This window comes from Oncorhynchus mykiss, chromosome 6, assembly GCF_013265735.2.
Source record: "Oncorhynchus mykiss isolate Arlee chromosome 6, USDA_OmykA_1.1, whole genome shotgun sequence".
NCBI classification, from domain to species: domain Eukaryota; kingdom Metazoa; phylum Chordata; class Actinopteri; order Salmoniformes; family Salmonidae; genus Oncorhynchus; species Oncorhynchus mykiss.
Window position 1 is genome coordinate 68922180 of NC_048570.1, and position 71490 is coordinate 68993669.

At 41.3% G+C, this 71490-nt stretch overlaps 4 protein-coding genes, 1 non-coding gene and 1 pseudogene across 6 annotated transcripts; 5 read left to right on the plus strand and 1 right to left on the minus strand.

The window, feature by feature from the left end:
* The first annotated feature begins 658 nt into the window (after window positions 1-658).
* LOC110526452 (aspartate aminotransferase, mitochondrial) lies at window positions 659-14582 on the plus strand. Its single transcript, XM_021607445.2, has 10 exons — window positions 659-858; window positions 5005-5161; window positions 9167-9295; window positions 9393-9452; window positions 9699-9860; window positions 10045-10149; window positions 10374-10524; window positions 10644-10809; window positions 12613-12763; window positions 12926-14582. Exons 1-10 carry the CDS (start codon window positions 776-778, stop codon window positions 13046-13048), a joined length of 1287 nt encoding a protein of 428 aa, XP_021463120.1. The 5' UTR covers window positions 659-775; the 3' UTR covers window positions 13049-14582.
* Window positions 14583-16462: 1880 nt separating this feature from the next.
* On the plus strand, window positions 16463-24695 carry LOC110526454 (putative sodium-coupled neutral amino acid transporter 7). Its single transcript, XM_021607446.2, has 12 exons — window positions 16463-16608; window positions 18376-18879; window positions 19009-19062; window positions 19151-19295; window positions 20516-20660; window positions 20830-20928; window positions 22443-22500; window positions 22642-22756; window positions 22879-23026; window positions 23117-23316; window positions 23414-23465; window positions 23542-24695. The coding sequence occupies exons 2-12, from the start codon at window positions 18625-18627 to the stop codon at window positions 23657-23659; spliced, it is 1389 nt and encodes a 462-aa protein (XP_021463121.2). The 5' UTR covers window positions 16463-16608; window positions 18376-18624; the 3' UTR covers window positions 23660-24695.
* Window positions 24696-27330: 2635 nt separating this feature from the next.
* On the minus strand, window positions 27331-31520 carry LOC110526455 (annotated as a pseudogene).
* A 1565-nt stretch (window positions 31521-33085) lies between these two features.
* On the plus strand, window positions 33086-33206 carry LOC118965123. Its single transcript, XR_005052454.1, has one exon. It is a non-coding gene; the product is annotated as a small nucleolar RNA SNORA76 (small nucleolar RNA).
* A 9669-nt stretch (window positions 33207-42875) lies between these two features.
* On the plus strand, window positions 42876-54831 carry LOC110526457 (transcription factor E2F4). 2 transcript variants are annotated; one of them, XM_036980843.1, is made up of 10 exons: window positions 42876-43140; window positions 43682-44092; window positions 46045-46154; window positions 46236-46397; window positions 46623-46731; window positions 46815-47076; window positions 47218-47343; window positions 52982-53029; window positions 53183-53187; window positions 53311-54831. In XM_036980843.1, exons 2-10 carry the CDS (start codon window positions 43949-43951, stop codon window positions 53431-53433), a joined length of 1089 nt encoding a protein of 362 aa, XP_036836738.1. In that variant the 5' UTR covers window positions 42876-43140; window positions 43682-43948; the 3' UTR covers window positions 53434-54831. The 2 variants fall into 2 exon arrangements, with proteins under 2 accessions (XP_036836738.1, XP_036836737.1); XM_036980842.1 differs by having other exon boundaries at window positions 42883-43140; window positions 53183-53227.
* Window positions 54832-56717: 1886 nt separating this feature from the next.
* Window positions 56718-65960, plus strand: LOC110526456 (vitamin D(3) 25-hydroxylase). The gene is made up of 9 exons (XM_036980841.1): window positions 56718-57015; window positions 57850-58012; window positions 60428-60580; window positions 60857-61017; window positions 62674-62847; window positions 63003-63141; window positions 63217-63404; window positions 64306-64447; window positions 65701-65960. Exons 1-9 carry the CDS (start codon window positions 56857-56859, stop codon window positions 65886-65888), a joined length of 1467 nt encoding a protein of 488 aa, XP_036836736.1. The 5' UTR covers window positions 56718-56856; the 3' UTR covers window positions 65889-65960.
* Window positions 65961-71490: the final 5530 nt, after the last annotated feature.

Below are 71490 nucleotides of genomic sequence, written 5' to 3' on the forward strand. Positions count from 1 at the left end.
AGGTTCTAGGTGTGAGAATAGTACAGAAGGGCATGAGACAAAGGAATGTGTAGCATTGGGGAAAGTAGTGTGTTAGTTGGTAGGGTGCCCATGGGGTGCCCATGGGGCTGTGGAATTGTCCCATGTGAGAGAGGCAGGTTGAGGTTTCCAGGGTTAGAGTAGTGCAGAAGTTGTCATGTGCTGAGGCAGTAAAGAAAGTAGATGAAGATGGGTCAAGGGGGAGGGATCCTGAGGGGAGTGGTGTGAGTAGTAGATGTGTACCAGTACAGGAGGATGAACCATCAATGATATATGTTTCAGTAAGATTGGATATTTGGCATTTATAGTAATGGTTATCAACTGTACTGCAGGGATAGAACGTAAGTCGCAAAAAATAGAGGTGTGGTGGCAGCTGTAGAGAGGTATTTGACATCAAAATAATATGACAGAAGAATTACAGGGTGTGTTAAGTGGTGGTGTCCCATCCTTTCAGGCTGTTGGCCTGAAGTAGGACTAAATATATTTAAATAGTGGAGTGTGGTATTTATTTATACTTTTTGTGAGTGTAGTGTTAGATGGTAAGGTATTTGTTGAATATTTGTATTTATTTTTAAGCAAGTATACGGGAGTTATACTCCAGTCTAGTAGGTGGCGGTAATTCAACATTTATTAGATGCCAACCACCGTTAAACCTCATCGAAGAAGAAAGAAGCTTGAGTGCCTCTGTTGTCCCTCCGATTTACATCCTCACTCTTTGCTTTTTCTGACATTCTGCGCCCCGGCCACCTGCTCGACCATGGCTCTGTTGAAGTCCAGCAAGGTAATCTCCAGTATTGGGACTTTCTCCCCATCCCTGGGAGTTTTGTCTACCCGTAACAGGTAATACCAGACATGCAATCTCTGCACTGTCATATTTGACTTTGAATTAATAGCTAGCTAGCCATGTCCGCAATAACTCAAGTAGCCTAACTTCAAGTTTACTGAGTGGGGGTCCGAAGTGGTCATGCATTTACGTCTCTCACTGTGGTGTAGCTAGCTATCTACCTACCTAATATTTAAATTACATTTGATTTGATTTGCTAGCTGATTGAAAATCGCATTCATCCATCCGCCGCCCGTCGTGACTGAAATTTCCCGTTCGTATCTTTGGCTTTAGTCAAGTCATACTTGTAGACTTCAAGGCTCAACCAGTTCACTTACAATCTGACTTGGCAAGGTTATTTTCCAGCTATGGATACTGATACTGTTATTTGGTGGCTCTGTAAAAATATTATTCAGATGTCAGTGGCATGTGGTATGTTGTCATAGTGATCATTCAGTTCATCCTGTGAAAGGTCAATTATTCAAACATTTGTATATTTTAGGGTCGCAGAGGCATTTAGCCTTTGAGATTCGACGTATTTTCTCGGTTTGATCTCCCTCTCATACCGTAGCTCCCTAATTCTAGCGTGATCATTGGTTATCGTGTGCAGGCCCCTGGTCGTTGATTGGCCAAGGGATGTCCCGGTTTCTGTGACGACAGTAACCGGTGTCCTTTCTCTTTTCTTTTGGAGGACAAACTCTGCTCGCTTATAAGATACCGCTCCACATATCTGGAAAACAGGCTATGTATTCGAAAAGCATCTGCAAATACACTCTGCGTCACTGTCGGTTTTTGTTAGAACACCGTGCGCCGAGTGTTACATTATTCTCATTCAAAAATAATTTCGGTCTACATTCAAGTGCATTTTAGTCCATTAGCAGGGTATATTCAAGTCTGTGACTCCACATTGGATGGACCCTCATTGGTGCTGTCATCGCTGGCATAAATAGGACTCAGTCAGTGTACTCCCTGGGCCTATGAACTGTATACCAAGCATATTTATGTTTGCTCGACATCTCACAAGTTAAAATGTACAAAGTTTCTGTGTGTATGTAGATCGCACAAACTGCTGATAGTAGTAGCAATATGAACCAGTGGGTTCATATTTGTTCATATTGTTCATATTTGTTATCAGTTTTACTGATTGAGGATCTGATTTTAATGTGCAGTCCCAGAGTGTTCAATTTTAGTTGCCTGAGACCTTTTTATTATTGGACAATGGACGTTCTGTAAGGATGTTCTATAATGCTATATAAACAGGCTCTATGATCGGTGACTGTTAAGTGTGTTCCCTAAAACTCAAGGTGGGTGTCATGTCATCATTCTTGTCTATAGTCTTGTGTTGCGGTCTTGGCTTTGCTGCCCTTTGCGAAGCCTTCAGCTCGAAGTATCGCAGGTGAGTTCCAGGGTGTTTGAACACAACCGTTGAACCTGAATCTCAATGAGCTGCGGAGTATCACTGCTCAAGTCATAGTGGCTCACCCCTACATTTGACATATCAAAACATACTACTGTATGGTGAGTAGCATCAGTAGCATCACGGCTTTAGAGAGTGCAATATTACAGAAGGTTCCAATAGAAATCTAGGCTGTCTAAAACAGATGCGATTCTCTTTTGGGAGTCTTGCTGTCAACTTAAATGTTTTTCCATGCAATGTTTTAAACATATCTCTAGTTCAGCCTCAGCAGGCATATAGCCTCCAGTACAGCAGTGAGAGGAATATGTAAGATTAGAGGCCCTGCTTTCCCCTCATTCAGAGGTCATGTGGAAGAGGTCAGGGGCAAGGTCGTGTGTATAATTCTATTAGTTCCTGAACTGGGCCCCTGCTAATTTTCTGTTTCCTCCTCATAAGACACATTCCATACAGGGGGATGGAATCATTTTGTGTGTGAGAGCATTTGTATGTGTGAGAGCATATGTTTGCAGTGCCTGACTTTTCCATGAGCTGTTAATCTGTGCGTGTGTGGCTGTGGAAAGGGAAGTGTGAAGTATTGGATGGATAATCAGCTTGGTGGGGTCAGTGTGGAAAAAAAGACCAGGCTGTAATGACCAGATCCAAAGATATGATGAATGAATTTGTTCTGAATTTCAAAGAACCAATCGTTGCCTTTGTTTCAACCACTCTCTCCCTGCCCCTTAGATCCGTCATTCTGGTAGTGTAGTGGCGATGGAGAGATGTATTTAGTGCAGTACATCTCCTCCCTTTTAGTGACTCCCCCTAATGCCATCCAACCCGGGCCCTTCACCTCGACAGACTTTAAATGTGTGTAGTGGTGATTTTGTAATGTGTGTGTAGCTTTTTGCTGTGCAGGAACTGGGGGATGACCAGGCATTCACCAGGTCATAGTCCAGAGTGTTGGTCTACTGTGGGTGGTTGGTGCTACTCTCCTCTGGTTGGGTGAGGGCAACCGTTTCTTGAGCAGAGCATAGTACTGTTTACCGTTGAGTTTTTTTTTAAATTTTAAATCTGTTTCCTGGAGAAATATAAGCCTACACTAAGTGATTTTAAGAATAGGGACCCATCCATTGGTGTCCACTGTGAAACAAATCAAATTTTATTTGTCACATACACATGGTTAGCAGATGTTAATGCGAGTGTGCTTCTAATTCTGACAATGCAGTAATAACCAACGAGTAATCTAACCTAACAATTCCACAACTACTACCTTATACACACAAGTATAAAGGGATAAAGAATATGTACATAAAGATATATGAATGAATGATGGTACAGAACGGCATAGGCAAGATGCAGTAGCTGGTATAGAATACAGTATATACATATGAGATGAGTAATGCAGGGTATATAAACATAAAGTGGCATAGTTTAAAGTGGCTTGTGATACATGTATTACATAAAGATGGCAAGATGCAGTAGATGCATCAGTTTAAATGAGTACAGTGTATACATGAGATGAGTAATGTAGGGTATGTAAACATTATATTAAGTGGCATTGTTTTAAAGTGGCTAGTGATACATTTTTACATACAATTTCCATTTTTAAAGTGGCTGGAGTTGAGTCAGTGTGTTGGCAGCAGCCACTCAATGTTAGTGGTGGCTGTTTAACAGTCTGATGGCCTTGAGATAGAAGCTGTTTTTCAGTCTCTCGGTCCCTGCTTTGATGCACCTGTACTGACCTCGCCTTCTGGATGATAGCGGGGTGAACAGCCAGTGGCTCGGGTGGTTGATGTCCTTGATGATCTTTATGGCCTACCTGTGACATTGGGTGGTGTAGGTGTCCTGGAGGGCAGGTAGTTTGCTCCCGGTGATGCGTTGTGCAGACCTCACTACCCTCTGGAGAGCCTTGCGGTTGTGGGCGGAGCAGTTGCCGTACCAGGCGGTGATATAACCCGACAGGATGCTCTCGATTGTGCATCTGTAGAAGTTTGTGAGTGCTTTTGGTGACAAGCCACATTTCTTCAGCCTCCTGAGGTTGAAGAGGCGCTGCTGCACCTTCTTCACAACGCTGTCTGTGTGGGTGGACCAATTCCGTTTGTCCGTCATATGTATGCCGAGGAACTTAAAACTTACTACCCTCTCCACTACTGTCCCGTCGATGTGGATAGGAGGGTGCTCCCTCTGCTGTTTCCTGAAGTCCACAATCATCTCCTTTGTTTTGTTGACGTTGAGTGTGAGGTTATTTTCCTGACACCACACTCCGAGGGCCCTCACCTCCTCCCTGTAGGCTGTCTCGTCGTTGTTGGTAATCAAGCCTACCACTGTAGTGTCGTCCGCAAACTTGATGATTTTAGTTGGGGGTGTGCATGGCCACGCAGTCATGGGTGAACAGGGAGTACAGGAGAGGGCTCAGAACACACCCTTGTGAGGCCCCAGTGTTGAGGATTGCGTCGTCTGTGGACCTATTGGGGCGGTAAGCAAATTGGAGGGGGTCTAGGGTGTCAGGTAGGGTGGAGGTGATCTGGTTCTTGACTAGTCTCTCAAAGCCCTTCATGATGATGGAAGTGAGTGCTACGGGGCGGTAGTCGTTTAGCTCAGTTACCTTACTTTCTTGGGAACAGGAACAATGGTGGCCCTCTTGAAGCATGTGGGAACAGCAGACTGATATAATGATTGATTGAATATGTCCGTAAACACACAAGTCTGCAAAATGATGTTAAATTAAGCTGCTTCTGTTTGTTTCTCCCTCTCCCCTGTGTTGCAGCTCATGGTGGGGTGGAGTGCAGATGGGTCCCCCTGACCCCATCCTGGGGGTGTCGGAGGCCTTCAAGAGGGACACCAGCCCGAAGAAGATGAACCTGGGGGTGGGAGCCTACAGGGACGACCACGGCAAACCCTTTGTGCTCGATTGTGTCCGCAAGGTAGGAATACCATTACAACCAGTGTAACACACACACAGACAGGGACTAGATAACTATCCCCAGTTTCACCCAGCCATTCATATTTTGAGGTTCACTCCACACAGGAAAGGTGAGTAGCTACACAGGCTCTTATTGTTTTGTAATTCTGAGCTCAGCATTGGTGAAAGGCCAATCCTGTCACACTGCTATTAGCCCTTTTATGTAAGAACCGGATCAGTTAACAAACACGTAGAAGCATGAAGAAGGTGGTTTTCATGTTATTGAGCTGATTCTCACTATACAAGCTTTTATGGAGTTGCAGGCTTATGTGTTTCTGATTGGTGCATTTCTGCACTGTCATCCTGAGTTTAACTCGTATAATATATAACCATATGGAATAGAGAATGGCCGATTTTAATTTGGGCCGATTTTCAGATTTTCATAACAATTGGAAATCGGTAATTTTGGACGCCGATTTGCCTATTTTTAAAAACATAATTTTATTTATTATTATTATTATTATGTTTTATTTAATCTTTATTTAACTAGGCAAGTCAGTTAAGAACGCATTCTTATTTTCAATGACGGCCTAGGAACGGTGGGTTAACTGCCTTGTTCAGGGGCAGAACAACAGATTTTTACCTTGTCAGCTCAGCGATTCAATCTTGCAACCTTACGGTTAACTAGTCCAACGCTCTAACCACCTGCCTCACGAGGAACCCGCCTGTTACGCGAATGCAGTAAGAAGCCAAGGTAAGTTGCTAGCTAGCATTAAACTTAATCAATCATAATCACTAGTTATAACTACACATGGTTGATGATATTACTAGTTTATCTAGCGTGTCCTGCGTTGCATATAATCGATGCAGTGCGCATTTGCGAAAAAGGACTGTTGTTGCTCCAACGTGTACCTAACCATAAACACCAATGCCTTTCTTAAAATCAATACACAGAAATATATATTTCTAAACCTGCATATTTAGCTAAAAGAAATCCAGGTTAGCAGGCAATATTAACCAGGTGAAATTGTGTCACTTCTCTTGCGTTCATTGCACGCAGAGTCAGGGTATATGCAACAGTTTGGGCCGCCTGGCTCAGTGCGAACTAATTTGCCAGAATTTTACGTAATTATGACATAACATTGAAAGTTGTGCAATGTAACAGGAATATTTAGACTGGTTCCGTATTTCACTGAAAGAATAAACGTCTTGTTTTCGAGATGATAGTTTCCGGATTTGACCATATTAATGACCTAAGGCTCGCATTTCTGTGTGTTATTATGTTATAATTAAGTCTATGATTTGATAGAGCAGTCTGACTGAGCGATGGTAGGCACCAGCAGGCTCATAAGCATTCATTCAAACAGCACTTTCGTGCATTTTGCCAGCAGCTCTACTGTTTATGACTTCAAGCCTATCAACTCCCGAGATTAGGCTGGTGTAACGATGTGATGTGAAATGGCTAGCTAGTTAGCGGGGTGTGCGCTAATAGGGTTTCAAACGTCACTCGCTCTGAGCCTTCTAGTAGTTGTTCCCCTTGCTCTGCATGGGTAACGCTGCGTCGAGGGTGGCTGTTGTCGTTGTGTTGCTGGTTCGAGCCCGGAGAGGGACGGAAGCTATACTGTTACACTGGCAATACTAAAGTGCCTATAAGAACATCCAATGTTCAAAGGTTAATTAAATACAAATGGTACAGAGGGAAATAGTCCTATAATTCCTTTAATAACTACAACCTAAAACTTCTTACCTGGGAATATTGAAGACTCATGTTAAAAGGAACCACCAGCCTTCATACAGTGCCTTGCGAAAGTATTCGGCCCCCTTGAACTTTGCGACCTTTTGCCACATTTCAGGCTTCAAACATAAAGATATAAAACTGTATTTTTTTGTGAAGAATCAACAACAAGTGGGACACAATCATGAAGTGGAACGACATTTATTGGATATTTCAAACTTTTTTAACAAATCAAAAACTGAAAAATTGGCCGTGCAAAATTATTCAGCCCCCTTAAGTTAATACTTTGTAGCGCCACCTTTTGCTGCGATTACAGCTGTAAGTCTCTTGGGGTATGTCTCTATCAGTTTTGCACATCGAGAGACTGACATTTTTTCCCATTCCTCCTTGCAAAACAGCTCGAGCTCAGTGAGGTTGGATGGAGAGCATTTGTGAACAGCAGTTTTCAGTTCTTTCCACAGATTCTCAATTGGATTCAGGTCTGGACTTTGACTTGGCCATTCTAACACCTGGGTATGTTTATTTTTGAACCATTCCATTGCATTATGTTTTGGATCATTGTCTTGTTGGAAGAAAAATCTCCGTCCCAGTCTCAGGTCTTTTGCAGACTCCATCAGGTTTTCTTCCAGAATGGTCCTGTATTTGGCTCCATCCATCTTCCCATTAATTTTAACCATCTTCCCTGTCCCTGCTGAAGAAAAGCAGGCCCAAACCATGATGCTGCCACCCCCATGTTTGACAGTGGGGATGGTGTGTTCAGCTGTGTTGCTTTTACGCCAAACATAACGTTTTGCATTGTTGCCAGAAAGTTCAATTTTGGTTTCATCTGACCAGAGCACCTTCTTCCACATGTTTGGTGTGTCTCCCAGGTGGCTTGTGGCAAACTTTAAATGACACTTTTTATGGATATCTTTAAGAAATGGCTTTCTTCTTGCCACTCTTCCATAAAGGCCAGATTTGTGCAATATACGACTGATTGTTGTCCTATGGACAGAGTCTCCCACCTCAGCTGTAGATCTCTGCAGTTCATCCAGAGTGATCATGGGCCTCTTGGCTGCATCTCTGATCAGTCTTCTCATTGTATGAGCTGAAAGTTTAGAGGGACGGCCAGGTCTTGGTAGATTTGCAGTGGTCTGATACTCCTTCCATTTCAATATTATCGCTTGCACAGTGCTCCTCGGGATGTTTAAAACTTGGGAAATCTTTTTGTATCCAAATCCGGCTTTAAACTTCTTCACAACAGTATCTCGGACCTGCCTGGTGTGTTCCTTGTTCTTCATGATGCTCTCTGCGCTTTTAACGGACCTCTGAGACTATGACAGTGCAGGTGCATTTATACGGAGACTTGATTACACACAGGTGGATTGTATTTATCATCATTAGTCATTTAGGTCAACATTGGATCATTCAGAGGTCCTCACTCTGAACTTCTGGAGAGAGTTTGCTGCACTGAAAGTAAAGGGGCTGAATAATTTTGCACGCCCAATTTTTCAGTTTTTGATTTGTTAAAAAAGTTTGAAATATCCAATAAATGTCGTTCCACTTCATGATTGTGTCCCACTTGTTGTTGATTCTTCACAAAAAAATACAGTTTTATATCTTTATGTTTGAAGCCTGAAATGTGGCAAAAGGTCGCAAAGTTCAAGGGGGGCGAATACTTTCGCAAGGCACTGTATGTTCTCATGTTCTGAGCAAGGAACCTAAACGTTAGCTTTCTTACATGGCACATAATGAACTTTTAATTCTCCAACACTTTGTTTTTGCATTATTTAAACCAAATTGAACATGTTTCATTATTTATTTGAGGCTAAATTGATTTGATTGATTCATTATATTAAGTTAAAATAAGTGTTCATTCAGTATTGTTGTAATTGTCATTATTTCAAATGCATTTTAAAAATAGTCAGATTAATTGGTATCGGCTTTTTTTTGTCCTCCAATAATCGGTATCGGCGTTGAAAAATCATAATCGGTCGACCTCTAATATGGAACCTCTTACTGTGTGGATGTGTGTTTGCATACTTTTATGTATGTAAGTTTGAGATGCAGGCTCCAGCAGACCCATGGTTTAGACATTTACACTATTTCTGCATAGTCGTTCTGAGCTTACTGTAGCTCATACAGCCCTGCTAAACCCCAGCTGTGTGTGTTACGCTATTTTCTTTGATTTGGCAGGGCTTTGGATCAGTCAAGAAATGGATGCTGAGAAAATGTCATTTAAAAACCTTTCTACTTCCCCTCACACTCACTATTTCTCTACCGTCCTCCCCGACTCTCTCTCTCTCTCTCTAGGCAGAGGCTCTGATTGCTTCCAAGCAGTTGGATAAAGAGTATCTGGCCATCGGTGGTCTGGGGGACTTCACCAAGTCCTGCGCTCAGCTAGCCTTGGGGGCTGACAGCGAGGTCCTCAAGAGTGGCAGGGTGAGTGGATGCGTGGGTGGTAGCTTGGAAGCACATTTGCTCTCGGTGTGTTAAGTGAATGATAGAAATGCTATTAAGATCTCTCTCCTCTCTTCAGAACATCACTGTCCAGACCATCTCAGGAACCGGCTCCCTGTGCATTGGAGCCAACTTCCTGGTAAAGACCTGCCTCATAACAGCTAAACAGGAAGAGAATGAATGCACCTACACTACCACGGTTCCATTTGGGCTCATGACCCCCTAGAACAGTGCACCAGCTTATACATGCCTGAAATGACTGCCTTCTCTATAATATATATGCATTACAAATGATTGTGTTCTATAAAACAATAATATCTTCATACCGATAGTATTGAGGATTGTGTATGGTGTCAGTCAGTTAATTCCTTATATTTTTCTCTAGTCTCGTTTCCACAGTGCGTCCCGTGACGTGTACCTGCCCAAGCCCTCCTGGGGGAACCACACACCCATCTTCAGAGATGCTGGCATGCAGCTGAAAGCCTACCGCTACTACGACCCCTCCACCTGCGGCTTCGACTTCAACGGGGCGCTCGACGACATCTCTGTGAGAGAGGGATGGGAAAGGGGGGGTTGTATGATTCCACACTGACATGGAGGACCATTACCACGTCTTGTGATCTGTTTTTATATTGTTATGTTGACTTTATAAGGTTAAGGTGTGGGGGTCTATTTCCGTCATGAGAATCTGATTTGAATGTTAGTGTAACACTATTTTCCCTCTGATACAGAAAATGCCAGAGAAGAGTGTGATCATGCTGCATGCCTGTGCCCATAACCCCACCGGTGTGGACCCCAAGCCTGAGCAGTGGAAAGAGATCGCTGACCTGGTGAAGGTGAGTGTGCTTACCATAGATATGAAATACCTCAATGGTGATTTCTCTGTAAATGCCCTAACTAGCTAAAGTCTCTGTCACTATTGGGACTCTATTGCTGAAGAGCTTTACTGCCCAGTGCCTACAGGTGTTTTGTGTGAAGACTGACATCTTTACTGTGCCAGACAACTATTTACACACACGGTCCTAATAATAACTCCTCCCCTGTTCTGCTGTTCCTTCAGAAAAGGGACCTGTTGGTGTTCTTTGACATGGCCTACCAGGGTTTTGCTAGTGGAGATATTGATCGTGATGCCTGGGCTGTTCGTCACTTCATCGAGCAGGGCCACAAAATTGTCCTGTCTCAGTCCTTCGCTAAGAACATGGGCCTCTACGGTCGGTCTCATTATACACACACGCACACACACACAAAATCTCACTCACTATGGTATTGACATAGGAGAATGGTAGAAACTCCCACTGGTGTGGTATCTTACCTGTCTGTGTGTTGACAGGTGAGCGAGTGGGAGGGTTCACTGTGGTGTGTAACGATGCCGAGGAAGCTAAGAGGGTGGAGTCTCAGCTGAAGATTCTGATCCGGCCAATGTACTCCAACCCTCCAATGAATGGAGCCAGAATCGCTGCCACTATTCTCAACACACCAGACCTTTATAAAATCTGGTAAGTGTACATACACACACACACACCTAAAAATGTTGTTTGCCCATTTCACTGATCCTGTGATTTCATAATCTACAGTGCCTTGCGAAAGTATTCGGCCCCCTTGAACTTTGCGACCTTTTGCCACATTTCAGGCTTCAAACATAAAGATATAAAACTGTATTTTTTTGTGAAGAATCATCAACAAGTGGGACACAATCATGAAGTGGAACGACATTTATTGGATATTTCAAACTTTGTAACAAATCAAAAACTGAAAAATTGGGCGTGCAAAATTATTCAGCCCCTTTACTTTCAGTGCAGCAAACTCTCTCCAGAAGTTCAGTGAGGATCTCTGAATGATCCAATGTTGACCTAAATGACTAATGATGATAAATACAATCCACCTGTGTGTAATCAAGTCTCCGTATAAATGCACCTGCACTGTGATAGTCTCAGAGGTCCGTTAAAAGCGCAGAGAGCATCATGAAGAACAAGGAACACACCAGGCAGGTCCGAGATACTGTTGTGAAGAAGTTTAAAGCCGGATTTGGATACAAAAAGATTTCCCAAGCTTTAAACATCCCGAGGAGCACTGTGCAAGCGATAATATTGAAATGGAAGGAGTATCAGACCACTGCAAATCTACCAAGACCTGGCCGTCCCTCTAAACTTTCAGCTCATACAAGGAGAAGACTGATCAGAGATGCAGCCAAGAGGCCCATGATCACTCTGGATGAACTGCAGAGATCTACAGCTGAGGTGGGAGACTGTCCATAGGACAACAATCAGTCGTATATTGCACAAATCTGGCCTTTATGGAAGAGTGGCAAGAAAGCCATTTCTTAAAGATATCCATAAAAAGTGTCATTTAAAGTTTGCCACAAGCCACCTGGGAGACACACCAAACATGTGGAAGAAGGTGCTCTGGTCAGATGAAACCAAAATTGAACTTTTTGGCAACAATGCAAAACGTTATGTTTGGCGTAAAAGCAACACAGCTGAACACACCATCCCCACTGTCAAACATGGTGGTGGCAGCATCATGGTTTGGGCCTGCTTTTCTTCAGCAGGGACAGGGAAGATGGTTAAAATTGATGGGAAGATGGATGGAGCCAAATACAGGACCATTCTGGAAGAAAACCTGATGGAGTCTGCAAAAGACCTGAGACTGGGACGGAGATTTGTCTTCCAACAAGACAATGATCCAAAACATAAAGCAAAATCTACAATGGAATGGTTCAAAAATAAACATATCCAGGTGTTAGAATGGCCAAGTCAAAGTCCAGACCTGAATCCAATCGAGAATCTGTGGAAAGAACTGAAAACTGCTGTTCACAAATGCTCTCCATCCAACCTCACTGAGCTCGAGCTGTTTTGCAAGGAGGAATGGGAAAAAAATGCAGTCTCTCGATGTGCAAAACTGATAGAGACATACCCCAAGCGACTTACAGCTGTAATCGCAGCAAAAGGTGGCGCTACAAAGTATTAACTTAAGGGGGCTGAATAATTTTGCACGCCCAATTTTTCAGTTTTTGATTTGTTAAAAAAGTTTGAAATATGCAATAAATGTTGTTCCACTTCATGATTGTGTCCCACTTGTTGTTGATTCTTCACAAAAAAATACAGTTTTATATCTTTGTTTGAAGCCTGAAATGTGGCAAAAGGTCGCAAAGTTCAAGGGGGCCGAATACTTTCGCAAGGCACTGTAGCTGACTGCCTAGGAAGGTATCGGAGTTCTCTTTGGAGTGGTCTCCTGTCTCTACACACGACTTCCATTCTGTTTCCTCATCACCCCCCTCTGATTAACCTCTCTCTACACAGGTTGGAGGAGGTCCACGGCATGGCCAACCGCATCATCAAGATGAGGGAGCAGCTGGCGGCCAACCTGAAAAACGAGGGCTCCACTCTCGACTGGCAGCATGTCATCGACCAAATCGGCATGTTCTGCTTCACAGGCCTCAAGCCTGAACAGGTACAGACAAACGACCACACCCACTCTTTATATCCACACCTGTACCTTACAACCTTATAAGACATTATTATATTCATATTGGTCATATTCATCAGTTGGAATTAAGTTTGAGTATAATGATAAATTGCGTTGACTCCAGGTGTTTGTGTGTGTCTACCCCAGGTTGAGCGTCTGACTAAGGAGTTTTCAGTGTACATGACCAAGGATGGTAGAATCTCCATGGCAGGCGTCACTTCCAGCAACGTGGGATATCTAGCGCATGGAATCCACGCCGTCACTAAGTAAAAAGGAGAATGCTGGGAGAAACAGCAGGGCACGGTGGTGCTGGACACAATCCAAATTAAAATAACTGAAAAATAGCATTTTGTGTCATTTTACTCTCCCTGCCCTCTCCACCCAGACTGTCAATTGTTCAACTTTGACCTCAACCTACCGCAATGAGGGTTAAATGGTTAGTTCCCTGTGACCTCCCCAATGAGGCCACCATGTCAAAGGTTGTTTAGTGAAAGTCCAATGATCTGCCCTACATTTGACTAATGAGCTGATGTCTCTCTTCTATGCTTATTTATTGTATATCAAAGGTTAATATTAATTAACTTAACCTGTCATTATTAAGCCATGTATTAACATTATATTTTAAACCTACTCTGCCTGCTGTGGTCCAAATTACTGTAAGGCTACAGATGAGTTTACCAACACTTAGGCTCTGTTGTGTGTGAACTCTTGTCTGTCATTGCATATTTCTGTAGGATGTGAAAGTTCAACGTTTCCTCAACACCAGTAGAGTAGCAGAAAACAATTAGTTATAAGATAGTGCCAGACAATCTTTAGATGAGATAGTCATTGATATTTTAATATGCTTTAGAAATGGACAATAATGTATGATCATTCAGGCCTTTCACTCAGCCTCTCTTGCATTTCCACTTGCATTATCTTGTCTTCGATACTCACTATAAATAATTATATTACTGTAAACGTTTTGTGCTTTTTGCGCTAAGAGCAGAGTCTACTGTGTTTCTTCTAAGTGTTGATGAGTGAGCAGTCAGCCAGCCAGTCTTAAATGCCCACTGAATGTTCCTCTCACCCCCCCCCCCCCCCCCAAGCAATGGTTTATGAGGTTTTAAATGTGCAATATACAGAAGTCGCTCTGTCATTTCCTGGTTGCTAAAATTCTAATAGTTTGCCTAATCTCAGTTTGACGAGTAATGTTTAGAATCATTGTACCATCTAAACCGCTGTGGAATATATCTTCAATAACCGAAAGTGTTGTATTTTCAGCTGTTGGTGTACAAAACTGAAAGTAAGATGCAAAAATGAAAGTTAATGGTAAGCAGAGACAGCGCACAGAACAGATCTACTGCTTCTTAGACTTGCTTACAATGAAAATGTCTGATCTAACTAAACAATTCCATTTGAATTTGGTCCAAAAAGTCAAATTGCAGCTTTAAAAGGATAGACTGTCCTATGATGGTGCTCTTGTATTTCCACAAGAAAAGGCATTTTACAAGTGTTATTTAGATCACTGGGCGACTCCTATCCCCTCCGTTTCAGAACCAAGAGGTTATAGGACTTCTATTAATATATATAGAAAGTTGTATAGACAGTGTTTTGCTCCAATGATCAGCCTTTGAACATTTTCTCTGTGTGTGTCTTCCTGATTGTAACAAGACAGATTGTGCAAGGAAATTCACCTTTCTGCTGTCTACTCATGAAGCTTAAGCTGCGCTGTCACCATTTTCGGGTTAGCGCAAAAATAATAAAACATGGAGCATCGGTCAAGTCTTTCTCTGAACAATTAAAAAAATATCTATCATTGAAATAACTGGGTTTATTTTGTATTTCTGTCTAACAAGAATATTGTCAAACCACATGTAAGAAACTGAACTGATACCGTTGGACTATGGCAATGGTCCTAGTACCCCTGGTTGGGACCAGTGTAGGACATGATTTTACTAGATAAATCATTGGTTTTATTAGACACAAAATACTCTCCTTTTTATGAAGATGTATCAGCAGTACACAGGTGGTTGGTGGCAAATTGGGGAGGACAGGCTCGTGATAATGGCTGGAGCAGAATAGGTGGAATGGTATCAAATACATCAAACATACAGTTGAAGTTGGAAGTTTACATACACTTAGGTTGGAGTCATTAAAACTTGTTTTTCAACCACTCCACAAATTTCTTGTTAACAAACTAGTTTTGGCAAGTCAGTTAGGACATCTACTTTGTGCATGACACAAGTAATTGTTCCAACAACTGTTTACAGACAGATTATTTCACTTATAATTCACAATTCCAGTGGGTCAGAAGTTTACATACACGAAGTTGATTGTGCCTTTAAACAGCTTGGAAAAGTCCAGAAAATGATGTCATGGCTTTAGAAGCTTCTGATAGGCTAATTGACATCATTTGAATCAATTGGAGGTGTACTTGTGGATGTATTTCAAGGCCTACCTTCAAACCCCGTGCCTCTTTGCCTGACATCATGGGAAAATCAAAGGAAATCAGCCAAGACCTCAGAAAAACAATTGTAGACCTCCACAAGTCTGGTTCATCCTTGGGAGCAATTTCCAAATGCACGTTCATCTGTACAAACAATAGTACGCAAGTATAAACACCATGGGACCACGCAGCCATCATACCGCTCAAAAGGAGACGCATTCTGTCGCCTAGAGATGAACGTACTTTGGTGCGAAAAGTGCAAATCAATCCCAGAACAACAGCAAAGGAACTTGTGAAGATGCTGGAGGAAACAGGTACAGAAGTATCTATATCCACAGTAAAACAAGTCCTATATTGACATAACCTGAAAGGCTGCTCAGTAAGGAAGAAGCCACTGCTCCAAAACCACCATAAAAAAGCCAGACTACGGTTTGCAACTGCACATGGGAACAAAGATTGTACTTTTTGGAGAAATGTCCTCTGCTCTGATGAAACAAAAATAGAACTGTTTGGCCATAATGACCATTGTTGTGTTTGGAGGAAAAAGGGGGAGGCTTGCAAGCCAAAGAACACCATCCCAACTGTGAAGCACGGGGGTGGCAGCATCATGTTATGGGGGTACTTTGCTGCAGGAGGGACTGGTGCACTTCACAAAATAGATGGCATCATGAGGCAATCCTATAGAAAATTTGTGGGCAGAACTGAAAAAGCGTGTGCGAGCAAGGAGGCCTACAAATCTGACTCAGTACACCAGCTCTGACAGGAGGAATGGGCCAAAATTCACCCAACTTATTGTGGGAAGCTTGTGGAAGGCTACCCAAAACGTTTGACCCAAGTTAAACAATTTAAAGGCAATGCTACCAAATACTAATTGATTGTATGTAAACTTCTGACCCACTGGGAATGTGATGAAGAAATAAAAGCTGAAATAAATCATTCTCTCTACCATTATTCTGACATTTTACGTTCTTAAAATAAAGTGGTGATCCTAACTGACCTAAGACAGGGCATTTTTACTATGATTAAATGTTAGGAATTGTGAAACTGTGTTTAAATGTATTTGGCTAAGGTGTATAAACTTCTGACTTCAACTGTATGGTTTCCATATGTTTAAAGCCAGTCTAGTCGCGCTGTTTCGGACATTATTATGAACCGTCCTCCCCTTAGCAGCCTCCTGTGCTGCAGTATCTACCCTGAATAAACCATTTCTGGTATGATTTTGCGTTCTCGTGGCAGTAAACTACAATTCCCACCATGCACTTTGTTTTTAAAGACGTAATTTTACATTGTCACATGATCACATCCCAATCAAGTCACATGCCACCGTTGCTTGTTCAGAAGGAATTTCATTCCACGTGCGGTTGTTGCAGAGAAACACAAGAATCGGAGAGACAACAGAGAGGTATTTATTGAGTATTTTATATGCATTTTCATATTTTCAACTGAATAGGTTCAAGGATATGTAGGTGAAGAGGTCGGTATCAGGTCGGCAACAGCTGACTATGATGCGGTGTCCAGTTTGCTGTAAAGACATCAGCAATTAGGTTAATTGTCGTGATTTGTGTTTTTCTAGACCTGTAGCTAGATCTGAATCTAAGATTCAGCTGCTTTATATGCAAAGTTGCCTATTAGTAAAGCTACAAAATGTCTGTATTTTATGAATGTTTCTAGTCGTTATTGTTTAGGTAGCTCCAGTGGCGTTTCTATGATTTGATGACATTGTGTGTGTTATTGTGTGTTATTTCATTATTTGTATGTCGTCGGTGTTATTCTATAATGTAGAAAATAGTCAAAATAAAGAAACCCTTGAATGAGTAGGTGTTCTAAACCTTCTAAGACCGGTAGTGTATTTCACAGTGGTTTAGATGGTAGAGTGATTCTCTACACTGAGGGCTTGTTTTGACACAAACTGAAGTTAGGCAAACTATTTTGAATTTTTGCGAAAAGGAAATGGCGGAGCGATTTCTGCATATTGCACCTTTTTAAGAATTTGGTAAAAAATTATAATAAATGTAGGGAAACTATCCCTTTTTTAAAATAGGTCTTAATGTCCTGCAGGGAATATATTTCCCCTTCAGGGGATTTGAAAATGTTAATGGTATGATAATTCATTTCTCCAAGTCACCTCAACTTAAAGAAAAATCTAAAGGTGGTTGAGGATGACTAGTTGCAGACACGTGTCATCTTTTTATTTAGTGTTTATGGTCTATTGACAGGCCCCTTACAATCTCTGCCTAGCAGCTTGTGAACACAAACAAAATGACAAAATAATTGAGGTAAGATAAGTATGTAGTCTATTTCCCTTTGACTAAATTAAGTGAGATGAAGTTGTTATCCACCTTGTATTTCAATATAGCTTATTCTCATTTATGACTTAAAATCAACATGTCCATGACATAGCTTAGCTACATGAATGCCTACAAAAATGCATGGCCCCTGACAAGCACAATAATTAGTCTGTAGGTCACATGCCTGACAGTGAGGTTTACAACATATATCTACTGTGACACACTGTGTCATCATGAGAACAGTGACCCTGATCACTGAAGTCCACTTTACTGTGATCCTTCTCAGGGATATGAAGTGAAAGGTCTGATCCCAAGAGATATCTAAAGCTAATGATTACATGTCTCTTTAGAATGTGTTTCCGAGGGATGCTGTAAAGCAGGGGTAGGCAACTAGATTCAGCCTAGGGGCGATTTTTGTCGGAGCGAATGGTCGGGTGCCGGAACATAATTATAATAATTTTGAACACTGAAATTGACTACAACTAGGCCCAAAAAGAGATTATATTTGAAAATAACAATTTCATACCTTGATTACTTTGAGAAACGATCATGTCTCTTTTTTATTTTATTTGTGGGAATACTTGGGAACAGATTTCTTAAATTAAACTCATTTTTAGGTGAGTTCCTGGTGATTAGTCTTTTTTTGACCAGTCTTTTTATTTATTTAAGATTTTTTATTTTTGGTCATATCCTGGTGTTGGTGAGTAAAGCAAGGTCAGCCGACAGCACAAGGCATGGGACCGGGGGGAGAACGCACTGACAAGAACGTGTAGGCTACTGGGAAAGCAGGTTGTGGCTTTACTAGGTAGTAAGCACTTAGAGAGCGCTGAGATAAGGTGTCGAGAAGGCCAAAGATGTAATGTGTGTTTGTCTTGTTGCAGATTGATGAAAGGGTTGACTGCTGGGTGACACTACATCCACTTTGAGGATAAACTGACAAGCAATCATCTGTGTCCTAAATGTCACAAGAGCCACAACAAACTTTCAACCTTCAGACTTACCCCTCAACCCAAACTCTGAATACCCGCAACTCAGCTCTTTAGTGTTGAAGTCTGCATCGAACAGAGTAGGGTGAATTTGAGGGTGTTTTAGATCGTGTTTTTGGGACTGTGCCTGCCGGGTTGTGTCCCATGGCGATTAACAGTGAGGCGGGGGACTGGGCCGAGGCTGGGATTGAAGATGCTGGTGAGAGGGCGTGGCTACTGCAGAGCCCCGTTGTGGAGTCCGTTCACCCCCCTTTGTCAGACAGGGAGAGGAGTGGAGGGGTGTCTGCCACAGCCGCTGTCTTCATTGTGGTGAACGCTGCGCTGGGGGCAGGACTACTCAACTTCCCCGCCGCCTTCAACATGGCCGGAGGCGTGATTGCAGGGGTGGTGCTACAGATGGTGAGCGCTACACACACACTTTTGAGACCGAAGCCTGCACACGGTGGCACTCCAGGAGCAGAAGTGATAAATACTGCATATATATACAGGGATGTATTTGGTAAAACTTCCTGTTTTTGTGTGTTGTAGTCCATGCTGAGTTTCATCATCAGTGGTCTGGTGATCCTGGCATACTGCTCCCAGGTTAGTAAGTTAATACACCCCCCCGCTACAATTGAAGACATTCTTATCCAGCAGTACTCATCCTAGTGACCCTGTGCTGCTTGTCTAGGTCAGTAATGAGAGCACCTACCAGGAGGTGGTGCGGGCCTCGTGTGGGAAGGTCACCGGTGTAATCTGTGAGGTGGCCATCGCTGTCTACACCTTCGGCACCTGCATCGCCTTCTTTATCGTCATTGGAGACCAGCTGGACCGCTGTGAGTGTTTCTCACACATAGATAATGAACGTGTGCACACTTTTTTAAATACTTTATTTTACTCCACAAATCACATTACAGTCGAAGAATTCAAGCAATTCAAACGGACATGGATATCTGGACACTTATGGATGCATTTACTTGAAGACAGTGCAGATATAAAGTTTGACGGCACTCGGTTACTAAACTTTGCGTCTGCGCTGTTCTTCAGGGGAATGTGTTTTTGGTCATAGTTAAAAGTAGTCATTGTGCATAGAGTTGTCTGGGTGGTTTAACTTTGCAATCATAATTTTTTGTTTGACATACATTTTAAAGTGAAAAATCGAAGTCTCCGCATCACTCTTGTTACCATAGAATTGCCCAACTTCTTCTCCAAACCACTAAGCTGCCCATGGCAGCTGACACACAAGGGGCTGGTATTTCAGCAACCTGTCAGCAAAGGTCTGCTCCATGTAGGAGTCAAAAGAGCAACCCACTTCTAAAATTAGCTCCTCCCCCACAACAACAATATCTGGCGTATTCTGTATACAAGAAAACACATCAATGTCAAACCAGCCTCCTCTGACAAGAGACTGTTTGTGAATGGTGTTACTGTCTGTCTCGCATCACTAGCTATCGGGTCAATGAGGCGGTCATGTCTAGCTATGTAAAAGTCCTTGTATGAACGCAACCATTAACAACGTGCCGCAGACTCCATTACGTTTGACTTGTGTAAAATACAATACAGATCAAAGTTTGCAGGGTACCAGAGTACTAGGTTACACACACACACACAGTTGACAAAACAGAAGGTCATTTCACTCAGTTGCAGATTGTAGCATTGGCTAGCCTTTTTCACCAGTTTTCCATTTCCTTTGTACCTTCAAAAAAGGTCATCCTCAGCTGTTATTGCACCATCACACTAGATGTGTGTTAGTTGATGTGTTGTATTAGTGTCGTCAGTAAATTAAGAGTTGTTATCACTGTGGATAAGAGCCAAGGGAGTCTGTGATGAGATCCTCTCTAGCTCAGCTATTTAGATATGCCGTCATACTGAAATGGCCTTTGAGTGCTGACCAGTTGGAAAGCCACCTTCGGTCAACCTCAGATGGACTATGACCCTGCTATCAGATAGCCAGCACTACAACAATTCCACTTTAAATAAGACGTTAGTCAATGGAATGTTTTGTTTGCTCTGCTCCCTTTCCTCTATCTCTCTTACTATCTCTGTCTTTCTGTAGTGATGGCTGCAATAGCTCATTTGCCAGACGGTGTGGTCGGTGGTCACTGGTACATTGACCGTAAGTTCACCATTTGTGTGACCGCCGTCCTGGTCATTCTGCCTCTCTCCATCCCCAAAGAGATTGGCTTCCAGAAATACGCCAGGTATGCCTTCCTGCATCCAATGAATACACTTTACACATTGACCAAGTATATCTTTCCACACCACCCTTTAGTCTACAACTGATGATTGAATTAGAATTTGAAGCCTGCTTTGTATCACTAGGCTACAGGAACACAGGTCCGTCTGATAAGGCTGTTCTCCTGTTTGTAGTGCGCTGAGTGTTGTTGGCACCTGGTATGTCACCATTGTGGTAATACTGAAATACATCTGGCCTGATAAAGAGATGACCCCTGGCTACATTCCAACCAGGTAAGCTAATTGAACTACTGTACCAGTCAAAAGTTTGGACACACCTACTCATTCCAGTTTTTTTTTCTTTTTTTTCTACATTGTAGAATAATAGTGAAGACATCAAAACTATGAAATAACAAATATGGAATCATGTAGTAACCAGAAAAGTGTAAAACAAATCAACATATATTTTATATTTGAGATTCTTCAAATAGCCACACTTTGCCTTGACAGCTTTGCACACTTTTGGCATTTTCTCAACCAGCTTCATGAGGTAGTCACCTCGAATGCATTTCAATTAACAGGTGTGCCTTGTTAAAGGTTAATTTGTGGAATTTCTTTCCTTAAATGCGTTTGAGCTAATCCATTTTGTTTTGACAAGGGTTGGTAAACAGAAGGTATCCCTATTTGGTAAAAGACCAAATCCATATTATGGCAAGAACAGCTAAAAAAAAAACAGAAATGACAGTCCATCATTACTTTAAGACATGAAGGTCAGTCAAACCAGAACATTTCAAGAACGTTGAAAGTTTCTTCAAGTGCAGATGTAAAAACCATCAAGCGCTATGATGAAACTGACTCTTATGAGGACCGCCACAGAAAAGGAAGGAAGACCCAGAGTTGCTTCTGCTGCAGAGGATAAGTTCATTAGAGTTAACTGAACCTCAGATTGCAGCCCAAATAAATGCTTCACAGAGTTCAAGTAACAGACGCATCTCAACATCAACTGTTCAGAGGAGACTGTGTGAATCAGGCCTTCATGGTCGAATTGCTGCAAAGAAACCAGTACATAAGGACATCAATAAGAAGAAGAGACTTGCTTGGGCAAGAAAGAAACACGAGCAATGGACATTAGACCTGTGGAAATATATCCTTTGGTCTGATGAGTCCAAATTTGAGATTTTTGGTTCCAAGCACAATGTCTTTGGTATGCAGAGTAGGTGAACGGATGATATCCGCATGTGTGGTTCCCACCGTGAAGCATGGAGGAGGAGGTGTGGGGAGCTTTGCTGGTGACACTGTCTGTGATTTATTTAGAATTCAAGGCACACTTACCCAGCATGGCTACCACAGCATTGTGCAGCAATACGCCATCCCAGCTGGTTTTCACTTAGTGGGACTATGATTTGTTTTTCAACAGGGCAATGACCCAAAACACACATCCAGGCTGTGTAAGGGCTATTTGACCAAGGAGAGTGATGGAGTGCTGCAGCAGATGACCTGTCCTCCACAATCACCCAACCTCAACCCAATTGAGATGGTTTGGGATGAGTTGGACCGCAGAGTGAAGAAAAAGCAGCCAACAAGTGCACAGCATATGTGGGAACTCCTTCAAGACTATTGGAAAAGCATTCCTCATGAAGCTGGTTGAGTGAATGCCAAGAGTTTACAAGCACCCATGATGCCAGATGGGAGAGAAAGTCCAGAAACGGCATTTCAGCCCACTCTCCTTGCATTAAAGCACATTCTACATCAAATTACATTTCACATCATGCTTTGTTTGTGTTGATCAGCCAGTGTGTCTGTTACAGCCCGTCCTCCTGGAGTGCAGTTTTGAACGCCATGCCCACCATATGCTTTAGCTTCCAGGTATCTGTCTGTCTGTGTTTGTTTGTGTGTATGAATGTGCAGGGGTGTGCATATGGCTATTTCTAATCCTTGGTTGAAAATGCTTGAAGTTATTTACATCCTTACACAATCTCTCTCTTTCTCATTTTCTCTATCTCTCAGTGTCATGTGAGCAGTGTGCCAGTGTTTAACAGCATGAGGAGGAGTGAACTCAAGCCCTGGGGAGGTGTGGTCACCGTCGGCATGATCATCTGCCTCTTTGTCTACACTGGCACAGGTGTGTGTTTGTCCACTGTGTGGCTCTATAGTCAGTTTTGAAAGCATCAGTTTTTTTTTTATGACATGGCCCATTTCTTGTGTGATTCGTTGATGTGTAATGGTGCATACCCCATGTCTCAGGTGTCTGTGGCTTTCTGTCATTTGGGTCTAACGTCAGTCAGGATGTGCTGATGTCATATCCTCCTAATGACATCGCCGTGGCGATCGCAAGGGCCTTCGTCGTCATCTGTGTTATCACCTCCTATCCCATTCTACACTTCTGTGGCCGGTGAGACACTAACCTTACCCTACAAAGTACTGTGTGCCACCCATGCCGTTTCAGTACTACATTGTTGTGTTGTGTAACTTGTTTCTTCAGGGCGGTGCTGGAGGGGCTATGGCTCCGTTTCCACGGCGAGCAGGTGGAATTGTGTGTGAGGCGTGAGCGGAGACGCAGAGTGTTGCAGACGCTTGTGTGGTTCACGGTCACACTCGTCCTCGCACTCTTCATCCCCGACATTGGCCGAGTCATCTCCCTCATCGGAGGACTGGCAGCCTGCTTCATCTTTGTCTTCCCAGGTACGACCAGTGTGTCTGATTCTGTGTGTGTGTTTACAATGTGTTTATATCAGCAATAAGCATAATGCCTGTATATAATGTCTGCTCTTCCCTGCAGGTCTGTGTCTGATTCAGGCAAAGCTCTCAGAAACAGAGGTTCGATCTGCTAGGTAAGACTAGACTCACTACCTGTACGTAATCTCCTCATGTGACTGTTTACTGAACGCTGATCTTCTTTCTCCATAGCTGGCATGGGATGGTGGTCTACGGCGTCATCATGGTAACCATCGGCACTTTCATCTTTGGCCAGACCACCACCAATGCCATCTATCAAGACGCCATCCACTATTCGGACAGCCAATAGAATTCTGACCAGGAAGACTCTTTGCTGGAGGAGGATGCAGGTCTATGCTGCTATTCTGAACTTTATTGACTTGTATCAGGATGTCGAGGATCCAACACATACATGCAAACACACTCCCTCTTGTGACCTCTCCTGCACATCTCGTTGTCTCCCTGATGATGAAACCGCTCCATAGCAAGGACTCGTGTCACCTATGGAGCGATGCTCTAGGATTAGATGATTCCTGAGAGCAACCTCTGACAAGGGACCTACCTTTTCAAAAAGATTATGCAAATGTTATGTTTTTGATTTTAATTTATTTTCACCCCGTTGTGGGCTGCAGTACCAAATCTGTCTTGACATTCTCAACCCCTCCCTATGCCTTTCCCTGCTGGTCCAGCATGCACCACTGCACTACAGGTGGCATCCCATCCTTCAAGAAACTGGGCAGTGGGAGAGGGTACCTCTCTCTAATTGGTGTTGTTACTGATGAGTAATGAACATACTGTTTTAAGAATGTGGCCAAACATTTCCATCAATTTTTTTTTATAGTAATTTTACAATTCCAATGATCAAGTGGTTTGAAGACGTATCCTGCAACTGCAGTTCTGAAATCTATGTAATGTGGCAAGTGTATTATAATTAAGTGATTTTGAATGCTTTGAGATTTCAGAAGTCTGGGGTCTCAGGCTGATTCCTGTGGTTAAATGATTGTATATGGCCTAGCTTTAAACAGACAGATATTTTAAATGTGCTTTACTGATAGAGATTAGCTATAGACTACAGACAGAGGTAAGGGACACAAATCTATCATGTTCAAAGGGATTGTTCCTCAGGGCAGCAATTACTGTTTTACAATGACTTGAATGAGATTGGAAATGCTTGAAATTCAATTACTTTTTATTGTTTTATTCCATAATTGGAGCCAAGGGAAATAGTTTTTTCTGAACTGAACCAATTTAGTAATCAGGTTGAACAATATGCAGTCTTATTGTCATGAATTATCCTGTTATCAATCTACAATTTAATAAACATGACGGTTTTGTCATTGAATTCAGATTATCATAGTTTTGTCCTATACCCTCATGTTAGTGAAAACATCTTATCAGGTGAATGACTATGGCAGGTAAAAATAATCATTTAAAAATGAATAGATTTGGTAGACAGTTTTGGTAGACACACACACACACAGCTCATTGGAAGAGAAAGTGTAAACTCGAACAGTCTATTAGCTAGAAAGGTATCTTGGTGTACAGTGGTGATTTTAGCAGGTAAATCTTGGTGGGATGAGTGCCAGCAAATCAACAACACTAAACAATACATTAATTGCACTATAACGGTGACAAACGGTGCCCACACACTGTTAGGGCCTACATAAAGCTGTCCCAACATTCTTACCACTGGCTAACAGCGGAGCCTTGTTCGACAGCGAAACAGTTAATTTAGCCTCATTAACTGCCTTTAAAAAAATAATAGCTAATGTGGCTGACTTGCTTAAACAAATGTGGTTTCTAATGACAATTGAGATGAACAAACTATGTCATAAGGGGACGACAAGCGGATAATAGGCAATCCGTAATTTCGAATAAGACATGAGCGAGCTAGGATGGATGTAACATTAGTCAATATAACTATTTGTTTAGCACTTTTGAAATGTACAGCGACAGAATTCAGAACATGGGCCGTTCTTACAGTGTTCTTCCTGTACACCAAGTCAGAACCATAGGATAAATAAAGGGGACATGTAAGCAGACAATGAAAGCTCTTACAATATTCAATGATTACATTTCTCTATAACAGGTTATAGGCTACATGTGCACCACCAAGTTAGAACAGTAGGTGAAATTAAGGGGTAAATAGACAATTATTAGGGTGAAGTACATGGGCTACTAACATCTTCATAACATACACTTAGTACTACTTTCTTAGCTACAGTACACATATCTCCCTGGCATATTACATAATTTATGCTGCAGCAATACATTTTTGGACTCACCTTGTGCTGTGCTCACTTGAACAGGAAGGTGGCGTGGCAGTCCTTTGTGGGAACATTTTGTCATCAAAGTCTGGCATTCTCTCAATTTATGGTGCTTTCAAAACAACTGGGAATTCAGAAAAAGGTCCAATCGTAATGACCTCACTGACCTCATAGCTCGAGAAAGAGGCCGGATTTACAATTCCGAGTTGGATGACCATTCAAAACAGACTTTCCCAATCGGAGCTTATTTTATTCCCAACTTCCCAGTTGTCTTGAGCTCACGGAAGTCAAGTTTTTGCAGTTCCCGAGTTAATGGATGTTTTGAGCGTGGCACAAATCATGCATCATTGACAGCATTGCCAATGTTGAATGTTTAGCATTTTAAACTTGGAAAAGAGCCCCTTAATTCCAGAAGTGGGACCACACAGCCACTGATTCCTTTCAAACCACTCATTGTTGAATTTGCGATTTCCAACTTGTGTAATGTTTATGTCCAATGGCTGATGAGCACTGATACATTTTATCTAATAATTTCTCTTCATTATTTATTTTCATATTACAAGGATTAAAAAGAATTTGCCAGTAGATTGTCGACTTGATTCATGATTTCATGATCAGTCCAATCAAAGCTACTGTAAATATGTGATTTGACGTCATTTTTATCTGTGGCCAATGACCTTGAGCCTTCTTGGATTGGCACTTATGGAACTCTATGGCAGCACCGAAGGGGCTAGAATTTTCAGGGTCTACCCTTAGACTTGGTGGCGATGTAGTGTCCCCATGAGTGACAGAACACTGAGCCAATCACAGCGCAACACTATTTTCTGCTGGCTTGCCCCTCCACCACAGAAAGCACTGAGCTAGGCTGAAACACCTGCATTTTGGAGCTGCCTTACTCAAGAAAACAAAAAAAAGATACCAGGTTTGTATGTGGCTTTATTAACTCTGTATTTTTTTGCAAAAAAATGTGGGGCACAAATGACAAGTCACCACTGGTGGTGTAGAGAAAATGTAAAATAATTTTGCAATTCTACACATTTTTCCATTGAGCTCAGAGAAAATGTAGCAGTTTTGAAGCTAATTCCCAGCAATTCTACACAGTGAGATAATTTTGCCATTGACTAATGCTATGCTCCTCTGCTCAAACAAATCAATAAGTAGGTTGCCGAAATGCCTGTTTTTTTTGGTCTGGCTGCTGTTAGTTCTCAAACATGGCACTAAATCTATATTTAAAATACAAAATATTTGTCCTCTCCAATTTTTTTATTTATTGCAGACCCCTGCAGTACCCAAGTTGGAAAACACCTGGACTAGTCAAATGTATTTATAAATCAGCAGATGTCACAAAGTGCTATACTGAAACTCAGCTCAAAACTCCAAACAATGCAGATTTAGGAAGCACTAGTGACATTGATGTATAATACCTTTTGCAACAAGTCCTACCTGTATATCTTGAAGCAACTAAAAATAGCTTAATTTCCATTAACACAGGAATCACTAGTCCTGTTCAGTTAAACTGCTACACTGATTGGCCTGTGTACTGAATCTTCAGCATGGTGGCTGAGAAGGAGATTTCTGGTGCTCAATCACCATCCCTGGAATTTACATGTTTATGGAACAGTCACTTAATTACTTGGATGTTTTAACACATTCTGTTATTAATCAATCATGTTCAATAAAAAAATGCTATTAAAATGAATTGAGATACAAATGGTTTCATAAAAAGCATTTATTAGAAAGACAAAGAATGTTAGATTCTTTTAAAGTGCTGATTGGCCTTTGGGCCATTTGAGTTCCATGGCATTTCAGCTCCCCCAAGTGGTGACAATTGAAACCCCCCGATTCAGAAACTGCATGAGGAAATTCAAAAGGCAAATGACAGTTCTGATGCGACTAATAAGCTGCTAATCAGTTAGAAAGCCAACCAGAGCGATTGCACAGCATCACTAAAGGAAGATTGTTAGGTGCATCACATGTCAAAACATTTCTCTAAGGCTATTGATATGTAGTTTGCGTCAAGAAAAGTTAAATTATACATTTACTGAAAAGAAATGGCATAGTCCGATTACACTCCTGTCACCCCAACACTGATAAGTGTGTACACTTGCGTTCCTCCAGAGTTGAACTTTGATCTACTGAGCTTACTTGGAGTGCAACAGAAACATTTCATTTGATCACAATACAAAAACAAAACATTTGTTTCCCCTTTTCCATTCAACTCTCCCTGAGAAAAACGGGCCATCATCCTTGCCCACTAACAAGTTCCATTACAGACACTGGAAGCAGCCCCAGGAGCATGCTCAGTAGGGTTTGTTTGACAGGAAGGACTGGAACATGTCTAAGGCGGGGCCTGGAGCCCACTGCGGCACCATGTGACCAGCGTCCTGAAACAGAGGATGGGATAAGAACGCAGCAGCCTCACCCCCGTTGCATCCACTAATCTTTATGAACATGTCTAGTGTGTTAATTAGTCTGAAGACAGTGAATCAATGCCAATATGCTAACTAAGTAGTGCTTACCTTCACGGTCAGGAGGTTGATGTTTCCATACTGCTCGTAGAAGCCGGCAATCTGATCATCAGATATTCAGCTCTGGTACTTGGTGGTTGTCTGGAAATGAAAGATACAAGTCTTCACACTGCATGCCCTGTGAGTTAAACATGCCAAATACCCTGCAACCCAGCTTTCAAATCTCTATGTCACCTGACTCAAATACCAGTCTTCAAGAGCTTTACCTTCTGGTTGAGCTGCTCAGCAAACCACTTGTCTCCCAGGAAGTTGCAGGCCATGTCAGTGTCTCCGTTATAGACTAGCGCCCGGACACCCAGAGACAGCAGCTTCAGATATACATCCTTCACTGTCGGGTAGATGTTGGTGTACTGTCCTCCCACCACATCACTACATAGAAAGTTATGGTAAAGATGTCCTTTTGTAGGTAGTTTACTGTTGTCATGTTTTAGATGTCCCTTTGCTGAATTTAGACTTACTGACTATTAGGGATATGTGGGTACTAGTGTAATACCTGCAGATGTCCCAGGGTGGAAGTGTATCAGGGACGTGTAGGGCTTTCCTCACATCACCCCGGTTGAGCCAGTTCATCTGAGCTGTGCTGTTAATGCAGGGAGGGACCTCACCCACAGAATGAGTTTGGCCAGTGACGGACGGCACCTTCAGCAGCTACAGCGAGACAAAGTACTTACATAACACACCAATTTCTTCCATCATAACCACTTCAAACAACTTGAGAATAACCAGAACAACCCTTCAGAACACAAGACTACCAATATCGAATGCCAGGATGGACTTGAACACTGTTTTCCTCCATAGGAAGGGCACTTACCTGGAAGGTGTCCCAGTGCTTCCTGAAGAGCTGGCTCATGCTCCGCTCATAGGCTCTGGCCCTGACTCACAGTCCATGTAAAGAGCATACTCATTCAGCCCAGAATCATACACAATACTAAAGGCCTGGCTCAACTGAGTGCAAGAATGAATGAGAGGGAGAAACAAAAAGGTACAAGTACACATTTCTATGTTAAACCTGTGCATATCAGTCCAATTTTTGTATTTGACGTATAATACTTATCCGATTGTAAAAGTGTTTCCATGTGTACCAGTGTTTTGCAGGCCTCCTTGCTGTTGTTGAAGAAGTTACATGTTACCTTATCACAGCAGTTTGTGTTCAGATCTGTCCACAGTCTGCAAGAGGATAGTTTACTTAAACACATTGCAATGTCTTGTAACAGAAGCATCAGACAAGCTTGAATTCATATTGTGGGCCTATACATACGTTGTGGGGCTTTCGAAAGGAGTTATCCCTAGTCATGTAAACATAGCAAAACAGTCTGGGCCCACATGAGTGAATGTGTTGCGCGTTCTTACTGTTCTCCGAAGAGGCCGTGGTAGTAACCAAAGTAGATCAGAGACTGGTCATTCAGGGCATAGCTACTGAGGCCATTACCCACTGCAAAGGCCTGAGAAACACATTAAAGGAGTTCTTTATAACCGTCATTCATATTGGATTCACATCATCCTCTCCTTGCCTTTTCTACATAATCATTGACAGGTGGTTGGATAGGCTGGAATTCCATTACATTGCTTTTAACTTATGCTTAGTCTTTAGATTTTCAGAGAGCGTAAGAGTGGAATCCACTCAAAACAATTAAGTCGGTGTGTGAATCAACTCACCTTGAAGTTAATCTTTGCGGTCACACGCTGGCTGAGTGTTGGGGCATAGATCCCACCATAACTCTCACCGATGATGAAGAACTCATTTTGTGTGAAGTTTGGAAACTTGGCAAAGAAACTCTGCAGAGCTAGGTAGTTGTCATCAGCCACCTAATAGTAAGGGGAGATGAATCAGTTACTATTACTTTAGTATTCAGTAAGGAAGAGTGAACGGCATGATTTCTGAGCCACTGTCAGTGGAACGTTCAGATAGGCATGTCTGTTATACACACTGTATTCCTATGTAAATAATTGTGTCTGATTTATTCAATGCATTTCACTCTCCCGAATGAGACCCTGATGATCTCACCTCGTCGGTTTTGTACTTCTGGTCGTCAGAGTAGGAGTATCCCACACTTGCAGGGACTCTAGGTACAGAATATTGGCGATCCTGTTCCAGCTGAACTTATTCTCATACAGAGTGGCCCCATCATCCTTCACCTGAAGGAGACACAATTATGTTGTAATTCTGTGGGAATCACTGCATACAATAAGGTTACACTGGGACACACAGGCACACTGAAATCACAGGTCTTGCTAAGCTCATACTGAAAAGGTAACGTGTGGGAGAACTCACATGGAAGGGGACGTTCTCTGACAGAAAGCCATCCAGCGAGGTGCAGCCTGGCCCTCCATTCAGGGCACAGCACAACAGGGTCCTTCAGTGGGTCCCTCTGTGAGGTCACAAACCTGGGGAAGCAGGGAGGTAGAGGGCCAGGTTAACAGGAGATAGAGAGCACCCAAAGACACACTTGGTACACTGTGCACTCAACACTTAATTTTAGACCCCAGGTACAACAGTGTCTGCTGACTATGTTTGTGTGTGTGCATACATGTGGCCTATAGAACACTATAATAAAAGTTTGTCATGTGTTATTTTGTCAATCATTAACTTCTCATAGCTTATGGTAAAGGATGTTCTATCGCTTAAACTTCTCAATGAAAGGTACATGCTACAGCACCATGCATGAGCAATGAATGCTGGAGGAAGTAGCAAAAGAGCAAGTATAAACAATCTAGTCCAGCTTCAGAAGCGTTTCCTCTTCTTCCTGTAACTTTCTATTTTAAGTTGTCTATTGTTTAAACATGCTTCAGTTGTCTCTGTAATAACTACTGTATGTATTAATTTACTATTGAGCAATAGCCACTCTTGTAAGTTAATTTAATGACTTCTTAAAATGATAATACGGTTATTTATGCCATGCGTCGATTCATTTATTATTTCACCCATTTGAAGTAAACCGATTCCCACCGATACATATTGTAGTAAACTAATGTTGTGCACGAGCTGGAGTTTCTGAAAAGATCCCCAACCAGAACAAACACTAAGTTGTTAGTTAGTCAAGGCAGCGACGTATGGCATTACTGATACTCACCAGTAATGGAGAAACTTTCCAGGGCTGGCTTTCAAATAGCCCGACCACTGCCGGTAGTTTGGTTTAAACGACATTCCCGGTAGTTCGGTTACCTCGTCAGGGGCATAGTCAGCCCATGTAAGACACGAAACAGCAAGGAAATACATCACCAAACTAACAAAATACATGCTAGTCATGTCGAGGACGAAACTAGCCTAATACGCCAACAATGTTGGCCTCAAACGCTTGTGAGCACAACAATTGCCGTGTCTATGCCCTGCATATCGAAACACTGCAGGTCATATGACTACTAACTGAGCTCTCTGGTCACGTGGTCGATCTTTTGTTTTGACGTTCATCATCGGATTGCGTTTCATTTGATAGGCTACATTTGTGCATTAATAATTACAGCCGGTGTCTCGGTTATATCAAGGAACGGCATTTCGATGTATTAATTACTCAATATGTTACTCAATCGAAATGCCAGCGGGCAGCAAAACAACTATGGCAAGCTCTGAATCATCGAGAAAAGTATAACGCTGAAAATATGACTAGGTCTACCAAGAATTGGCTACATTTGCCAACATTGTTCCATCGTGGCGCAACATTTAACATATCAACGTTTGATGTAACATGACAGTGAAGAATGTGAGGGTGGTATAATTAAGTGGCAATGTGCATTAGGTGGATGAGTGTCAGAGAAAATGGTAGCCTGTAGTCGACCTGAGTTTTGAATAGGCCAGTAAAAGGGTAAAAAGACAAGTGAGTATCGGTCATGCGTTTTTATAAGGGTCTCTGGCAAAAGACCCCTGAAAATGCATGATTAAGGTGACGCTATGCATGTACACTATGCATATGTATGCATGGTAGGCTATTAACAGTTAGACAATACATAGGCTAGGCCAAAGGCTATGTATTGGCCCATTGACTATTGAATGTTATACCTTTTTACATCAACAGTTAAACAATACAGTCAGTTATCTATGCATAGTCACTTTAATAACTCTACCTACATGTACATATTACCACAATTACCTCGACACCGGTGCCCTCGCAAATTGACTCTGTACCGGTATCCCCTGTATATATCCCCGCTATTGTTATTTACAGCTGCTCTTTAATCATTTGTTTTTCTTATCTCTTACTTTCTTTTTGTATTTTCTTATTAACAGCATTGTTGGTTAAGGGCTTGTAAGTAAGCGTTTCACTGTAAGGTGAAACCTGTTGTATTCTGCACGTGTCAAATAAAATTTGAATACACAGTGCTTGACTTGGGCAGGAGCTCACTGGAGCTGAGTACTGGCACCTCAAAGTTTCACTGCTTGAGCTTCTGCACCTCTTATTTTATTTCACCTGGCAAGTCAGTTAAGAACAAATTCTTATTTACAATGACAGCCTACCGGGGAACAGTGGGTTAATTGCCTTGTTCAAGGGTAGAACTAGAGATTTTTACCTTGTCAGCTCAGGGATTTGATCCAGCAACCTTTCGGGTTACCGCTCTAACCACTAGGCTACCTGCTGCCCCAAAATATAATATTTTAGAATATCTTATAGAATATTTGCTCAAAAGTATTGTGGAGCTCTTGCACCTAAATATAAACAGTACCGGTACCCAAAATGATTACCAGCACCTATTTCAGTCCAAGTCAAGCACTAACAATACATAGCTTAAGCCCTTGGGCCAAATTGATCAAGTTTAAATATGGTCCATTCACTATTGAGGCGGCAGGGGAGCCTAGTAGTTAGAGCGTTGGACTAGTAACCGAAAGTTTGCATGTTCATATCCCCGAGCTGACAGGGTACAAATCATAACTGACTTGCCTAGTTAAATAATAAATAAATTGAATGTTATACATCAATGTGTTTTCTGGTCTTATTGAAGTGAGCGTGTGCACTATTATTACGCCCCTGGGTCTGTGTGTGACCTCAGGGGTTACGCTGTAGTGCTACAGAATCTCTCTCTCTCCCAGGCTGTGCTTGTTCTGTAGCCTGCGTAGAACTGAGACACAGTGACCATTAGTGACCCCCATCCCACCTCTGTGTTACTGTGTCCATGTTTGACTATGTGTCCATGTTTGACTATGTCTCTGTATTTGACAGAGTGCCCTGCATCTCTCTCTTTTCCCTCTCAGGTGACTCTGATCAGTGTCTCATTGATACAAAGGGCAAAGGTGTAAAGGGGTGTGTCTTTGCCACTAGGATTTCACAGTCCTTTTCTACACACCCTTTAATAATAGTAAAATCATCACAGTCAGAAGAGGAAAAGCCAACTGATGCCTCCTAGCCAGCTGCTTAGACAGGGCCTCCTCTAGCTTTCATTACCCCTTGTGGTTAGCCTTTCTTGCTGGCTGGGACTGAAATCCAGAAAAGATCCAGACATGATTACTGCTGCTTATGTCAGAGGACACTCTTCTCTGATAAGGACACACATAAAGTTTTAGTGGAGATGTTTATGAGTTTCTTGGTAAATTGCCTTTCAATCCATTCTCTTAAATGTTTGAATTCCACCTGTGTCTGCTTTTGATGTTTCTCTATTTGTTAAATAGAGGCCAGAAATATATTGAATGCAGATGCTAAGTAAGAACAAACTTGGATTTTTTTGCATGTGCACCCTATCTCTACGCTGAATGTCAGTCTGCAAGACTTTTGAGTAAACTCATATGGAGGTTTATATACATGTTTTGTCTGGTGCAGGGACTCCTTTCCTCAAACAAGAGTTATAGATGCTAAGGGATCCGAGGAAATAAAATCAATGGTCACATTTCAAAAAATCTAAATCACGTTTTTAACCATTGTTATTTTCCTTACAAACACTTTGAAATAATATAGAATGATTTATCTGTGATAGAAATACCAATTGAATGATTTTAAAAATGGAATTACAAAGCATCAACAATAGATCTGACCTGCGACAAATTCTTCACCTGGAAGGCCCAAGACTGTCCCCTGAAATCAATGTTGGAGATCATTCTAAGACGTCACATTGAAGGACATAAAGACAAAATACATGGTAAAGCATACTGAATCATCTACTTCTTGAATTTTTATTTTTTATTTTTTTATTTCACCTTTATTTAACCAGGTAGGCAAGTTGAGAACACGTTCTCATTTACAATTGCGACCTGGCCAAGATAAAGCAAAGCAGTTCGACACATACAACGACACAGAGTTACACATGGTATAAACAAACATACAGTCAATAATACAGTATAAACAAGTCTATATACGATGTGACCAAATGAGGTGAGATAAGGGAGGTAAAGGCAAAAAGGCCATGGTGGCAAAGTAAATACAATATAGCAAGTAAAACACTGGAATGGTAGATTTGCAATGGGAGAATGTGCAAAGTAGAAATAAAAAATAATGGGGTGCAAAGGAGCAAAATAAATAAATTAAATACAGTAGGGAAAGAGGTAGTTGTTTGGGCTAAATTATAGGTGGACTATGTACAGGTGCAGTAATCTGTGAGCTGCTCTGACAGTTGGTGCTTAAAGCTAGTGAGGGAGATAAGTGTTTCCAGTTTCAGAGATTTTTGTAGTTCGTTCCAGTCATTGGCAGCAGAGAACTGGAAGGAGAGGCGGCCAAAGAAATAATTGGTTTTGGGGATGACTAGAAAGATATACCTGCTGGAGCGTGTGCTGCAGGTGGGAGATGCAATGGTGACCAGCGAGCTGAGATAAGGGGGGACTTTACCTAGCAGGGTCTTGTAGATGACATGGAGCCAGTCGGTTTGGCGACGAGTATGAAGCGAGGGCCAGCCAACGAGAGCGTACAGGTCGCAATGGTGGGTAGTATATGGGGCTTTGGTGACAAAACGGATTGCACTGTGATAGACTGCATCCAATTTGTTGAGTAGGGTATTGGAGGCTATTTTGTAAATGACAGTCGAGGATTGGTAGGATGGTCAGTTTTACAAGGGTATGTTTGACAGCATGAGTGAAGGATGCTTTGTTGCGAAATAGGAAGCCAATTCTAGATTTAACTTTGGATTGGAGATGTTTGATATGGGTCTGGAAGGAGAGTTTACAGTCTAACCAGACACCTAAGTATTTGTAGTTGTCCACGCATTCTAAGTCAGAGCCGTCCAGAGTAGTAATGTTGGACAGGCGGGTAGGTACAGGTAGCGATCGGTTGAAGAGCATGCATTTAGTTTTACTTGTATTTAAGAGCAATTGGAGGCCACGGAAGGAGAGTTGTATGGCATTGAAGCTTGCCTGGAGGGTTGTTAACACAGTGTCCAAAGAAGGGCCAGAAGTATACAGAATGGTGTCGTCTGCGTAGAGGTGGATCAGAGACTCACCAGCAGCAAGAGCGACCTCATTGATGTATACAGAGAAGAGAGTCGGTCCAAGAATTGAACCCTGTGGCACCCCCATAGAGACTGCCAGAGGTCCGGACAGCAGACCCTCCGATTTGACACACTGAACTCTATCAGAGAAGTAGTTGGTGAACCAGGCGAGGCAATCATTTGCGAAACCAAGGCTGTCGAGTCTGCCGATGAGGATGTGGTGATTGACAGAGTCGAAAGCCTTGGCCAGATCAATGAATACGGCTGCACAGTAATGTTTCTTATCGATGGCGGTTAAGATATCATTTAGGACCTTGAGCGTGGCTGAGGTGCACCCATGACCAGCTCTGAAACCAGATTGCATAGCAGAGAAGGTATGGTGAGATTCGAAATGGTCGGTAATCTGTTTGTTAACTTGGCTTTCGAAGACCTTAGAAAGGCATGGTAGGATAGATATAGGTCTGTAGCAGTTTGGGTCAAGAGTGTCACCCCCTTTGAAGAGGGGGATGACCGCAGGTGCTTTCCAATCTTTGGGAATCTCAGACGACACGAAAGAGAGGTTGAACAGGCTAGTAATAGGGGTGGCAACATTTTTGGCAGATAATTTTAGAAAGAAAGGGTCCAGATTGTCTAGCCCGGCTGATTTGTAGGAGTCCAGATTTTGCAGCTCATTCAGAACATCAGCTGAGCAGATTTGGGAGAAGGAGAAATGGGGAAGGCTTGGGCGAGTTGTTGTGGGGGGTGCAGTGCTGTTGACCGGGGTAGGAGTAGCCAGGTGGAAAGCATGGCCAGCCGTAGAAAAATGCTTATTGAAATTCTCAATTATGGTGGATTTATCAGTGGTGACAGTGTTTCCTATCTTCGGTGCAGTGGGCAGCTGGGAGGAGGTGTTCTTATTCTCCATGGACTTTACAGTGTCCCAGAACTTTTTTGAGTTAGTGTTGCAGGAAGCAAATTTCTGCTTGAAAAAGCTAGCCTTGGCTTTTCTAACTGCCTGTGTATAATGGTTTCTAGCTTCCCTGAACAGCTGCATATCACGGGGGCTGTTCGATGCTAATGCAGAACGCCATTTTTGTGTTGGTTAAGGGCAGTCAGGTCTGGGGAGAACCAAGGGCTATATCTGTTCCTGGTTCTAAATTTCTTGAATGGGGCATGTTTATTTAAGATGGTTAGGAAGGAATTTAAAAAAAATATCCAGGCATCCTCTACTGACGGGATGAGATCAATATCCTTCCAGGATACCCCGGCCAGGTCGATTAGAAAGGCCTGCTCGCTGAAGTGTTTCAGGGAGCGTTTTACAGTGATGAGTGGAGGTCGTTTGACCGCTGACCCATTACGGATGCAGGCAATGAGGCAGTGATCGCTGAGATCTTGGTTGAAAACAGCAGAGGTGTATTTAGAGGGCAAGTTGGTTAGGATGATATCTATGAGGGTGCCCGTGTTTAAGGCTTTGGGGAGGTACCTGGTAGGTTCATTGATAATTTGTGTGAGGTTGAGGGCATCAAGTTTAGATTGTAGGATGGCTGGGGTGTTGTTCCAGTTTAGGTCGCCTAGCAGCACAAGCTCTGAAGAAAGATGGGGGGCAATCAGTTCACATATGGTGTCCAGAGCACAGCTGGGGGCAGAGGGTGGTCTATAGCAGGCGGCAACGGTGAGAGACTTGTTTTTAGAGAGGTGGATTTTTAAAAGTAGAAGTTCAAATTGTTTGGGTACAGACCTGGATAGTAGGACAGAACTCTGCAGGCTATCTTTGCAGTAGATTGCAACACCGCCCCCTTTGGCAGTTCTATCTTGTCTGAAAATGTTGTAGTTTGGAATTAAAATGTCTGAATTTTTGGTGGTCTTCCTAAGCCAGGATTCAGACACAGCTAGAACATCCGGGTTGGCAGAGTGTGCTAAAGCAGTGAATAGACCAAACTTAGGGAGGCTTCTAATGTTAACATGCATGAAACCAAGGCTATTACGGTTACAGAAGTCGTCAAAAGAGAGCGCCTGGGGAATAGGAGTGGAGCTAGGCACTGCAGGGCCTGGATTCACCTCTACATCGCCAGATGAACAGAGTAGGAGTAGAATAAGGGTGCGGCTAAAAGCAATGAGAATTGGTCGTTTAGAACTTCTGGAACAGAGAGTAAAAGGAGGTTTCTGGGGTCGATAAAATAGCATCAAGGTATAATGTACAGACAAAGGTAAGGTAGGATGTGAATACAGTGGAGGTAAACCTAGGTATTGAGTGATGAAGAGAGAGATATTGTCTCTAGAAACATAATTGAAACCAGGAGATGTCATTGCATGTGTGGGTGGTGGAACTAATAGGTTGGATAAGGTATAATGAGCAGGACTAGAGGCTCTACAGTGAAATAAGCCAATAAACACTAACCAGAACAGCAATGGACAAGGCATATTGACATTAAGGAGAGGCATGCTCAGTCGAGTGATCAAAAGGGTCCAGTGAGTGGAGAGGTTGGTTTAGACAGCTAAATCGGTAGCAAGCTAGCATAGGAGCAAGCTAGCATAGGATGGAGGTCTGTTATTAGCCAACTCTTGCGTTCCGTCAGTAGATTAGTGGGTTTCCGTGTGGTAGAGGGGATTAATCCAAATCACACAACAACAACAAAAATAAAAACAATAGATATAGTTATAGAGGCCCAAGAAGAAAAATAAATAAATAATGATCATTCCCATATCTGATCTTTACAGAAGGTAACACAGATGATAAGGCATTAAATGGTGGGTTCATGACCTAGTAACTGCTGAAGGTGAATGAATTACAGAATAAGATCTCCCTAGCTCTGGCAGAACTAGTGCTCCCTTGTGGAGACTATGGGTAGTTCACCCTCACTCCCTCCTCATGCCAAATGCCAAGTGGTATGGCTTTTGAGACTGTCCTGCCAAAGAAGAGGCTGAAATCCGGGACAACTCCATCCTCAGGCCAGCACAAACTGCTTTACAGAAACCCAGCCTAAAACCCAACAGAGCAAACAATCCAGGTGCAGAAGAACAGTGGTTAGGAAAGGCAAAATCAAATCAAAGTTTATAGGTCGTGAACACAGATTTGCAGATGTTATCGCAGGTGCAGTGAAATACTTATGTTTCTAGCTCCAACAGTGCAGTAATATCTACAAACAATACAGTAACCCCAAAAAGTAGAATGCTTGTTTTGGAATGTTTGTATTCTTTAATTTATGTTAGTATTGTGGAGTAACTACAATGTTGTTGATCCATCCTCAGTTTTCTCCTATCACAACCATTAAACTCTGTAACTGTTTTAAAATCACCATTGGCCTCTTGGTGAAATCCCTGAGCAGTTTCCTTCCTCTCCAGCGACTGAGTTAGGAATCTTTGTAGTGACTGGGCATATTGATGCATCATCCAAGGAATATTTCTGTCTGTAATAAAGCCCTTTTGTGGGAAAATATAATTATGATTGACTAGGCCTGGCTCCCCAGTGGGTGGGCCTGACTGCCAAGTGGGTGGGCCTATGCCCTCCAAGGCCCACCCAATCATGTGAAATCCATAGATTAGGGCCTAATGGATTTATTTAAATTGACTGATTTCCTTATATGAACTGTAACTCAGTAAAATCTTTGAAATTGTTACATGTTGCGTTTATATTTTTGTTCAGTATACTTACCCATGAATGTGCACTGTTGAAAATAAATCTCCACTCAATGTTATTGCTAGCACTTGCCACCAAAATAAAGTGTACCTTCTGGGGTAACTTGGTCATCCGAGATGAGGAGATGAGGAGAAACACACTATTTCAAATGTAATGTTTGCCTAAGTACAATGTAATTATTAGTTGTTACACAGGATTTATCTAGTTCAAATTAAGTGTATTGTGAGGGGTGTGTGCAGTGCAATGGCAAAGGCGTCGTCTGTGGATCTGTTGGGGCTCTATGCAAATTGTAGAGGGCCTAGGGTGTCGGATAAGGTGGAGGTGATATTATCCTTAACTAATTGCACACCGAAGGCCTGATTCTGACCTGAGTTAATCCAAACATTTGAATGTTATTTATTTTTATGCACTTTTCTCTCTATGCATATTCTGACCTTGAATTTAAACATGAAAATAGCATGCTATTCACCCCACTTTTCTTTCAAGGTGGAGATCTAAGAAATTAAGTTGTGACGGAGCGGGGTGTCTACAGATACGCCCAATTCTGACCTTGACTTATTTCCATCATAATTCCACTACCTTTCTGCATGAGGAAACCATGAATAGGGTCGAGCAAACTGGCTAACTGGCTACACAAAGTGATGGACAAGAGCGCACCACACAGACAGGCAATCCCATGCTGTTGCTTCATGAAAAAGTTTATAAAAATACCAATCACTGATGCATTATTTTCATATCTTGTGAAAAACTTGTGTAGATCAATAGATTTTCTAAAAAGTTCAATTCATTTAATTAATCTTCTAAATTCAACACATTTTGAACATTGTTGAATTCCGTATTAATGTCGGGACCTACTTGATTGTCTGGTAAAGTGCCACCCTGATTCACCTCCTTGCACAGTTATCACAATTTGTTGCTTGGGAAACTATTCCACTCAAAAAGTTTTGTTCAACACAAGTCAGTATAGACTATCAATGCTGTAGGGGAGACCGGGACCGGGGTTTCGGTTGTCACGCTTTTTACTCTTGTGTGCATTTTCAAGCACCAATATCTCTTACAATAATATTTTCTACATTAATAGAGAGACTGAGGTCCTGGGTTGAAATGGGAACCATTTTTATCCTCCCTATTCAAACATGGAGTTATTATCAGGGTTGAATGTCACACAGAATGGGGTTGGTTGTCACAATGTTCGCTAGTAGCTTATTCCTTCTGTAACAAGAAATTAAAATAATCTACACAAAAAAATCTACATTTGTTACTTTCTTTCTTTTCCTTTTGATTTGATTGATGCATTGACATGGACTCAGACCATTCAATGTTGATGTTTTTCTATAAATAATTGGAAGTTTGAGAGTAAATAACCCCCCCGAGAAACTCAATTTGGGAAAAATCTAAACAGATTTGGGGAGAGGGTATGACATATTTAGTATGACAATTGGTGTGTTGTGTTCTTCTGTCTTGGAATATTAGTCACCCACCATCAGCTCCTACAAGATCATAGAAATCACATTCTGTCCTTTACCCCACTCCCTCATACTCACATTCTTATTTTATTGTGAGGAAGAGGCCCTCTCATTGTGCTGTTGTCTCTTTAGGATGGGGATGTGAGGTGGGAAATTCTAGTTTTGGTTTTGGAAGGAGATGGGGGGGCATCTGGTTGGGTGTACTCTCCATATACCCTTGTTCCCCCCTAGTCTCTCATCCTCTGTCCCATGGGGGCCAAATGTACTGTGGGGTGTCCTGGGCACTGTTAGCCTTTTGTCTGTCAAACAATGCCCCCCCCCCCCCCCCCCCCCCCCCCAACAGTGCAGGGACAACACAGCAGCCTGGGCTTTCATGTTGTTCATTGTGCATTCATAGCATATGGCTGTCCCTGACCCTCAATGCACCCGTTTCCACACACAAACCAATGCATCAGGGGTTGTCTCTCCAATGTGACCCTCAGACCAGAGTTTAAATAAATTTGACCTTGGCTTGATTCAATACTCTGACCATAACTGGTTTATATTATGTGAACAACTTGGGTTCAATTCCCACAAAGAACACATACAAAAAATAAATAAATTATGCACACTGTCATACATGTCGCTTTGGATAAAAAATAATCTGTTAAGTGGCATATATTAAACTGAACTAAATAGTACTATAGTATTTTATTGTGCTGCCCCTGCATCTTGAAGCATTTCCACATTTTGGCCTCCATGCTGAATTTGGGTGAGGGGGATGCTACCCCAATTGGCTGTCCCACTCCAGTCTTCTCTGTCTGGGCTGGGCCGCCTGGGAAGGCTTCTTTGTGGGTTCATAACCACGGTAGACAGAAATAGGTCAGGTTGTCATTTTGGAAGGGAGATGCCCCCTCTTGGCCCTTCCCCACATTGTGCCCCTTTGTGTTTGACCATCACACCTCTAGCCTCTGATCCAGTGGTAGAATGCAGAGGTATAGCACACACATGCACACGCACACTCACACACACATATACACACAAAAACACACACATTTGAAATACTTTATTTGAATCCACAAAATACATTGCAATCCAAAGGCCACACTGTCAATTAAAGTACAAGGACAAGACTGCCACACACACACACACACACACACACACACACACACACACACACACACACACACACACACACACACACACACACCTAATTCTGATCCTAACCCTAATTGTAACCCCAACCCTAAAGCTAACCTCTATGCCTAAAATAGGCTTTGAGAATTGTCCTTGTTTTACTGTCCTTGTGGGGACTTTTGGAGATTTCTGGTAACCATGATTTCTGGTCATTTCAATCGTACACATGGGTACTCTCTAAAAACAAGGCACTTCAGTACAAGTGACTTTTTGTAGAATGTTAGGAGAGCATTTTTGCTAACCCTAACCCTTTTCCAAACCTTAACCTAATTCTCCTAAACTGCTAAGTTAATTCTCCTAACCTGTTACGGAAAAGTTGTATCTGTTTTGAAGTGACATGTTTTTAGGCTAATCTCCTTACACATGAGTGACTCATAGAGGGTAGGGGCTTTGCAAAGTTGTGGAAAAGAGTCCTTGACTTGTCAACATTACTTCTGCTTTTAAACTTGTCTGTGGGTGTATGGTTTATTGTTAATTCTCTACATTGTTCCAAAAATGTGAATGTCATCTTGACATAGTTCTGAAAGACATTCTTATACCATATTTTATTCAAGACATTGGGTCAATATACGCTGAGTGTACAAAACTCCCCCCCGTCGGGGCATAGACTCTGTCAGGTGTCAAAAGCGTTCCACAAGGATGCTGGCCCATGTTGACGCCAATGCTTACCACAGTTGTGTCAAGTTGGCTGTATGTGTTTTTGGGTGGTGGACAATTCTTGATACACACGGGAAAGCGTGAAAAACCCAGCAGGGTTGCCGTTTTTGACACAAACCGGTGTGCCTGACACCTACTACCATAACCTGTTCAAAGGCACTTAATTATTTTGTCATGCCCATTCACCCTTTGAATGGCACACATACACAATCCATGTCTCAATTGTCTCCAGGCTTTAAAAAAAACGTATTTAACCAGTCTCCTTCACTTCATCTACACTGATTGAAGCGAATTTAACAAGTGACATCAATAAGGGATCATAGCGTTCCCCTGGATTCACCTGGTCAGTCTATGACATGGAAAGAGCATGTGTCCTTCATGTTTTCTACACTCAGTGTACATTACAATATCGTTTAATTTTGCACAGTATCACGACACTCTATTATGTGTGACGCTCCCTAGCACTAACGTGATTTCATTGGCTAAGATGAAAATCTGATGCGCCGCTCCATGCTTCGTTCGGTGTTAAGTTCGCTGTACGCGAGACATTAGTTAACAGGAAGAAAAATGCATTGGTTCTGTTGGATGAAAGATGTAGTAGGAGGGAGTTTTTAAACTGCCTTTCGAATATTAGTTAAGTACATGCCCTGAGTGATAGCTTGCTTACAATAATATATCGATGAAACAAACTCAACTTGAATAGCGTTCCAGTGTTGCTTTGAGGACAACTCACGAACTAATTGGTAAGTACATCCGACCATTCATCAGGACGCTCGTGACAGGAGATTGCTAGGTACTTTACTGTACTGTAGCTAGCTAACGTCAGCTAGTCTGCTGATAATCGGATGAGTTGGCTAGCTAGTTATCGTGCCACCTAACGTTTAGTTAACGAGAGCCAGTAAACCACTAGCCATCGTTGTTTTGGTTATATGCATGTACCTAATGTACTTGTATCTAATGTACATTACTTAGCTAGCGACCTTGTTGTGCTAACTAACGTTATACTGTAGCTAGCTAACGTAACTATGGGTGGTTGGCCAAAGTTGCCAAGCCAATCCAGTGGCAGAGGTCTAATCGAAAACGGCTTGCATTTACTGCTAATTTGGTATTTTGCACTCATACACAATCTGATCAAATCGAATTGGAGTAGGAACTCCTTAAAGAGATATAGCTAGCCACCCGACTGTAGCTTCGTCTCCGTATGCAATGCTTACAGCAGGTTATGGTACAGTGAGTAGTTGTGTATTTTTCGTTTCACTTTCCCGTGGTGTCCTCACTTTACAGACGCTCCCTACGCTTGAAACCATCCCAGCTTTCAGCCCGCTTCCAACGGCTCTAGCCCATTGCTTGGTGGCTGCTTACTGTGTTCTGGCCCACGGGGAGACGAACTGTACTGACCACACTGACCCCGTAGTTGGCACATCCTTCCCAGGGTTGCAACTATCCCCGCGGTTGCACTGGAGTAGGACGGTCGAGGGCATAGGCCCGGTGCTTTACAGCATTTAGGGAAACCTCCCATTCACTATATCATCCAACCGATTCAGACAGGTTATGGAGCTGGAGGTGAGCCAAACGGAGCTTGAAGGTTCCGACGCTCCCCAGTCTCAGAGACACGAGAGGAGCCTCGGACTTCTCACCACGAAGTTCGTTACTTTGCTGCAGGAAGCGAAGGACGGGGTGCTCGATCTCAAAGTAGTGAGTGATGGGCTGCATCCCTTTTGACTGTCTGACTGTAAGAATTGTTAGCTATGGTTTGTTAATTTTTTTTGTATCATCGCAACGTCCCCAATCATCCATATAAGTCTAAGCACTGCCTGATTTGGTTGATATTGCTGCATTGTGTTGTAACAGATGTGCAACATACTCGGAGGAGATGCATGTGGAATATGAAATGCATACAGACAACCACACCAGGGTTTCCGTTAGAAAAATGTGTCCGGGAAGATTTTAATTAACATCAAATAGATGTAGATTAACAATGTAATGCTTAGAGGGATACTTCGGGATTTTGACAATGAGACCCATTATCTACTTCCCCAGAGTCAGATGAACTCGTGGATAACATTTTTATGTCTCTGTGTCCAGTATGAAGGAAGTTGGAGGTAGTTTTGCGAGCCAATGCTAACGGTAACTAGTGTTAGGGCAATGACTAGAAGTCTATGTGCTAGCAGACACAATATACTTCCAGTGTTTATGGAAACGCTAGTTAGCAAATGTGCTAGCACTAGTTATGTGCTAGCACTATCAACTTCCTTAAAACTACAAGCAGATACATTAAAATGGTATCCACGAGTTCATCAGACTCTGAGGAAATAGATAAAGGGCCTCATTGCCAAAATCCCGAAGTATCTCAATAAATGGTTGATGCATGGCATGCTTCAATTACCAGTTGAGAAATAAAGCAATAGTAGCTATTTTTAATCAAAACTGTTTTTAACATGTGATTGCATTTAGAATTGTTGCGCAATGGCACTCCAAGAAGCAACGAGCTGTGGCTCTGCAGCAGCAGGTCTAGCGCTGTCTGACAAGTGGTATTCTGTAAAAAAATGGTCTCTGTATGCTGTGCACGTGTAATTAACAAGATGCATGACGACTAACGAAAATACACATCCTAATTTAATTCCACAAAATGTTGTACATTGAAGCTGTACTATGCAGAAATCACCCCCCCCCCCCCCCCCCCCCCCCCATTTCCTGGTTGCAAAAATTCAAATTGTTTGCCTTATTTAAATTTGTTACAAAACAAGCAAGTATCTGGTGGAGAATCATTTTACCATCTAAACCGCTATGATATATGTTTTCCATAATCAAAATTATTGTAAACTTAAGAACAGGAAGCATAGAAATAGCTCACATAGTTACCGCTTCTTAAACTTGACTTTGATAATGACAGATCTGTAGCTTACATTTCTATGTGAATTTGGTCTGTTCCAAAAGTGACATATTGCAGCTTTAGCCTATAGACTGATAAGCATGACAGTCAAATGTATTTTCATCAACGGATATTTCCATCAATGAATAAAAAGTATTATTTGTAATGGGATTGTTTTTTCTCCCAGTCAATTTGACCAGCAACAATTTAATCTGACTTTCATTTTTTATTTTCATTTTTTATCTGCCAAAATCCAGCAATTACACATGCACTGTGATCGTGATGATTTATACTCTAAAATGAAATATAAGCTTAAACTCTAATATAAAACTAATTGTAAAACTGTTACGTTATCTAGGTTACTGACAGTAAGGAGTTCAAGGAATAAAAGAGGGTAAAACACAGAAAGAGTGTCTGCGTAAAAGAGACAATCCGTGTCTCATCATTCAGTGGGTGGCTGTGTCACGGTCTGTCATTATTGTCCGCATTGTTTAGTCCCCCCTCCGATAGGCTCATAGGGTTGTGACCTCTCCTATTATTGGCTACCAGGGCTATGACCCATCCAGTGATTGGTTGACAGGCCCCTGTCTCACAGGCTTTGTGATTTGCTATTAACCCCACAATACATATGCATCCCCCTAAGGAAAAAAACCTTGGTAGGGACATTTGGGTGCTTGCATTTTAAAATCATTCATGAAGTTATTTTTCTTCTGATCAGAGAGGGTGACCTTTGACAATTGTGTTGTGAGTAATGTCGTTTTTCCTGCTCTTGTAGGCAGCAGACACCCTGGCCGTCAGACAGAAGAGGCGCATCTATGACATCACCAATGTACTGGAGGGCATTGGCCTGATCGAGAAGAAGTCAAAGAACAGTATTCAGTGGAAGTGAGTGTGTGTTCGCATACTTGTATGTTTGTAGGTATTCACACAGTATGTGCTTACATTTCATTGCGCTATCTGTCTAAGGGGAGTTGGGCCAGGCTGTAACACAAGGGAGATTGGTGACAGGCTGGTTGACCTGAAGTCGGAGCTTGAAGATCTGGATATGAGGGAAAGTGAGCTGGACCAGCAGAGGGTGTGGGTCCAACAAAGCATCAAGAATGTGACCGAGGACACACACAATAGTCTATATCCTTACTATGTACTCACATACTCATACCTACACCAACATCTAAATTGTTACCCCCAACCTAACCGTACGTAGGTATCCATGTCAGTCCACACCAGTAGAAATGTATAGAAAAAGAGCTGCAGTACCGTCATGTCTGTACAATAGCAGAGGATACACTTGCCAGCATTAGCAATGTTATAATACTCTGTTAAGCTCTGTGTCTGACCTTAACTCTGACCAACTCTGGCCTATGTTAATCATGAGGACATCTGCAGCTGCTTCAAAGGTGATACCCTCTTGGCGGTGCGTGCTCCCTCTGGTACGCAGCTGGAGGTGCCCATACCTGAAGCTGTAAGTTCGATTTGTTTCTGCCACCCTGTCTGTCAGTCTTCTCAGGGTGAAAAGTAAGTGTGTATGTTTGTCTCCACTTTTAGGTTCAAAACGGTCAGAGGAAGTATCAGATCCATCTGATTAGCGCTGCTGGGCCCATTGATGTTCTGCTCATCAACAAGGACCCAGTTAACTCAACACCTGTGGTGCTGCCAGTCCCGCCGCCTGAGGAAATGCTGCAGAACACCAAGTCTGCTGCAGCCTCTGCAGACACAACCATTAACACACCCACTCACACATTTGTCAAGACCACCCAGAGTCTGGCCACCGGCAAGCCTAAAGCACATACAGCAGCTAAGCCATCAGGTGACCTCACTGTTATATCTCTCATTGTCTATGAAAATGTTTTGTCTGCTAAACTCTCAATACAATATCATTGAAATGTCCCATGTCTACCTCTGTGTCCATATCTCTCTCTACCTCTCTCTCTCTACCTCTACCTACCAGACAATTTGAGCACTGAAAAATCTGTACCGCAACCACCATCATTGGACACCCGGTCCCTCCAGTCTTCTGCTTCGTTGGACAACAACTTCACTGTCTTTGAACCAATCAAATCCGATTCATCTGACTGTGAGTTAGAATTCAATTTATCTGTGTGTGTGCATGTTGTGTGGTAGCATCAATAGGGTTGGGCGATATTACGATAGTATCGGATATCGAAGATTATTGACAGCCAGCGTCGATGGTGATGACATTGTGACGTGAAAGATGCTGTATAAAGCCAAACGCCTATTTTATTTTTCATAGAGGAGACTAGGACTGGACGATTATAAAATTAATTAGATAACTTAGAATTGATGTTTTTGCGCGATATTCCAAATGCCTGTATTGCGGAATCATTTTTTTATTAGTGTTTATGTGCGCTTGTCTTTTTGGTCCCTGCTCCTTCTGTCCTGTGTACATACACACTCATACACACATACATACAGTGGGGCAAAAAAGTATTTAGTCAGCCACCAATTGTGCAAGTTCTCCCACTTAAAAAGACGAGAGGCCTGTAATTTTCATCATAGGTACACTTCAACTATGACAGACAAAATGAGAAAAAAATCCAGAAAATCACATTGTAGGATTTTTAATTAATTTATTTGCAAATTATGGTGGAAAATAAGTATTTGGTCACCTACAAACAAGCAAGATTTCTGGCTCTCACAGACCTGTAACTTCTTCTTTAAGAGGCTCCTCTGTCCTCCACTCGTTACCTGTATTAATGGCACCTGTTTGAGCTTGTTATCAGTATAAAAGACACCTGTCCACAACCCCCAATTTTTTTTTTGACCAAATCGGTGTCCAAAAATACAGATTTCCGATTGTTTTGAAAACTTGAAATCGGCCCTAATTAATCAGTCGACCTCTAATAGAAACGCATTGGGCTTATTTTGGACAGATTTCTGCGAGAGAAACGTTTGGGAAACATTTGTCAAACCTCTCACTCCTCCTCTTCCTCTCTATTTACACATACACACCAAGCCCCTCCCCCTGCCACTCAGATTAACAAAGATGAGGGATCACTTCTTCCTCTCTGACAAACTGGTTTCAACTCGTTATTTGAATTTTGGTCCAACAGAATGGGTCATATGGACACTGAAACACATTGAGACATTATTTTACTGTATTAGAGGAAGTCAACCTTTCAAACGATTCCCTTTTTCTGTCAACTCAAGTTGCTCACAGAGCGGACACTACTAAAACAGGAGTATCAATGAACATTGGTTCTGGAAAATGAATGTTCAGTTTGTCACGCACGCATTGTGTACCGCGTACAGCTAGCAGCATTTTAGTCAAAGATTGTTCTGCTAGCGGTCTAATTTGTTTGAGACCTGTGTAAATGTTCTTTAATGCCTCCTACAAGAAGTTAGTCATTATTAGTGAATGTACATTATGCATGGTCCTGGTCAAATTTGTAACAAAAAGGCAATTTTCATAGACTGACTTAAGCCAGATCAGTGATTATTGCAAAACAGCAGGTTCAATTATTTAGATTAAGTTAATATTGGATTTTATGGTTGTGGAAGGCGTATTTTTATTAGCCTTGGTATAATTTCACACGGCCTGAATCCATTTGATTATTGCTGACTGGTTGAAACGCAGTGTATTTGCTCTTTAATTCTACAAAAACCTTATTTAGTGATTATTAAAAAAAAAAAATCAAGATATATATATTGTGAATTGCCCATAGGTTTGAAAGAATCGAGAGATGATTTTTAGGCCATGTTGCCCAGACCAAATAGCGGCACACACCTCTTTCGTGCCATAGCTCCAACCGAGAGGAATACACTATGAAAAAAGGGTTGGCTCCAAGATATATTTTGTCATGATTCCTCTCGCTCGTGGTCCTTTTTTAGCAGTCTTTTATTTAAATGATTTTTTTTAACCGTAAAAAAAAAAATACAATTGTGGGGTTGGCCAATAGGGGGCGATACCATCGTTCGTACATTACAATGTTTTATGGGTACTTAATCACAATAGGACAAAGGTTGACTGCCCAACCATAAGCAGCAATGTGATGGAGGCAGATAAACCTTGGCACTGGGCTAGCATTCCAATGGTCTCTCTCTTACACACACACACACACGTGTAAAGTACCAGTCAAAATTTGGACAATGTTTTTCTTTATTTTTACTATTTTCTAGTGAAGACATCAAAACTATGAAATAACACATGGAATCATGTAGTAACCAAAAAAGTGTTAAACAAATCAAAATATATTTGAGATTCTTCAAAGGAGCCACGCTTTGCCTTGACAGCTTTGCACACACTTGGCATTCTCTCAATCAGCTTCATGAGGCAGTCACCTGGAATGTGTTTCAATTAACAGGTGTCCCTTGTTAAAAATTCATTTGTGGAATTTCTTTCTATCTTAATGTATTTGAGCTAATCAGTTGTGTTGTGACAAGGTAGGGGGGTATACAGAAGATAGCCCTATTTGGTAAAATACCAAGCCCATATTATAACAAGAACAGCTCAAATAAGCAAAGCAAAATGACAGTCCATTACTTTAAGACATGAAGGTCAGTCAATCTGGAAAATGTCAAGAACTTTTAAAGTTTATTCAAGTGCAGTCGCCAAAACCATCAAGCGCTATGATGAAACTGGCTCTCATGAGGACCGCCACAGGAAAGGAAGACCTAGAGTTACCTCTGCTGCAAGATGCGCTTCCGAGTGGCGCAGCGGTCTAAAGCACTGCATCTCAGTGCTAGAGGTGTCTCTACAGACACCCTGGTTTGAATCCAGGCTGTATCACAACCGGTCGTGATTGGGAGTCCCATAGGGCGGCGCACAATTGGCCCAGCGTCGTCCGGGTTTGGCCGGTGTAGGCCATCATTGTAAATAAGAATTTGTTCTTAACTAAATTGCTTAGTTAAATAAAATAAAATTAGAGTTAACTACACCTCAGATTTCGTCCCAAATAAATGCTTCAGAGTTCAAGTAACAGACACATCTCTACATCAACTGTTCAGAGGAGACTCAGGCATTCTTGGTCGAATTGCTGCAAAGAAACCACTACTTAAGGACACCAATAAGAAGAAACTTACTTTGGCAAAGAAACACGAGCAGTCCAAATTAGACCTGTGGAAATCTGTCCTTTGGTCTGGTAAGTCCAAATGTGAGATTTGTAGATTCCTGCCGCCGTGTCTTGATGAGACGCGGAGTAGATGAACGGATGATCTCCGCATGTGTGTTTTCCGAAGCATAGAGGAGGTTGTGTGATGGTGTGGGGGTGCTTTGCTGTTGACACTGTCTGTGATTTATTTAGAATTCAAGCCAAACTTAACCAGCATGGCTACCACAGGATTCTGCAGCGATACGCCATCCCATCTGTTTTTCCCTTCGTGGGACTTTTTATTTGTTTTTCAACAGGGAAATGACCCAACACACCTCCAGGCTGTGTAAGGGCTATTTGACAAAGAAGGAGAGTGATGGAGTGCTGCTTCAGATTACCTGTTTTGGGATGAGTTGGACCGCAGAGTGAAAAAAAAAAAAAAAAAAGCAGCCAACAAGTGCTCCGCATATGTGGCAACTCCTTCAAGACTGTTGGGACAGCATTCAAGGTGAATCTGGTTGAGAGAATGCCAAGATTGTGCAATGCTGTCATCAAGGCAAAGGGTGGCTACTTTGAAGAATCTAAAATATATTTTGATTTAACTTTTTTGGTTACTACATGATTCCATATGTGTCATTTCATAGTTTGTCTTCACTAGTCTACAATGTAGAAAATAGTCAAAATAATAATAATTGAGTAGGTGTGTCCAAACTTTTGACTGGTACTGTACATCGGAATGGCCGATTTAATTAGGGCCGATTTCAAGTTTTCATAACAATCGTAAATCGATAATTTTGGACGCTGATTATTAATATTTTTATTTATTTACATTTTGTGGAAAAAAATGTACACCTTTTTATTTAATCCTTCTTTTACTGGGCAAGTCAGTTAAGAACACATTCTTATTTTCAATGACGGCCTGGGAACGGTTAGTTAACTGCCTTGTTCAGGGGCAGAACGACAGATTTTTACCTTGTCAGCTCGGGGATACAATCTTGCAACCTTACGGTTAACTAGTCCAACGCTCTAACCACCTGCCTCACGAGAAGCCCCCCTGTTATACGAATGCAGTAAGAAGCCAAGGTAAGTTGCTAGCTAGCATTAAACTTAATCAATCATAATCACTAGTTACACATGGTTGATGATATTACTAGTTTATCTAGCGTGTCCTGCGTTACATATAATCGATGCAGTGCGCATCTAACCATAAACACCAATGCCTTTCTTAAAATCAATACACAGAAGTATATATTTTTAAACCTGCATATTTAGCTAAAAGAAATCCAGGTTAGCAGGCAATATTAACCAGGTGAAATTGTGTCACTTCTCTTGCGTTCATTGCACGCAGAGTCAGGGTATATGCAACAGTTTGGGCCGCCTGGCTCATTGCGAACTAATTTGCCAGAATTTTACGTAATTATGACATTGAAGGTTGTGCAATGTAACAGGAATATTTAGACTGGTTCCGTATTTCACTGAAAGAATAAACGTCTTGTTTTCGAGATGATAGTTTCCGGATTCGACCATATTAATGACCTACGGCTCGCATTTCTGTGTGTTATTATGCTATAATTAAGTCTATGATTTGATAGAGCAGTCTGACTGAGCGATGGTAGGCACCAGCAGGCTCATAAGCATTTATTCAAACAGCACTTTTGTGTGTTTTGCCAGCAGCTCTGCTGTTTATGACTTCAAGCCTATCAACTCCCGAGATTAGGCTGGTGTAACGATGTGATGTGAAATGGCTAGCTAGTTAGCGGGGTGCGCGCTAATAGGGTTTCAAACGTCACTCGCTCTGAGACTTGGAGTAGTTGTTCCCCTTGCTCTGCATGGGTAACGCTGCTTCGAGGGTGGCTGTTGTGTTCCTGGTTCGAGCCCAGGTAGGAGCGAGGAGAGGTACGGAAGCTATACTGTTACACTGGCAATACTAAAGTGCCTATAAGAACATCCAATGTTCAAAGGTATATGAAATACAAATGGTATAGAGAGAAATAGTCCTATAATTCCTATAATAACCTAAAACTTCTTACCTGGGAATATTGAAGACTCGTGTTTAAAGGAACCACCAGCTTTCATATGTTCTCATGTTCTGAGCAAGGAACTTAAACGTTAGCTTTTTTACATGGCACATATTGCACTTTTACTTCTCCAACACTTTGTTTTTGCATTATTTAAACCAAATTGAACATGTTTCATTATTTATTTGATGCTAAATTGATTTGATTTATTATATTAAGTTAAAATAAGTGTTCATTCAGTATTGTTGTAATTGTCATTATTACAAATACATTTGAAACATTGTCTGATTAATCGGTATTGGCTTTTTTTGGTCCTCCAATAATCGGTATCGGCATTGAAAAATCACAATCGGTCGACCTCTATACTGTACGTACGTTGTTTATCTGTTTTAGTAAGCACACACTTCCGACCAGTTTTTTTTATTCATTAAAACCTTGGCTCTGCCCAATGCACTGTAACACAGGAAGCATCTGTGTGGCAACAAACAATGTATAAAGCCTGCCTGCTATAGAAATGTGTATATACGCAAGCTGTTTTTATTTTAGGATGTTTAATGAATGTACACAGGAAAACAGTGTAAATTGGCTCTACCTTATAAAAAACCTCTAATGACTTGTATGGTGTCTTGTGCCTTGTGTTTTTCAGTGCTGGATTTCCCCAAATACTTTTCTGACATGTTTGACCCCGCTAAAGGTACTGTGTGTGCATGTGTATCATGTCTTAAACTTGATTTAAATATATCCAAACAGACACTTGCGTTGTATTTCAGGAAATTAAGTTAATGATAAATTGTGACTTTGTGTATAGCAGACACTCTCTCACCTCTTTGTGTGTGTATGTGTGTAGAGATGGTGAGTGCAGATCTACTAGAGGAACTTATGGCTTCAGAAGGTACGAGTCTAATACGGATTGTTTTATAAACCCCTTTGACTTGATGATTCCAGTTATATGTTTTATCCCTCTCTCTCTACCAGTGTTTTCTCCACTCCTCCGCCTTTCCCCCCCCCCGGGTGACCATGACTACATCTATAACCTGGATGAGAGCGAGGGCCTCTGCGATCTCTTTGACATCCCCGTCCTCAACCTTTGACCTATGAACCTTGCCAGAAGGCTTTTTAGAAAGACAAGAACAGTTTTTAAACAATTCTTTGAGTACTAACAAAACGATGAAGTGGTCTATTTTTGGAGTCTTGTAATATAAGCTGAATTGATAAACAAACCGTTTTTGATAATTTTCATACTCTTTATTTTTGTCACGTCCCCTTCGTTGATGTCTGAACAGGGAGAGCAGCCATCCCCCTACTGGCTTATAAGCTTTAATGATCTCATGGAATATATTGTTTTGATCTGTGCTGCTGAAGTGGCAGTGGATGTGTTTTAAAAGTTGAGTTGTGCTCCATTTGGAGTGAGTAAAGATGGCTTGGGTTGAGTGAAGGATAGGAAATTAATGGGATGCTCAAGGCAAAATCATATACGATACCTAGGCACTTATGTACATCCGAAACTATTGGATAGTAAGCAATAAGACAATTCCAGCTAGTCTTTTAGATGGCAAGGTAGAGTTATTGCCATATTGCAGACCTATTTGATCCTTTCAGATCTACATGGTGACTAAGGGTAGGTAGGGATTGGTGCTGTGAGGAGCTTCATTGTTTGTCTACGGTCAATGAGCTGTGCATGTGAGGAGTGCAGCTACTCCATTGCCCACATAGTGGTCTTAGAGTCACAGCGGGAAGAGAAGATCAGCTCCCTCACCTGCCGCAACCTAGTCTCTCCTATGAGTCAGGCACACAAGACCAGCCACAATATACTGACAACATGTAAATCCATTAAAAGCCTTTACCAGTCCTAATCTAGTTATACTATTGATGAGGCTTCAGTTGCTGGTGCATGTTATATCTTGTCTGTTTCTCCCTCAAAGTCTGTGTCCATGTGGAGCACATTTTTGTTGTAATTTTCACGTCTCAACACTGATTTCTATTATAAAATGCTCTTTATTTTTGGTGTATTTTTCTATTGAACTGACACTGTCAAGGAACAGTACAGTACATACATTTTTTTTGTCTCGGTTATTTTACATCCGAATCCAGATTCAACTATGATATGTGTTCTTTCAGGAAGTTCAGAAGTGAATATTTTTCAAGTTTAGTGTAAAATCTGCTGTATCATTTGTATAGTTTGGTTGTATTGCATTTTTCTGTTTGTAACCTGCTCATGTTCTGATGAGTAAATTCATGAGATCACATCGGGGCGAACTGGAACCAGAAATCGGTCCTGGGAATTTTTGTCACCCCGGCCTATCTGTTCGATGCCGTATATTTTTGGTCAGTGTCTGTGAAATGGGACGGCAGCAAATATGCAAAATTATTGTGAGAAATTTAAATAAAGTTTCTAAACTATTCTACAGGTGATTATATTGGTTCTATACATGTGTTAGTTTTTCTATATTATAGGGGGTTACAATTTGTATATCCCTTATCTCTTTCAATTCTGCAATGTATAAGTTGCAGATTGACACTCACACACCCGTCTTTGTTATCCTATGTGCAAACAAACTCAGCATGAAGCCACATCTACTGAGTAAACCTGCCTATATGTTTCTATATATGCTAAATGAGGCTCAGAAGATATTAGTTTTAAGAATGGGCAGTCACTCCTGATTACCGGTATGAATGAAAAAGAATACATGAAAACTTTTGGAAATGTTGTCTTTTATTGCATCACACAACAGATACACTTTTGTCTACTTAGTTGACACCATGAGGAGCATATTATGTTATGTGGTTGGAGTGGCTGTTAAGTGGTCCGTAGCTTTCAAACAGGCTGAGGCAATTTAGATTGAGTCAAGGATACAACTTTGGAGTTTTACAGTGGTGTAAAAATGATTTTATAGTATAATTTAAGTCGTTTTTTTTGACAACTTTAACTTGACTACATTCTTAAAGAAAATAATGTACTTTTGGTCCATTCATTTTCCCTGACACCCAAAAGTACTCGTTACATTGTGAGTGGTTAGCAGGACAGAGAAATTGTCAAATTCACGTACTTATCAAGAGACCATCCTGGTCATCCCTACTGCCTCTGATCTGGCGGACTCACTCAACTTGATGTCTGTGTTGTGTGCCCCTGGCTATTTGTAAAAATAAAATAAAAAACAATTAAACCAAGAAGATTGTGCCTTCTGGTTTCCTTAATATAAGCAATTTTAAGTGATTTATACTTTAAATTTTTATACTTAAGTATATTTTTGCAATTACATTTACTCTTGATACTTAAGTGTATTTTACTGGGTCATTCACTTTTACTTGAGGCATTTTCTATTAAGGTATCTTTACTTTTACTCAAGAATGACAATTGGGTAGTTTTTCCACAACTGTTGGAGTTCAATCTTTCAATTAATTCATGACCAGCTCAATTCTCCGAGTTGTAAGTGACTGCTTGCTAAATTCTTTAGGGCTATCTGACTGAAGGTGATAGAACCACATTGGAGCTTTGTTGAAGCAGTGTAAGTGAAGCAGCTGAGGAGTTTCACAATTGAAGAATTGAAACCAAAGTGTTTTTGGCCCACACGATGTAGCATTGGTATGAACGATTAGAGTCATCCTGCACACTATTCAATTGGCTCCACAAATACGTTGAGCTGGGGAAATGGTTACACTCAAACTCCGCTCTCCCTGATCGGATCTCCTCTTTACTTGTTTTTGGTTCTTTTAAGTTTAATTTAATAACAACTGCAGTCTCAACAGATGTAGCCTATAGGCGATTGTTCACAAAAGTGTCCATATATTTAATAAAAATGCTACATATTGTACACCCATAACACATATCGCCTAACTACTTACTAGAACTACTTACTAGAACTTCTACCTTTACTTTAGTCATATCTGTCTCTTAGATCGCAAATGTCACAGACACATGTTAACTGATAGCAATTTTTGTGACAATTTAAAAACCTATTAGCCCATATGAAATATTTTTAACAGTTTTAAAGCATAGCCCAATCTATATAAAAACATTGCCTGAACTCATATCTCATTTCTGATGCAGAAATTATTTTATTGAAGTACCTGACATATATTTATGCTTTTTATTTAAAATATGTCATCAGTGGAAATGAGCTGTTCTGAGTGCTGGCAGGTGACTTCAAATGGGTCTTGGCCAGTCAAATAATGGTGCAGACAGCTGTCCTATCTGTGTTACTGCATGTTACAGATTCCTCCCTTCGGTGAGTTGAACAGCCTTAATAGGCTAAATAGGCTGTAAACTCAGAGTGTACAGCACTTTGAGATATCAGCTGATGTACGAAGGGCTATATAAATAAAAAATAAATAAAAAAAGTAAGCAAATATTCCGCCTCATAAACACTATCTGACTGCTAGTGTTCAGAGCAGTCTAATGTGTGTGGGTGGCGTCTAAGAGTCAGAAAATATCCCTGGGTGGCGTCTAAGAGTCAATATCCCTGGGTGGTGTGGTTGGTATCTTTAAATGGTGAAGAACACATTTCTTGCAGCCCAGTCACCATGATAGGTTCGGTGGTGTTGTTGCTATTTTTCCTCCTTCTGGTCTTCTTCATCAGGGTCCGCAGACCTAAAAACTTCCCCCCAGGACCCCGTCCCCTGCCCATCCTCGGCAATCTGCTACAGCTGGACCATGTCAACCCCCTCAAAGACCTGGAAAGGGTAAGAGAACTTTACAAAAAATCCACAAACCGGGAAAAATTTGGTTTACACTGGGTTTATTTTTGTGTCATATACTGTATGTTGTCAGTGTTGTCACTGTGTGTTGTTTGTGTCATATACTGTATGTTGTCAGTGTTGTCACTCACTGTATGTTGTTTGTGTCATATACTGTATGTTGAATAGTTACCAGTAATTTGGTTTTGTTAGAAGTTGCCCAAACTGTGTGCAGGATATATGGTTTTGTAGCGTCCTTACAAACAACATAATGTTTTTAGAAGTCTTTCAACTAAAGCATATTTGATACTAAATAAAATGCTATTGTGATTAATGTCAGACCAGCAACAGCCACTAAACTGTGACTGATCCAAAATAGGTCAAGTTCCAAAGGTTTTATCAGACCTAAATCAACAGTGTCTCTGCTTTTGAAACAAAGTCCACTTAGTTCACTATGTGTTTAGAGATACAGTATCCTTCATTGACAACCCTCAAAAAGGTTATTGATTTGCTTTGTTACAGATGTTTGTTCATCCATATTAATTTAACCCAGATAGTGAGGAGTGTCAATGATACAATACAATAACTTTTCACAGGAGGTTGGTGGCACCTTAGTTGGGGAGGACGGGCTCGTGGTAACGGCTGGAGCGGAATAGGTGGCATGGTATCAAATACATCATTCCATTTGCTCCGTTCCAGCCATTATTATGTGCTGTCCTCCACTGGAACTGTCAGTAGTTGCTATGGTTTAGTTTCATCTTCAGATGTATCTGACTTGTCACACAACTTACTGTTCAGCTTGGGAACTCTCTCTCCCTCTCTCTACCTCTCTGTTTTCAGCTGAAGAGGCGCTATGGTAACGTGTTCAGTCTGTACATCGGATCACAGCCTGTCGTGTTTCTGAATGGCCTTGAGGCAGTTCGTGAGGCACTGGTAACACGCACAGCGGAATTTTCAGGACGACCAAAACATCTCATGATCAGCGACATCTCAGAAGGCAAAGGTATTGTGTTCTTGACCCCTAGAGTCCCCTAGGCTGGTCCTGGAATAGTTTTATGATGTGTGATATAATTGTATTGGTGTAGGTAGAGGTGACCTTAAATCAGTACAGATAATGCAGAGCACAAACACACACCGCCTTGTCGGCACTGTGTGAACTGCATATGTATCAGTGGAGGCTGCTGAGGGGAGGATGGCTAATAGTAATGGCTGGAATGGAGTCAATGGAATGGTACCAACCACATGGAAACCACATCTTTGATACCATTCTATTGACTCTATTCCAGCCATTATTATGAGCCGTCCTCCCCTCAGCAGCCTCCACTGGTACGTATGTACTGTATGTCTGTGTGTGTGTGTCTAACAGATAGTGATCATACTTCGTAACTCTCTTGAGTTGTGTTCTTAAAGAAATTCCCAGCCAGTGGTCCCAGTTGATTGGTGTTTACTCGCTTGCATATATACCAGATATATCAGACTGGGCATATATATCAGACTGGGCATTTTGTAATCAAACATCATAACAATGTCAAAAATAGCACAAAATACAATAAATGTAAGTACCTGATGATAGACAAAATGAAGCACATTAGATCTGCTGGATAGAAGTATGTTGACAACTGTAGATTTGTGATTTGTCTGTTAGCATGGAAATAACTGTGAATTAGCAGTGCGCTAACATGACCACTACATTTAGAGCATGCTAGCTAACTCACTTATAGAGCAGTCATGCATACAAAACCACATCACAGGAAGCCCCCCAATATCTAATATACTGTTCACAGTACTGTACACAGTACCGGTGAAAAGTTTGGACACACCTACTCATTCAAAGGTTTTTCTTTATTTTTACTATTTTCTACATTGTAGAGCAAAAGTGAAGACATCAAAACTATGAAATAACACATATGGAATCATGTAGTAAAAAATATATTTTTTAAAGTAGCCACCCTTTGCCTTGATGACAGCTTTGCACACTCTTGGCATTCTCTCAACCAGCTTCACCTGGAATGCTTTTCCAACAGTCTTGAAGGAGTTCCCACATATGCTGAGCACTTCTTGGCTGCTTTTTCTTCACTCTGCGGTCCAACTCATCCCAAACCATCTCAATTGGATTTAGGTTGGGTGATTGTGGAGGCCAGGTCATCTGATGAAGCAGTCCATCATTCTCTGTCTTGGTCAAAATGCCCTTACACAGCCTGGAGGTGTGTTGGGTCATTGTTCTGTTGAAAAACAAATCATAGTCCCACTAAGTGAAAACCAGCTGGGATGGCGTATTGCTGCAAAATGCTGTCGCAGCCATGCTGGTTAAGTGTGCCTTGAATTTTAAATAAATCACAGACAGTGTCACCAGCAGTCTCTTCTTCTTATTGGTGTCCTTAAGTAGTGGTTTCTTTGCAGAAATTCGACCATGAAGGCCTGATTCACGCAGTCTCCTCTGAACAGTTGATGTAGAGATGTGACTGTTACTTGAACTCTGTGAAGCATTTATTTGGGCTGCAATCTGAGGTGCAGTTAACTCTAATGAACTTATCCTCTGCAGCAGAGGTCTTCCTTTCCTGTGGCGATCCTCATGAGAGCCAGTTTTATCATAGAGCTTGATGGTTTTGGCGACTGCACTTGAAGAAACTTTCAAAGTTCTTGAAATTTGCCAGAATTACTGACCTTCATGTCTTAAAGTAATGATGGACTGTCATTTCTCTTTGATTATTTGAGCTGTTCTTGCCATAATATGGACTTGGTATTTTACCAAATAGGGCTATCTTCTGTGTACCACCCTACCTTGTCACAACACAACTGATTAGCTCAAATACATTAAGATAGAAAGAAATTCCACAAATGAACTTTTAACAAGGGACACCTGTTAATGTAAATGCATTACAGGTGACTACCTCATGAAGCTGGTTGAGAGATTGCCAAGTGTGTGCAAAGCTGTCATTAAGGCAATGGGTGGTGACTTTGAAGAATCTCAAATGTAAAATATATTTTAATTTTTTTAACAGTTTTTTGGTTACTACATGTTTCCATATGTTTCATATTTCATAGTTTTCATGTCTTCACTATTTTTCTAGAATGTAGGAAATCGTAAAAACAAAGAAAAACCCTTGAATGAGTAGGTGTGTCCAAACTTTTGACTGGAATTGTATATACATATATATCAAGTACATTTAGACGTCAGGAAATGTACATAGTGAACTCTTACACATTGTAATAGTATTTCAGAACGTGACCTATTGCTTGCATGTCAACATCAGACTGGGAAGAATTGACAATCTTCCCCTATTTGCTAGCATAGCCAATGACAATAAACCTTATTGGCATCTGACTTGAACGAATCAATAGAAATACATAAACATTGAATACATATTTCTGCAGTGGCAAGTGGAAACATAACCAACCCTGTTTCATGTGTCATCAGGGGTCATCATGGCAGATTTTGGCTCCAGCTGGAGGGACCACCGACGCTTTGCTCTGACCACGCTGAGAAACTTTGGTCTGGGCAAACGCTCCATGGAAGAGCGCATCCTTGAGGAGGTCTCCCACATCTGCTCTGCGCTGGAGCGCAATGCTGGTACAGCCACACACAACGTACCACATAGTCATCACCATTCCTATTCATGTCATTATCACCACATACTTAGTATCCAGACTAAAGTTCCACAATATCAACCAATTAGCGTTACAATATTTACAGTTTTGTATTAACATTGGGTATACAGTAAAGAATGGGGTAATTTTTACTCTATCTATCCTATCAGTGTGTTCAATTTTGGAAGCTCTGTGATTGGTGCTCTTATCTTGTCTGTGTGTATTGCCTGGTGCGGTGATCGTTGCTGTGTCCTGGCAGGCAGTTCGATGGACCCTCAGCACCTGTTCCATCTAGCAGCATCTAACATCATCTGCTCACTGATTTACGGGGAAAGGTTTGAATACGACAACCCAGTCTTCCTCGCCCTCATCAGTAGGATACAGGATTTAACCAAAATTGCTATCGGACCTTGGGCCATGGTACAGAACACTATTATCACTACTACTGCTGCTACTCCACTACTTTTAATTGAAATAATGATAATATAATAATAATATATATAAATCATAATAGAAACCCAGTGTCGTTCCACCGATAGAGTGCCTTTTATGTCCCTCAGCCATTATGTGTGTACATTTTTATGAAACACTCAATTGAACATTTCGATCACATACATCTATGCTCCAACTAAACTAATCCATGTAAAAACAATCCAATAGTGTCGAGGAAATATTGAATCAAATATTTCTCAGATACCGGAACTTGTAAATTCAAATAGACTTTATTAAAAAAGTAACAGAAGCCGAGCAATTCCATGGAACAACTGAATTCTCTTGTTTTAGACCTCAGGTTTTATAGATTTCCACCTTCAGATAACACACATGATCACTCCTCTCTATGTAAATGATTAACACCCCTTGGCCTCTTTCGCCACCTTTATCTTCCCGTTTCAATTCTTGCTTGTTAATGCCCACATCTGACTTATCTTTGCACAGTTTAGATTATATTGGTGGCGACACCACAGTTTTAACACAAAAAATAATACATTTATTGCATATATACAGTGGGGAGAACAAGTATTTGAAACACTGCCGATTTTGCAGGTTTTCCTACTTACAAAGCATGTAAGAAACTTCTGTAATTTTTTATCATAGGTACACTTCAACTGTGAGAGATGGAATCTAAAACAAAAATCCAGAAAATCACATTGTATGATTTTTAAGTAATTCATTTGCATTTTGCCCATTATTCATTTAAAAATTCTTCAAGCTCTGTCAAATTGGTTGTTTATCATTGCTAGACAACCATTTTCACTTCTTGTCATAGACTTAAAGTAGATTTAAGTCAAAACTGTAACTCGGTCACTCAGGAACATTCACTGTTTGGTATGTCAACTGCTTGGCGTCCGACCGCAAGGCGCTATAGAGGTCAGTGCGTATGGACCAGTACATCACAGGGGCCAAGCTTCCTGCCATTCAGGACCTCTATACCAGTTGGTGTCAGATGAAGGCCCTAAAAATTGTCTAAGACTCCAGCTAGTCGTAACCTGTTCTCTCTGCTACCACACTGCAATCGGTACAGGAGTGCCAAGTCTAGGTCCGAATGGCTCCTTAACAGCTTCTACCCCTAAGCCATTAGACTGCTAAACAGTTAACCAAATGGCTATCCAGACTATTTGCATTGAGCCCTTTTTTATGCTACTCGCTGTTTATTATCTATGCATAGTCACTTTAACCTTACCCACATGTACATATTACCTAAATATATCTCGATTAACCTTACCACCGCACATTGACTCGGTACCGGTAACCCGTGTACAGTTGAAGTCGGAAGATTACATACACTTAGGTTAGAGTCATTAAAACTTGTTTTTCAACCACTCCATGATTTTCTTGTTAACAAACTATAGTTTTGGCAAGTCGATTAGGACATCTACTTTGTGCATGACACAAGTAATTAATTTTTTACAAAATTACACTATCCCAAAGACACTCTATTTGTTGAATGACACATATTGTCTTTTGTTGTAATCCGACTGAGATCAGAAGAAGGCTTCAAGACACTAATTTATTTTGCTAAACATTTGTAGCTATATTGCTCTATGTCTCTTTGACCTGCTGATCTATCTCTTGTAGCTCTATGATATCATACCTGCCCTGAGGTCCCTACCCTTGCCCTTCAAGAAAGCCTTCCACATCTATGGTGAAATCAAAGAACATGCACAGAAGGCTGTGACCAGCCACAAAAGTTCAAGGGTCTCAGGAGAGCCCAGGGACCTCATTGACTGCTACCTTGACCAGATTGACATGGTAATGAATCAGGAGAGAAATATAACTATGCAAGTTCAGTAAACAGAGACATTTTCAAAGTAGGTCAAACTTGTTGTGTTGTGCTGGCGCTCTAACCAAACATTGGGTTCTAAGTCCTAGGAATGTGTCTGTGTCTGTGTTTGTGTATGTCTCAGACTGGTGATGGAGGCTCCACATTTAATGACGCTCAGATGGTGTTTCTACTAATTGATCTTTTCGTTGCTGGGACAGACACCACTTCCAACACCCTCCGCTGTGCCATGCTACACCTGATGACCAACCAACACATACAGGGTGAGTAAATACACATACAACACATATACTGGGACACATTTTGTATATGGTACACAAAGAGTGTGTGTGTTCCAGAACGCTGTCACCGGGAAATTGAGAACGTTCTTGAGGGACGTTCATACGCCTTGTTTGAGGACCGACACGCCATGCCGTATGTTCAAGCGATGATCCACGAGTCACAGCGGATGGCTGACACTGTTCCTCTTAGCGTGTTCCATATGACCTCCTGCAACACGCAAGTACAAGGCTTCCAGCTGCCCCAGGTGAGCATGGACATGACAACTGATACTCTTACGTAACCGTTTAACTAGCATACTGATTTGGCTACACTCGTTTTGTCTAGGTGTCCTAGGCCTAGCTAAATGGTCTGTAACCTGATTTAATGTGCGCATTACTGTAAGAAGTAAACGTATGCGGACCAGGTGTTGAATGCATGTGCCCCAGGAGACAGCCGAGTTCCGAGTTCAGGGCCAGCTCCTTCTTGACCTCTTGAATCTGCCAGCCCAAGCATATTATCAGTAGTTGTTCAAAGTGGTGACCAAAATACATATAAGCAAAAAGAAACCTCCAAAATATGTCCAAAAATAAAGACTAGCAGGCGGAGAAGCTCCGTAAACACCTCTCTCACGGATTGACTATCTCCTTGAATGCCTTAAGGACCCGGTTGCTGCTGCCCCCGAAGTGTGGAAGTGGTAGTGTGTAGTGTCTATGTACTACCACTAAACTACTCCCCATATCATAACAATATGCTGCTGGTAACCTTAGAACCCTAACATAAAGACGACACCACTCATATCGCGTGCGTTGCAAAATAAATGTAAACATACATGTTATTCAATCATTGCACCCACACTGCTCGCGCGCGTCAACGAGAGTCTGCGTAGCCAGGCGCTAAAATAGAACTTGGTTCTATTTGTGATGCTTGACGTGCTGCAAGTTCCGCCTCTCCCATCTCCTAATTGTTTTTTTAGGACACACTCCAGTCCAGTTGGTGGTGATAATGCACCTTAAAGCTGGTTGCCAACCTCCATATAAAGTCAGAAGAAGAAGAAGCCTGAAGGAGGAGCGATTACTAGAAACAAACTCGGTTTACCCTTTTATCTGTGGATTAATTATCTCTTTCTCCAGTTCTCACCCTAACTACGCTTTCCTCTTTGGTTCTAGGGCACAATGGTGATTCCTAACTTGTCCTCTGTGCTCCATGAAGAGGGCCAGTGGAAGTTCCCGCAGGAGTTCAACCCTGACAACTTCCTCAATGAGGACGGTGAATTTGTGAAACCAGAGGCCTTTCTGCCATTCTCAGCAGGTACAGAGAGAGAGGTAGAGCTAGAGGGAAATAGAGAGAGAGGATGCATAGAGATTGAACAAGAGAGATTATGTTGATATAAGTCATTTAAGAGTGTGTATGGTGCATTCGGAAAGTATTCAGACCCCTTGACTTTTTCCACATTTTGATATGCTACAGCCTTATTCTAAAATGTGTTAAATTTTCCACCTCATCAATCTACACGCAAAAACCTGTTTTTAGAAATGTTTGCAAATGTTGTAAAAATAAAAAACGTAAATAATTCATTTACATAAGTATTCAGACCCTTTACTCAGTTCTTTGTCAAAGCACCTTTGGCAGCGATGACAGCCTTGAGTCTTCTTGGGTATGATGCTACAAGCTTGGCACACCTGTATTTGGGGAGTTTCTCCCATTCCTATCTGCAGATGTAACGGATGTGAAACGGCTAGCTTAGTTAGCTGTGGTGAGCGCTAAATAGCGTTTCAATCGGTGACGTCACTTGCTCTGAGACCTTGAAGTAGTGGTTCCCCTTGCTCTGCAAGGGCCGCGGCTTTTGTGGAGCGATGGGTAATGATGCTTCGAGGGTGACTGTTGTTGATGTGTGCAGAGTTCACGCCCGGGTTTGGGCGAGGGGACGGTCTAAAGTTATACTGTTACACAGATCCTCTCAAGCTCTGCCAGGTTGGATGGGAGCATTTCTGCACAGCTATTTTCAGGTCTCCCTAGAGATGTTCTATTGGGTTCAAGTCTGGGCTCTGGCTGGGCCACTCAAGGACATTCAGAGACTTGTCCGGAAGCCACTCCTGCTTTGTCTTGGCTGTGTGCTTAGGGTCGTTGTCCTGTTGGAAGATTAAGATTAATAGACAGGTGTGTGCCTTTTCCAAATCATGTCCAATCAATTGAATTTGCCACATGTGGACTTGAATCAAGTTGTAAAAACATCTCAAGGGTGGTCAATGGAAACAGGATGCACCTGAGCTCAATTTTGAGTCTCATAGCAAAGGGTCTGAATACTTAGTAAATAAGGTATTCCTGTTTTATGTTTAATAAATTAGCAAACATTTCGAAAAGCCTATTTTCACTTTGTCACTATTAGGTATTGTGTATAGATTTCTGATACAAAAAAAATATATATTTTAGAATAAGGCTGTAACTAACAAAATGTGGGGTCTGAATACTTTCCGAAGGCACTGTTTTTGTAGAAATGGCTTGTCCACCATGTTTATTAGAGCTGTGTTGTCAACATAAATAACTGTGTTTGTGTTCCCCAGGCTCTCGTGTATGCCTGGGAGAAGGGTTAGCGCGCATGGAGCTCTTTCTGATACTGGTGACCTTGCTTCGACGTTTCCAATTTGTCTGGCCTGAACAAGAAGGTGCGCCCGACTTCCGCAAGGTTTTTGGCCTTGCACAGGCGCAAAAACCCTACCGTCTAGGAGTGCGCCTGAGGAGCAGCCAGTGATGGTAAACTACCGTCAGTTTTCACTGAGAAGCAATATCACTAAAGCAGCACATTAAACAATGCTGTACCCTCCATTGAGTGCCTTGTAGTTTTTGCTAACCAATTTTGTGACCTGTGATGGACAGTCGAAATTAAATGACCTCTTTTCATGCATAACAAATGAACCTCCTCAACAGGTAAACATCATGTAACATGTAAAATTATAAATGGGATAGTGATTGTGTTTCATTTTCTCCCACCCATAATTCTTCAAACCACATTCCATACAGAGACACAGTAAACAAACCCAGACACATATAAGATGCAAACATTTCTAATGAAACTAGAGAATAGAATGAAATGTAAGTCCTAAAAACAACACTCTAAGTATTTTTATTTCTTTAGAATTTATTAATTTGAAAAGAAAATGCTCATAGCCCTCTGAACATACAGAACACTACTGGACTGTAGAAACGGTATATACAATATACCAAAACGCAGCGTGGTGGTTATTCATGGTTCTTTAATATAGACACTATACATGAATAAACTAACAAAAACAAGAAATGTGAAAAAACCAAAACAGCCCTATCTGGTGCAAACACAGAGACAGGAACAATCACCCACAAACACACAGTGAAACCCAGGCTACCTAAGTATGATTCTCAATCAGAGACAACTAATGACACCTGCCTCTGATTGAGAACCATACTAGGCCGAAACATAGAAATACCCAAATCATAGAAAAACAAACAGACTGCCCACCCCAACTCACGCCCTGACCATACTAAATAATGACAAAACAAAGGAAATAAAGGTCAGAATGTGACAAAGTCATCTTTAAGGCCTAGATCAAACTATATGAACAAATTGTTAGTTTTTTCAAAGCACAAGTTAATCATCTTTTAGTTTTTATATTAAATGGAGTTACATTGAGATAAAACTCTTCTACAAATTAAATACATTTTAATTAGTCACGTGCGCTGAATACCACAGGTGTAGGTAGACCTTACAGTGAAATGCTTACTTACGAGCCCCTAACCAACAATGCAGTTAAAAATAATACGGATAAGAATAAGAAATAAAAGTAACAAGTAATTAAAGAGCAGCAGTAAAATAACAATAGCGAGACTATATACATGGGGGTACTGGTACAGAGTAACCGGGCACCGGTTAGTTGAGGTAATATGTGTCAATGTCTCCCAAAGGAGATGTGGGTGTGGAGTCAGGCGCAGGAGAAAGCAAGTTGCGAAAAGGGCGTTTAATAAACAAGTCCAAAGAACAGGAAACAGGACTACAACAGTAGCCTCAAACCACCCAGACACCGTCCGGGGGAGAAAAAAAACACCTGTTAAACAGAACCCAAACAAACGCAACCCAAAACTAAATGACAGCAAACGAAACAAAAATGCCGAGATTTAAATACCCCACCCGTGCATATGACACGTGCATATAAATAATGCCACCATAGTATATTACAGGGAGAACTGTTGTTTGAACAATCTTACTTCTATTTTCAAAACTGAGGTAGGATTTATTTTTATATAAAAAACAATCGTAGTTCTCAGCTTCTTTGTCAAGTTTTCAATTTGTGTTTCAAAAGACAAATTGGCATCAAGCCAGATACCCAAGTACTTATAGTGAGAAACTTTCTCAATTTGGGCTCCATTTGGAGTACGCAAGTCCTCATGGTCAGCATTATGAGACCTAGAGAACAGCATAAACTTGGTTTTATTTGCATTTAACACTTATTTAAGATCAGTAAGTGATTTTTGGAAGAGGCACAGGAATAAATTACTGTGTCATCTGCATAGAGAGGAATGCTACAGGTTTTACCACTATTTTCAAGGTAATTTATAAACAACATGAACAATAATGGCCCCAAAATCTAACCCTGGGGTACCACTTCAAGTTCTTCAAGAAATTCGGATTTAACCCCGTCTATCACTAAGATCATTCTGAAACCACAAACAGGCATCAGTGCCAAGGCCTAACACAGACAAATAACTCAATAAGATAGAATGATCAAGGATTCTTAGCTAGACAAGAAACTTTATGGGACGATAGTTGTCAAGACCATAACAATCACCTCCCTTGTTTAGTGGCAGCACATAAGCTAATTTCCACACTTTAGGGAATATTTCCAGTGAACATGTTAAAGTAATGATGTGGGTTATTGAAACAACAATGAGGGATGCAGCACACTTGAACAGACCTGGATCCAAATGGTCGGCCCCTGTAGATTTATTAATATCTAATGCCAATAACACATCAAGGACTTCATTGTCTGTGAATTGCCAAAAGGAAAAAAACCTTGACCGACATATTCAAAATGATTCAGTAAAATTCCCCCATCAACATCCAGTACATTGTCACAGCGAGTAGGTTTTTGAATTATATCAAAGAGAGAGCCTGCAGAAATAAAATGTTGATTAAATGAATTATTATAATTAATAATATTATAATTATTTCAATATTATCAGTAATCGGGCCAGACTCTACATTCATTTGTAAGGGAAGAGTAGAGGAAGTACAACCCTTTAATGATTTTGCAGTTTTCCAGAATTTATATGGATTTCCAGTACAGTCAGCTAGTGTTAATATAGTAATCAGATGTTGCTTTTTGAAGTTTTACACATAGATTTCTCAATTTTCCAAAGGATTGCCGGAGTCAGTACTTCTAGCCATGGCCCAGGCAGCATCTCATTTGCGTATGAATAATTCTGGTGTGAACCAAGGGTTCGATCTATTTTGAACTCTCCGTTTTTTAAACGGGGCATGCTTATCTGCAATGTTGTTAAAAACAGTAATAAAGTGATTTAGAGCCGATTCAGAATCTGGTATGGCTTAGATACTATTAAGATCACCATTGAGATCATGTAAAAATGCTTTACATTTTTTTAATTTCTCCTTGTAATGAAGCATTGTTTTGCACTATGAGTCCTAACATCTCTAATACAAAAAAATAGGACAGTGATCACTAATATCCAGGGAGGAAACATCACTAGCCACACATTTCTCTGGAGTATTTGTAAACATAAGATCAATTAATGTTGATTTAGTAGAATCTCTCAGATTTGGACATGTGGGTTTGGTAATCAACTGTGAGGTTTAGGTTGTTACAAAAATCCTTTAAATAGTCGGAGTCTTGGGTTCCCCAGGACAGGTTAAAGTCACCTATGACAAACTATTCAGAAGTAGACAAATAAGCTATTAAGTCAGTGAGACTAATTAACAAACATTTCTTAGCAGGGGAGGGCGGTAGACTCCCAGAACAGTTACTTTAGAATTACAACTTAGTTGAAGACTTAAATTCAGATTGTTTAGGACTCGCCTTTAAAAGAGACATAGAAAGGATATTTTTGTATAGATAGCAACACCACTTTTGCCCATCCTATCAGCCCTGAAACTTGAAAACCATCAATAGTAACCTCAGAATCCACAATTTTCTCAGATAACCATGTTTCTGATAAACAAAAAATATCTGGATCTGCCTGCGAAGCCCAGATCTTGATGTAGTCCATTTTTTGTCAAAAGGCTGCGAACATTTAGGTGCATGAATTTAAAACCTTTTCGTGCTTTGAAATCACTGGGAGTGTGTCAAAATAAAAGCTGGATCATTACCTGCCAACCTATTATTCATAACCAAAGGCTGCAACGCAATGGAAATTAAATTGACCCCAATCCGCCCTGCATATTGTTAATCTATTACTGTTTGCTGGGGGCGTAATAATAGTAGGGATTACCTGAGACAGTAGCAGCTTCACTTTACAATACAAATTTGTAAAAGTGCTAATGGCAGTACCCTCCTTTCTAGACATAGCAAGGATAGTAAAAGAGCATAACAATCAATTTCTTAGAGCTGCCTTGTAGTGATTAGATAGTGTCCACGGGACAATGTGATTTGAGTGAATTCCATCATCCCTGAAAAGTATTTTCGGTTGCCAAAAGGTATCAAAATTGTCAATAAAAGTAATTCCTGAGGTTTGACAGTAGACTTTCAGCCAGTCATGGAGTGCTAGCAGTTTCCTGAATCTGCCACTTCTATGACCCAGTGGAGGAAGAGGGACAGAGATGAACGGACACTTATTTAAGTCTTTCAGCTTGTTAACAAGGTCTATAAAATGTGTTTTAAGGTGCTCCGATCTGGCCAACTTATCTCTTAAGGATCTGACCCTTTTTTCAATTTTCGCCTAAAATGACATACCCAAATCTAACTGCCTGTAGCTCAGGACCTGAAGCAAGGATATGCATATTCTTGATACCATTTGAAAGGAAACACTTTGAAGTTTGTGGAAATGTAAAATGAATGTAGGAGAATATAACATATTAGATCTGGTAAAAGATAATACAAAGAAAAAAACCTGCTTTTTTTATTACCATCATCTTTGAAATGCAAGAGAAAGGCCATAATGTATTATTCCAGCCCAGCCACAATTTACATTTTGGCCACTAGACGGCAGCAGTGTATGTGCAAAGTTTTAGACTGATCTGTTCAAAATGTTGTATCAAGACTGCCCAAAAGGGCCTATTGGTTTATTAATACATTTTCAAGTTCCTAATTGTGCACTCTCCTCAAACAATAGCATGGTATTATTTCACTGTAAAAGCTAATGTAAATTGGACAGTGCAGTTAGAATTTTAGGAATTTAAGCTTTCTGCCCATATCAGATATGTCTATGTCCTGGGAAATGTTCATGTTACTTACAACCTCATGCTAATCACATTAGCCTACGTTAGCTTATCCATTCAGTGGGGGGGACACCGATTCTGTAGAGGTTAATGTAATTTGATCTCAACATACACTACCGTTCAAAAGTTTGGGGTCACTTAGAAATGTCCTTGTTTATGAAATAAAAGCACATGTTTTGTCCTTTAAAATAACATAACATTGATCAGAAATACAGTGTAGACATTGTTAATGTTGTAAATGACTATTGTTGCTAGAAACGGAGAGAAGCACGAGATTGAACTTCACTGAACATTCTAGAGTTTTCCTTGTTAGTTAACACTATCAACATTTCCCTATACTGTGGCAATTGTGATTGAATCAATGCAATTTTAGTCACTTTCAATGCAACATACAGAAACAAAACAAACTATGCAAAACTAACTATGTGAAACTAACTACGCACGAGATTTTGTTGTGGGGAGAACGCATTGGAGTAATATTCCATTGCATTCACAAGCAGTACTCAGCACATTCTCTCTACACAGGCCAGTGCGGCATAACCAATCAAATCAAATCAAAGTTTATTTGTCACGTGCGCCAAATACAACAGGTGTAAACCATACAGTGAAATGCTTACTTACAGGCTCTAACCAGTGGTGTGAAAAAAAAGTATGTGTGTGTGTGTGTGTAGGTAAGTAAAGAAATAAAACAACAGTAAAAAGACATTTGAAAAATTATTCAGCCCCTTTACTTTCAGTGCAGCAAACTCTCTCCAGAAGTTCAGTGAGGATCTCTGAATGATCCAATGTTGACCTAAATGACTAATGATGATAAATACAATCCACCTGTGTGTAATCAAGTCTCCGTATAAATGCACCTGCACTGTGATAGTCTCAGAGGTCCGTTAAAAGTGCAGAGAGCAGGAACACACCAGGCAGGTCCGAGATACTG

Bases quoted from the DNA above. Each gene is read 5' to 3' on its own strand.
- LOC110526452 (XM_021607445.2), top strand. From the start codon at position 776: ATGGCTCTGTTGAAGTCCAGCAAGGTAATCTCCAGTATTGGGACTTTC. The intron at 9,296-9,392 runs GTGAGTGGATGC...TCCTCTCTTCAG, and splicing joins AGGTCCTCAAGAGTGGCAGG to AACATCACTGTCCAGACCAT. The intron at 10,150-10,373 runs GTGAGTGTGCTT...CTGTTCCTTCAG, and splicing joins AGATCGCTGACCTGGTGAAG to AAAAGGGACCTGTTGGTGTT.
- LOC110526454 (XM_021607446.2), top strand. From the start codon at position 18,625: ATGGCGATTAACAGTGAGGCGGGGGACTGGGCCGAGGCTGGGATTGAA. The intron at 19,296-20,515 runs GTGAGTGTTTCT...GTCTTTCTGTAG, and splicing joins TGGAGACCAGCTGGACCGCT to TGATGGCTGCAATAGCTCAT. The intron at 20,929-22,442 runs GTAAGCTAATTG...TGTCTGTTACAG, and splicing joins CCTGGCTACATTCCAACCAG to CCCGTCCTCCTGGAGTGCAG.
- LOC110526457 (XM_036980842.1), top strand. From the start codon at position 43,949: ATGGAGCTGGAGGTGAGCCAAACGGAGCTTGAAGGTTCCGACGCTCCC. The intron at 53,030-53,182 runs GTACTGTGTGTG...GTATGTGTGTAG, and splicing joins CATGTTTGACCCCGCTAAAG to AGATGGTGAGTGCAGATCTA. The intron at 53,228-53,310 runs GTACGAGTCTAA...TCTCTCTACCAG, and splicing joins GGAACTTATGGCTTCAGAAG to TGTTTTCTCCACTCCTCCGC.
- LOC110526456 (XM_036980841.1), top strand. From the start codon at position 56,857: ATGATAGGTTCGGTGGTGTTGTTGCTATTTTTCCTCCTTCTGGTCTTC. The intron at 58,013-60,427 runs GTATTGTGTTCT...ATGTGTCATCAG, and splicing joins CGACATCTCAGAAGGCAAAG to GGGTCATCATGGCAGATTTT. The intron at 63,142-63,216 runs GTGAGTAAATAC...TGTGTGTTCCAG, and splicing joins GACCAACCAACACATACAGG to AACGCTGTCACCGGGAAATT.